This window comes from Neofelis nebulosa, chromosome 7, assembly GCF_028018385.1.
Source record: "Neofelis nebulosa isolate mNeoNeb1 chromosome 7, mNeoNeb1.pri, whole genome shotgun sequence".
Taxonomy (NCBI): domain Eukaryota; kingdom Metazoa; phylum Chordata; class Mammalia; order Carnivora; family Felidae; genus Neofelis; species Neofelis nebulosa.
This window is the reverse complement of record NC_080788.1, coordinates 40,715,658-40,778,111: the sequence shown is the minus strand read 5'-3', so window position 1 is coordinate 40,778,111 and position 62,454 is coordinate 40,715,658. Positions and strand designations below refer to the sequence as shown.

The following is a 62,454-nucleotide window of genomic DNA, read 5'->3' as shown; positions in this document are numbered from 1 at the left end:
CCTGGAGCCTGTTTCCGATTCTGTGTCTCCCTCTCTCTCTGCCCCTCCCCCGTTCATGCTCTGTCTCTCTCTGTCCCAAAAATAAATAAAAAATGTTGAAAAAAAAAAATTAAAAAAAAAAAAAACTTTAAAAAGTAAATAAATAAATAAATAAATAAAACATGATACAAAGAATAACACTTATATAATTCAGGCTCGTAAACTGCATGAAATTGTTACCACCAGACTGAATCATCATACAATATTCATTTAGAAACTCTTCCCGAATATGCAAAGCTGGTTGAAAGGAATAATATTAATGTGATCATGAATACTTCTGGCAACGATGATTGTGTATGCTTTGTATGCCTACTTGCCTCCATTTTTAAGAAAATGCAGGGGTGCCTGGGTGGCTCAGTCAGTTAAGTGTCTGACTGTTGATTTCAGCTCAGGTCACGATCTCACAGTTTATGGGTTCCAGCCACACATGGGGCTCTGGGTGGACAACATGGAAGCTGCTTGGGATCTTCTCTCTGCCCCTCCCCAGCTTGTGGGCGTGTGCTTTCTCTCTCTCTCTCTCTCTCTCTCTTTCAAAATAAATAAATAAATTTTAAAAGATGTAAAAAGTGATCAACTAGGTAAGAAATGTAATTAACATAGAGACAGCTCTTTTTTTTTTTTTTTTTTTTTGACCAAGACAGATCTTTAAAAATAATCTGAGACAAAAGGAGAGGCTTTAAAAGAAAAATTGTCAACTGAGGGTTTATAGGGGGTGGGAGGGAGGGATGGGTGGGTGATGGGTATTGAGGGCACCTGTTTGGATGAGCACTGGGTGTCATATGGAAACCAATTTGACAACAAATTTCATAATAAAAAAAAAAAAAGAAAGAAAAAGAAAAATTGTCCCAAACCTGGTTGAGGAAAGAACTTTTCTCCTTTTTTAATGATTTAATTCACAACTTCCTTCTGGAAAGAAATTATGATTCCTGGTAAAAAAAAAAAAAAAAGCTTAGAAAATTTTCTGCTAAATTTAAGACAATTAAGACTTGTTCTAGAAAATGGTCACCCACCCACCCAACTGACACCAGTTAAGAGTCTTAGTGACCTTTTCATCAAACATTCTTCTTTTAAAAATCTAGTCTAACAATGATTATCTAACCATTTACCAAAGGTGAATTTGTAAACTAGGAGTGCCAGAGGCCTTTCCCCTTATAGCAAGATTGTAATAAAACTTTAAATGGTCCTAACTAAAGTGTCACAAGTGTTTTCTTTGGGGCACCTGGGTGGCTCAGTTGGTTAAGCATCTGACTGTTGATCTCAGCTCAGGTCATGACCTCATGCATGGTTTGTGAGTTGGAGCCCTGCATTGGGCTCTGCACCTACAGGCAGAGCCTGCTTGGGATTCTCTCTGCTTCTCTTTCTGCCCCTCCCCTGCTCATGAGCACACATGCACTCTTTCTCTCTCTCTCAAAAATAAATAAATAAACATTAAAAAAAAAAAAGTGTTTCCTTTAATGCTGGTGCCAACTGTATGCTATGTAGTTCCCCTGAAAGAATACTTGCTTGTGAAAGGTGATAACAACAAAATTCAGATAGATTAATATACAAGGCTTTCTTACCAAATGGTTAGTCATTCCTCACATTATTTAGCAATTCATTTTCAAACGAAGCTATTCCTACAGGGCTGTCTACGGGAATGATTAAACTTCACATGTCCCATATAATTAAAATGAAAGGCTGAGAGACTGGTTTTATTCTGCTTACTCTTGGACTTTGATTTAGTCAGGAACTGAAGGAGATAACTGGTTAGACTGTAGCCAGGAGCAAAAGGTCAAAGACAGAAAAGTGAGGATTATAAAGAAGGGTCAGCAACATAGAAAGTTTCAAATGCTTATAGCTAAGATGAAAGTGGTGGCTGCAGAATGTCCTCTCTTGGAGAAAGTACATACTTTGTTCCATTGCTATACACCAGTCTGCCCAAACTTCCAATACTTTGCAAATGTTCCTGAAATGCTTCCAGCAAGTTATGGATCTGTTGAAAAAGAATTTGCTCTCTTAGACCATTCTACTTCAGCATAAAGATGGCTTCCCTTTGGATACCCATCTCTCTTCTCAACCACCATCTTGCAGATGGAGGCATCAAGTCAGTGCTTAAGCACCAGTAATTTTGGACTTAATTGCCCTACCTTTTCAAAAAATGCCCCACTGATTCTACTATATGTTTCCTTCCTCCAGGTTTAATATAAAAATTGGCCCCTAGAAGAAATATGTGGTTCTGTTGGTATCATAATTTAACCCCTTCCCAGATCTTGAACATTTCATCCTTATCCATCCATCTCAGCTCCCATGTGTTGTCATTTCCTTACATCACTACTTTTAGATTTCCTTTGCTATTTATTTATTTATTTATTTATTTATTTAGAGAGTGCTTGTGTATGAGTGGGAGAAGATCAGAGGGAGAGAGAATCCTAAGCAGGCTCAATGCCCAGAGCAAGGCTTGATCTCACCACTGTGAGATCATGACCTGAGCCAAAATCAAGAGTCCATCGCTTAACCAACTGAACCACGCAGATGTCCCTAGATTTCATTTTATGTTCCATTAAGTTTTCTTTACTGAGAAGAGAATGTGCTGCTATTGGGGACTTTCCAGAATTATTGTTTGAACTGAATTATTCAATTGGCTTCTGAGTATGTGATGCTTACGCAAATGGAGGTAAAAACAAACAAGGGCTTGTCTGCCCTTCCTGGCATCAGCTGATGATAGATGGCCCACTCCAAGGAGCAGAACAGGCTGACCTGGAAATACAGAGCAGTCTCCACCACCTTGATGCTTCTGCTGGCTGTCAGCCTCGAGGGCATCGTATCTTCAGTGTGAGAAGCAGGAGACTGAGGGCAGGAAGATGCTTATCCTTAGACCCTGGAGCAGGGCAGGACCCTACCTAGTACCTTAACCCTGGGCTGAGATTAAAGTGCCCTGAGCGGAGGAGTCAAGACCCTGGACAACTCAGTGTGTATTTTTCTATTTTCACCACCCATTGTTATTAGGAAAAAAGTCCTTTTTCATGGTGGGTTTTTTTTTTTTTAACATTTTTTTTTTTTAAAAAGCATCAAGAGTCTGATGCTCAACCAACTGAGCCACCCAGGAGCCCCTCTTTTTCTTTGTTTTGTTTTTGTTTTAAAACAGAAAAGCTAACTGGTTGGGCCAGGGGAAAATCTCCTGAGTTTAAAGGGCCTATGTTTTGTCATCACATAATTGGCTCCTCTTGATAACAATTTCTAAAATACCTTTCTTTTTTACTTCTTTTTGAAGCTTATACAGTTTGATAAGAAAAAGAGGTCCACATGACAAGCTCAGGGGTGCATGGCTGGTTGTAGCAAGGATGAACAGGATTAGAACTTAGTTCTTCTAATGCTATGGTATTCACTTATTCAGCAGTTATTAGCCACAAATAATGTATGTATTAGTTACAGTACTAGCTAGATTTTTGTAGTGAAGAGATCCCAAGCACAGTGCCTCGACCTCGAATCATGTCAAAGTTTACTTCTCTCACATAGAACACTCCAGAGGTAGTCAGTTGGTCCAGGGAAGGTAGGCTGCTCTGCTCCATGAGGTCATTCAGGGAGCCAGATTCCTTTATCTCATTGCCTGGGTCCACAAACTTTCTCTGTAAAGGGCCAAAGAGTAAACATTTAGGCTTTGCAGGGTATACAATCATTGTCACAACTGCTTGATTCTGCTAATGTAGTGTGAAAGCAGCCATAGACATTATGTAAGCAAATGGCATGGCCATGTTCCAATAAAACTTTATTTACAAAAATAAGCCGCAGGTCAAATTTGGCTCATAGGTTGTAATATAATGACCTCTGTCCTTAAATGTCCTTTTCACCATTTTATCTGTATTCAAGACAATGGAAAGAAGTAGATGGGTTGAAATTTTTCTTCTGAAAACAAGATCCATAGATAAAAAGTACTGTGACATAGTAACACAATGGAATACTATGTAGATAAGAATGAATGAACCACAACTATACACAATAACATGGATGAATGCTATAAGTTTAATGTTGAGCCAAAGAAGCCAGACACAAAAGACTGCATACTTGATTGATTCAATTTACATAAAGTATAAAACTAAGCCAAACTAACCTATGGTATTAGAAGTCAGAATAGTGGTTGCCTTTGTGGGGGATAGTGACAAGAAGTGGACACAAGAAGACTTCTGAGTTCTGGCAATGCTTTATTTCTTAAGGCCCCCGTGACATTCCTCCAAGACAGACAGAGAGGATAGTGGAAGATTGAGGTCAAGGAGTCACTCCAGGGACCCACACTGGAGTAGCTATCCAGTTCACAGCCACGGTTATGCGATGGGCATGAGATTTGAGCCATCCAAGGTACCTCACCTCCCGGCCATAACAACTGATCCTAAACATGGATATATGATCAGGGCAAGGACAAATAGAGCGCTTTTACAGGAACTGCCAAACTGGATCTGAGAAAGGGGACTTCCTTCCCTTCCATCCATAAAGATATGAGCCTGGATTTCCTGCAGCCTGGTCCAGGTTCTTGGAGATGACTAGCCTGTGGGAACAAGGAGCCTGATATCCAGAAAGAAGCAGGGAGAGAGCTGAAGAGAGAAAGAGCTAAGGATCTTCAGGCTCTTGGTTCCAGCTATCCCTAAGGTCAGCTCCACCCTGCCTTTCCAAGTTATATGAGCCAATAAATTCCTTTTGAATTCCTTCTGTGCTTAAGAGAATTAGTGTTGAGTTCCTCTCTCATGAAAACTATCATCTGCCTTTCTCCTCAAAATGCACGCTGAATCAGAGCACTTCTTATTGTCTCCATGGTCACTATCCTGATCCAAACCACTGCTGTCTCTTGCCAGAATGAATGCAACAGTCTTCTAGTTCCTCTTTTGCTCTTTTACAATCCATTCTCCACCCAGCAGGCCAAGTGATCTTAGATAAATGTCAGTCAGACCACGTTACTTCCTGTCTAGTGATTTCTCATCTCACCCAAACCCATCCTGTTTTACAAAGCTCTGCATAATCCACTTCTAACTTTATCTCTGGTCACTTCCCCTTATCACTATCTCTCAACTCCTTTACCCCCTCCCCATTTTTTCATTATTTCTTCAGTGCCTTTGCACCTGCTGTCCCAGATCTTTGCATGGGCCTTGCCATTTGGTTTTTAGCACAGTCATATAGGAATCACATTTCCCCCACCCGATCTCTCTATATATCATTTTGTTGTTTAAATTATTCACAGAAATTGTCACCAGCTGAAATGATCTTGTTTTTGTTTCCTTTTTTATTGCTTGTCCATCCCTCCCCTAAGGAGAGAGCTCCAGGAGAGCAGTGTCTTTGTATCCATGTATCCATGCAGGAGGTGCTCAAGTAGTTTTATTGAAAGAATGTTAGGAAATGAGTTAGGAAATGATGAGGAGCTGGGGTTCCATGTAGGACTAGGTTCTCCTAGTGGGTCTCCTTTTCTCTGCACCACGCCATCATCCACATCGTTAACCAGTATTAACTTAGAGAGGAACTTGGACCTGTCACCTGACCTCACTCAATTTGTTTGCTCATTTGTGAAATGGGAACTCCTTGCTGAGCCAACTCCAAAGACTGTTGGAGATGCAAGAAGCCAGTGGGTGGGAAAGCCCAGAGCCCACTGACAATCAGAATCAAATGGGTCTGGGGGCACCTGGGTGGCTCAGTCGGTTAAGTGTCTGACTTCGGCTCAGGTCATGACCTCACAGTTTGTGAGTTCGAGCCCTGCATCAGGCTCTGTGCTGACAGCTCAGAGCCTGGAGCCTGCTTCAGATTCTGTGTCTCCCTCTCTGTCCCTCCCCAGCTCACTCTCTCTCTCTCACAAAACTAAACATAAAAAAAAAAAAAAAAAAAAAAAAATCAAATGGGTCTGGCCTTGCTCTGCTTCCCCACCAAGTCCTTCCCGCTTGATGCTGTTCAACTTACTCTGTGGAATTCCTCCTCTCTGGGTCACTTGCCTTGCCTCCCCCAACACTTAGCCCTCCAAAGGTCTTGTTTTACTGCTTCTTGTAGGGAATTTACACAAGACCATGACCTTCACTGTGAGAAAGCACAGGCTATAAAAGGCCAGGCTTGGCTCCCAGCTCTGTGGTTAAATATTGATAATAGCAGGAAACAGAGGCCTGGGGCGGGTATACCACATATCCCCCTGCAGTAATGGAACCCCCAGACTGAGGGTCTTCCCCAGCCCATTGCCTGGGCTGGAAAGACAGTCCACATGTTTTCTCTTTACTTCAGATCAACATATAGGAAGGAAAGTATGGAGCTGCTGGCTCTTGCAGATCGTGAAAGCCAGGCGGAGCCTGTTTGTCATCTAAGGCCACTCATTCAAGAGGTCATTCACCCTGGAGTGACAGAGGAGGTTCCAGGCCTGGGCGTGTGCTAAGGGCAGAGCTACCAGCTGGGCCCCACTGCCACAGGCTCTACAGCACTGTTCCCCCAGGTGACGGCTGTGACGGGTGCTCAGGCACAGAGACCATCCAGTGCTCCGGTAAGGGGAGGACATAGAAACCAACGCTGCTCCCAGCAGCAGATCAAGGCAGGCCCAGGAAGTCAGATCCCAGGTGAGTGTCATCAACCTCCCATGGGGATGGGTGGCTCGGGCTCTTTGGCAGGAATCACGGTCCCATGGCAGATGGTTAAGCCCTGTGTAAAACACAGGAATCTCCCAGAGGGGCCTAAGGAGACATAACTAAATGCAATGGGATATCCTGGATGGGACCCTGGAATAGGAAAAAAGACATTCACAGAAAAATGAAAGCCAAATAAATCATGAAGTTTAATTAATAAAAAAAAATTATTTATTTTTGAGAGACAGAGACAAAGCATGAGTGGGGGAGGGGCAGAGAAAGAGGGAGACACAGAATCCGAAGCAGGCTCCAGGCTCCGAGCTGTCAGCACAGAGCCCGATGTGGGGCTCGAACCCACGAGCTGTGGGATCATGACCTGAGCTGAAGTCGGATGCTTAAGTGACTGAGCCACCCAGGTGCCCCTAGTTAATAATTTTTTTAAAGCAGGTATATTAATACGATGCCCATTCTAGAAGGAAACTGGATAAGCGCTCTGAAGGAAACGTGTCCTTTGTTCCTGTGGCCTCTAACACAAGCAGGGAGGGTTGGCTCTCAGTTCTAGGCTTGTATTCATGTTGTCATTGTTTGTTGGCGTATGTTTATTATAACAATATTATACATATTTAAAACACACATTCCACTGCGGACATCAGCCCACATGCAGATTTGTACACCACTGTCTTGTCCACTGTGGCTTTATAGTAAGTCTTGAAATCAGGTAGCATCAGTCCTCTGATGTTTCTCTTCTCCTTCAGTGTTATGTTGACTAACTCTGGGTCTTCCTCTCCATATAAACTTTACAATCAGTTTGTCCATATCCATAAAATAACTTGCTGGGATCTTGGATTGATATTGCACTGAATCCATATATCAAGCTGGGAAGAACTGACATCTTATTAGTTCCATTAATTAAACATCCAAAATTGGAACTGTTGTCTCAAAAGATAGAATATACACAAACACTAAAAAAATACAAATACGCTAAATAATACTTAAAATATACATACAAAATACATACATTTAAAAATATATAATTACATGTATTGTTTGCATGAAGGTAGTGTGTACTCATGAGAAACGTATACAGTACAGAAATGTTCAAAGTGAACACCCCACATATCCAGGCCCCATCCACTTCCCCAGAAAGAGTCAGTGTTGGCTATCTTGACCTTCACGCTCTTTTCTCTGTGGGTCTGGGGGGGGGGGGGTCTGCATATGTGACAGGAGCCTATGGCCAATGTTGCTAGTTAATCCAGACCCTCCTGCATCTGAGACTGGACAGAAAATCACAACCCTTCTTAGCAAGTGCTCTGGACAGACAGCTGGAGCTGGAACAGCAAATCATACATTAGCCATTCCTGTAACTTTGTCTTTTCCTTATTCAACAGATGTTCAGTAAGTAATGAGTAAGTAGGTAGTAAGCTTCCAAGTCCAGGAAAGTCTAAAAAAGATCTTTCTTGGGGGCACCTGGGTGGCTCACTAAGTGTCATCTCAGGTTTTGATCTTAGGGTCATGAGTTCAAGCCCAACACTGGACTCCACATTGGGCATGTAGCCTACTTAAAATTTTTTAAAATAATAAAACTAAATAAAATAAAACACTTTCTTTCTCCTTGACTTCCATCTCTATCTTGACACACAAATGATCATTCATATATGAAAAACTTAGCTCAGTATTTAAAAAAATTTTTTATAAGTTTATTTATTTTTGAGAGATAGAGACAGAGAATGAGCAGGGGAGGGGCAGAATGCAAAGCAGGCTCCAGGCTCTGAGCTGTCAGCACTGAGCCCGACGTGGGGCTCGAACCCATGAACCGTGAGATCATGACCTGAGCTGAAGTCGGACGCTTAACCTACTGAGACACCCAGGTGCCCCAAACTTGCTTAGTATTATATTTGTGTCAAAATATTTCCCCTCAAAATATGTAGATGCTTCTTTATTTCTCGCAGAGCATTTAGAGTTGGAAAAAAACTCTGATGTCAATCCTTTTACTAGTACTTTGTTTTTCTAGTTGGCTGTTTGCCATCCAGCTATCTTTGGATGTTCCTGACTGAGCGTCCAAAGCTATTGCAGAAAGCCGTATCAGAAGAGGGGAGCTTGAGATTGCCTCCGAGACCCTCTGTTCTCTTTTTGTGTTTGTTTTTGGTTAGCCCCATGACGTTTTCACCGTGGGTCTGTTCAAAACTCTTCTGTTTTACTTCTTTACTTTTATTTCCATTCCTGCCCCCTTTTTCCTCTTCCCCCAGAGATAACTATCCTAATATGTGTAATGTGTATCTTTTTTTAAAAATGTGTTTTGTAAAACGTGTAGTTTTGTGTGCATATATTTTGAATTTTCCTAAGTGGTATGGCATGCCCCCTTATCTGTTGGGGATAATTTCTTTGGGATATATACATACTCAGGAGCAGAACTGCTGTGTTGTGAGTCGTGTACACTTTGGCAGATTTGCTCTAGATGGCGGCCTGTCTACACGCCCTCTGTTAGTGCCTAAGGCTATAGTCCCAGAGCTCTACCAACACACAGCATTATCTACCATTTAAACTATGTCCATCAGATAGATGTCAAGTGCTATTTCATTTTTATTTTAATTTTCATTCTTTTGATTACCAAAAGATTGATCACTTTTTCATATGCTTGCTAGCCTTTGGGTTTCTGATTTTGTAAGTTGCCTGTTTATATCCTTTAGCTTTTATTACGGTTCCTATCTTTTTCTTGTTAACTTGCAAGAATTCTTTATATACTCTAGATATCAGTCTTTTCTTGATTTTAAGCGTCATCAATATCTTATCCCAACTGGAAATGTGCTTGTTACTTTATTGAGGGTATTCTTCATTGAACGGATAATCTTATGTTTGATATAATCAAATCCACCAGTTTTTTGTTATTGAAGATTTGAGCTTTTAAGAAGTCCTACCTTGCTTCTATTAACTTATATTTTTTCCTCTTCCAATTAGGTCTTTAATTTTGGTGTCTACTTCAGTTTGCTGTTTGTTAGATGTGCACCTCGTCTTCCTTTTCTTCATCAGTAGCTAGTTTCCCTGACATCATCCACTGAACAATTCCTCCTTTACCTACTGGTTAGTGTGTCCAGTTCCCACGTGTACATAGGTCTCTATGAAATCTCTGTTCTGATCCGTTGGTATAGTGATTTGGTCTTGTATCAAAACCATATTTAAAAAATTTGTTTAGAGAGAGATTGAGAGAGCACGTGAGTGGGGGAGAGGGACAGAGGGAGAGAGAGAAAGAGAATCTTAAGCAGGCTCCAGGCTTAGCTCGGGGCCTGATGCCGGTTCCATCCCACAACCCTTGGATCATGACCTTAGCCAAAATCAAGAGTCAGACATTCATGTGACTGAGCCACCCAGGCACCCCAAAACCACATTTTTTATCACTATGTCTCAACCTCTAGTGGGGTCAGTCTCTCCTCTTTTTTTTTTAAGATTGACTTAGCTACTTTTATATGTTTACTTTTTCCATATAAATGTTAGAATAAGTTTATCAAGATCCTCAAAAAGTCCAGCTAGAATTTTGATTGAAATTGTATTGGATTAATAGATTAACTTGGGGATAATTGACATGTTCATAATATATTTATCCTTTCCAAAATCATAGATGTCTCTCCATTTATTCAGATCAAATTTTTTTTTGTCCTACAGTTTTAAAATTTTCTTCATAGAGGTCTCTTCTATGCTTGGAAAAGTTTATCTAGATGCTTTATGGCTTTGATGCTATTATGAGTGACGTCTTATTTTTATTGAATTTTCCAATTTCACTAATATTGTGAGAAATGCTATTGAACTTGTATATAGCAACTTTACTAAATGCTTCTATTAGTTCTAATTGTGTGTCTAAGTAGATGATCTTGTCATCTGAGAATTATGAGTTTTACATCTTTCCTATCAAATTTTACACTTTATTTATGTATTCATGTATTTAATTGAATCTATATTACATATAATATTGTGTAAATTTCATGTGTATATTAGTTTGATACATTTATATATTGTAATATGATTGTCTTTGTAATTGTATTTATCACATTACATAATTATAGCATAATATTATTGTCTATTTTATGCATTAGATCACTATGGCTTATTTACTACTAGTTGCAAGTTTGTACCCTTAAATAATATAAAGCTTATCTCCCCCCCAACATTTCCTGGCAACTACCATTTCCCTCCATTTTTTACAAGTTTGACTTTTTAAATTTTTTTTATTTTTTATTTTTATTTTTATTCATTTTTTTTAAGTTCTTTATTTTGAGAGAGAGAGAGAGAGAACATGAGCAAGATGGGGCAAAGAGAGAGAGAGAAAGGGAGAGAGAGAATCCCAGGCAGGCTCCATGCCTAGCATGGAGCCCAACCCGGTGCTCGATCTCACAAACCATGAGATCATGACCTGAGCCAAAACCAAGAGTCAGGCACTTAACTGACTGAGTCACCCAGGTGCCCCTAACTCTTTTTTTTTAGAATCCACATAAAAGTTATATCATACAAGCTTCTAATGTCAAACTGTCCTTCCATTCCTGGTATTAAGCTTCCTTGGTAATGATTTTCTTAATACATTGTTGAATTTGGGCAATTAGTACTTTATTTAGGATTTTTTCATCTACTTTCATAAGTGAGTGGGCCTATCATCTTTTCTTTTTGCATGGTCCTCATGTAGTTTTGAAACCAGTGTTAAAAGAACAATCCAATTGGTGCTGTTCATTTTGGGGGACAACTTATTTAAAGTAAGAATTATCTGCTTATTGAGAGTTTATTAGAACTCACAATTAAAGCCATCTAGACCTGGACTTTATTTTTCTGAGAGTTTCAAGTATCTTGTCTAGTTTTGACATTTTCTATTTTTCTAGAAATTCATCCATTTCTGGTTTGTCAAGTTTATTAGTACATAGTTCAAAATACACTTAAAAAAATTATTTGAGAGAGAGTGAGAGAACAGAGGAGGGGGAGAGAGAGAGGGAGAGAGAGAATCCCAAGCAGGCTCTGCACTGTTAGCACAGACCCCCACACAGGGCTTGAACTCATGAACCATGAGATCATGACCTGAGCCAAAATCAAGAGTTGGATGCTTGACCAGCTGAGCCACCCAGGTGCCCCAGGTTCAAAACACATTTCTATATATTTAAATCTCTGGTCTAACTTTGGTTCTATTTGTATCTTTTCTCTTTTTCTGGATCAATCTTGCCAGAGATTTGTTTATAAATATATTTAAAAAAAACGGGTTTAGGGGCACCTGGGTGGCGCAGTCGGTTAAGCGTCCGACTTCAGCCGGGTCACGATCTCGCGGTCCGTGAGTTCGAGCCCCGCGTCAGGCTCTGGGCTGATGGCTCGGAGCCTGGAGCCTGTTTCCGACTCTGTGTCTCCCTCTCTCTGCCCCTCCCCCGTTCATGCTCTGTCTCTCTCTGTCCCAAAAATAAATAAAAAACATTGAAAAAAAAAAAATTAAAAAAAACGGGTTTTTGGTTTTGTTCATCTTGTCAATTCCCCCCTGCCTTGATTTCATTGATTTCTACCTCTATTTTTATTATTTCCTTTTTTGTTCTTCAGAGGACCCAGGGATTTGCCTAGACAAATTAACCAGAGGCAGAGCCAGATGAGGGGCCAGCCCCTTGGTCTTAGATCAAGGCTCACTTCCCATGGCCTGAGGCCTCCTGTCAGGAGCCCAGAACAGCTGGGAGAATCAGCTGCCACAGCTGGGCCCCAGCCTGGGCACAGACCTGGGATGTATCATACAGAAGCCTCATGTGTCTAGTCAGAACTGAGACATGCAATAAGTGTAAAATTTACACCCAATTTCAAAGACCTGGTACAAAAAAATGCAAAATATCTCAACCATTTTTATATTGATTACATTGAAATGGTACTTTTGGGGATATGTTGGATTAAACAAAATATGTTGGATTAAACAAAGTTAATTGCACCTATTTCTTATTTTAATCTGGAGAGTGGGAATTTTTGTATGAAGTAGTAATAGCACAGGTAGTATAAGAATATGTCAAGCACAATGTGTGACTGTTTTGAGACTGACTGAGGTTTGGTAAACACAATTAGCTTAACCTGTTTTGTTTTGTGGGAATGGAAACAGGCTCAAATTAAGGAAGGGGTTTATCCAGGGAGCATGAGTTCAGTTTTTTCTGTTGCAAATGGCAGAAAAACAATTCTGACAACATGTCCAAAAAAGAAAAAGAAAAAAGAGAAAGAAAAAAAAAAGTTATCAGAGGTTTGCTGAGGACTGACCAATCTGGCCTAGGAATGGTGATGGAGAAAGAGGAGAGCCCAGCTTTCAGTAGCAGGAGCTGGCGACTGCCTTTCTCTGGCACTTTTTCCTATTCTCAGCTCTGTGTCTCAGGTCTCCAGAAGAGAGACTGATAGGCCCAGGCTTTGTGGGGAGACAGGAGCCTGTGATAGGCTATTACATGGCATCAATGGTGAGAGGTGGGACAATTTGCTAAGAAACCCGGGTGACCTAGTGCGTTGGGCTACAGAAGCTGGATGGGGATGCTGGGCAGGCAAAAATGAAAAATGTCCCCTACAAGGGTCCCACAGCCTGCCAGTGACTCAATCCTCCTTACTCCCAGGTCAGTGCTCCTCTCCACACATGATGAGTCTCAATAAATATTTGAGTGTCACCCACTTCAATGGTTTCTGCCTCTTCAGACCCTACCTGCCCTGAGGCAGTCTTGGTCCAGTAACTCTGCGCCAGAGGAGAGCTGGGTTAGGGTAGTAAGGGAGGTCAAACTGGGGTGGGGTATCCATCCATGCTCTCTGCTTTGTTTCCAGGGGTCTTCAGGGCTTTGCTCAAGGGCCAGAACCTAGGAGCCCAGGCGGGCAGCTCGGGAGCAAAGGGGCCTAAGGATTTCATTGTCAGAAACGTATCCCAACCGTGAACAGGGGCATGGACCACAATGACGGTGTCATCCAAGCTCCAGCTGGCACCGTGGTGCCTCAGGAACTGCTGGAAGAAATGCTTTGGTTTTTTCGGGTAGAAGATGGTAAGTGGTGGGGGACTGGTCGGGGGTGGGGGTCTGTCCTCAACACAGTGGAATTTGGCTGAAGCCTCCTGACACAGCCTCATCCTTCAGGCTGCACATGTCCTCCAAGGTGGGGACCGAGGCTGAGGGGTCTTAATTCCCCAAGGGGTCTGGCCTACCCGCACCCTCCTCTCCTTGGGCTGTGGTCATTCATTCACTCATTTATTCAATCGTTCACAAGTATTTATTAAGTTCCTTCTGTGCAGCAGGCACTGTTCTCAGCACTGAGGTTACAGCAGTGAATAAAACACAAATGTCCATGCCCTCATGGAACATACATTCTAATGAAAGAGTAAAGAAACCAGACGCACAAGTAAAATGCATAGTATGTTGGTGATGAGTAATAAGGAGAAAAACTAAGCACAGAAAGGGAATAGAAGTGTAGTACTATGGTCAAGGAAGGCCTCACTAAGATGCTCTTGTTTGCATAAAGGCTTACAGGAGATGAAATGATTAGCCACGCAGATTATGTGTGGGAAGAACATTCCTGGCAGGGGAACAGCTAATGCAATAGCTTTGAGGCTGGACCCTGACTCGCTTTGGCACTGTGTGGACAGATCTTATTATCCAAATTCAGATTAGCCACTTCAGGTGTTCTCTTTTGGCAGTTGTGGAACAGTTTTACAGCCATCCCTTCCTTCCCACCCCCAGCCTCCTTTCCTTCCTTCCTTTCCTCGCACTGCACAGGGCTGGCCTCTGGCACAACTCTGGAGTGTGAAGTTTACGTCCACCCACACCCCCGCTTTCCACACAATTATCCAACTGCCGTGCTGTCCCTCTTTAGATTAGGGCTTCTGTAGAGCAGAAATCATGCCTCCCGGTCTCTCTCCCCCACAACTGAGTTCCTGCAGGGCAGGGGTCTCTCTATGACACCGGGCCTACAGCAGAGGACGATTGGTGCTGTGAGCTGAGGCTGAGCCCAAGCCCCAACTGTTGGTGGGCCTGAGGGGCACCCAGCCTCTTCTCAAGGCTCCATTCTGTGTGTCCTTCCCCAGCATCTCCTTGGAATTATTCCATCTTTGCCCTGGTGGGTGTGGTGATTGTGATAAGCATCGTCCTCCTGAGAAAGAGCATCCAGGCAAACAGGTGAGGAGCTGGCCTAGGGGTGGTCTCTGGGGAGGTGGGGAAATCTAGGGAGGGGTCACATAGGGGCTTGACTAGCCACCCTTTGGGACAGCAAAATGCAGCCTTTGGGGTCCTTTGACAACACAAAGCTGTTGAAAAACTAGCAACCGTCCCTGATTACTATCCCCTATCCCTGGCCAGCAAGCAGAGGTCAGGATCTCTGGTTCTGGAGTCACATAGGTCTGGGTTCAAATCCCAGCTCTGCCACTCTCACAAGTAAGAGATTCTGATACAAAGGGTCTGGGGTGGTCATTGGCATTTTGCTAAATTCCCTGGATGATAAACTTCCAGGGCTGACTTTTGAGAGCTCCTTGAGGACACAGACCACATCTGACTCAATTTTGTTTCCCCAAGCAACTGGCAGTGTTGGGTTCTAGAAATGATTCAATAAATGCTTGGTTCACACATCTTCCTCCCTCCTTCCCTCCTTCCCTCCCTCCCTCCCTTCCATTTTTCTTTCAACAATTACTATATACCCACCAGTCATCACTATCAGTAACCTTCAAACAAAAATAATGAGAACCCCTCCCTCATATCCGTACCATGTTTTACAATTTAAAAAGTACCTTCACATTCTCTCATTTGACCCTCAAGACAGCTCTGTAAGATAGGGCAGGCACAAGTTATTTATTTCCATTGTACAGAATAAGGTAATTAAGGATCTAAGGAAATGTTGGCCTAGCTTCTGTGCTCTTCCTTCTATGCTTTTATATTATGCATGAATTTTCTTCATAGTTCTGCTATAAAGTAAAAAACAAAAACACACCCAGTACCCTTTGTTCACACTGAGAACTAGTACTTATGAATTGCTGTGGCCTCATTCACTACTCATTCTGCAGGTAAGAGCTGAGCACCTGCTCTGTGCCAAGCTCTGTTCTGAGAGTGGGAGCCATAGTCATGGGCAAGAGGGATTCAGCCCCTGCCTTATAGAATTTACAGTTTGGTAGGGGGACAAGTGTAGTTCAGAGTGACAGATGCTCAGTATGGGACATACAGAGTACAGTGGGAGCACAGTAGTGGGATCTGGGGCCTTCAGGGCAAAGAGATAGAGGGAGGGTGGGCCAAGGAAGCTTTCCAGACTGAGGGAGAGCAGACATCAAGCTTGACACGCTGGAGGAGGAGGGCCCAGCCATGTGGCTATGGCATGGGAGTGGGATGGGGATAGAGGGAGGACAAGAAGGGGGCAGGACCCAGAATGTATGGGTCCTGGGGGCCATGCCAAGGTATTCAGGTTCTAGCTCATGGGCACTGGGGAGCCAGGGAATGGCTTTGAACAGGGACGTGAAAGTCTTATGTTTTAGCAAGGTTAGTCTGGATGCAGGACATAAGAGGAACCAAAGGGATATAGCTTCTAAAAAGGTGACCTTGCCTTTCTTACCCTGTCAGGAGGCATTGCCCTCAACAAGGTCAACTCGGGAGCAAAGTGGCCGTCCATGGGAAAGGCAGACAATGAGCTACTCCTCCTGTGGCCCAAGCAGATTCTCTGGGCAGTCAGCTCTTACCACAGCTCGGTCCCTCTACTCTGGCCAGGAAATCTAGGGGTATCTTGAGTAAAACCACCTTCGGGGAGATGACATTTAGGGGAGTTACTGGAAGGAAGGCTGGGTCTTGAATGCCAGGTTAAGGACATGGGCAGTCGGGAGCCACTAAAGATGCTTGAGTTAAGGCGTGATGTGTGCACACTGCGGTTTTAGAAACATGACTGATGCATGGGGGCTGGTTTGGAAAAGCAAGGACCTAGAAGCAGGAAGATTACTTAGGAATTTCCCTAAAGTAGTTTGTCTGAGGATGGGGTGGGATGAGGGTGGAGATGGGGTGTGGGGTAACAAGGACCTGCACTAAGTAGAATGAAGTCCTGGGATAGAAAATGTGTGGGTTGGTGAAAAGAACACGGAACCCAGAGTCAGGAGACTTAACTGCATGTCTAAGGTATGTGCTTTTTTGACCTTTTTGAGCCACATGTCACCTTGAAGGGGAGCCTGTAGCAATAATAGTTGAGCTCATGGTGGCAATGAGGATCTGGGGAGACGATGCACTGGTGAGTATAAACTGTTTCTCTGCCAAAAGAACATCACACTATCTTGGCTTTCTCCCCCAGCAGTTCCCAGAACTGCCCACTGGATTTTCCACCTCGCTAGTCCACTTGCGAGACCTAGTCTTGCCCCAGCCCCTCAGTCCCCCAGCTCAGGGAACCCCGATTCAACAGCATTTTCTCTCCTCCCAGAAATCAAAAGACACTGAGGAAAAACAAACTGGAAACAACAACTCTGGAAGTCCAAGACTTGGCTGAGGCTGGAGCCAGAGAAGACAACAACCTGAACATGCTAAGAGAGACTTTGCTCTCAGAAAAGCAAAATTTGGCCCAGGTGGAAACTGAGTTAAAAGGGAGAAAGGTGCCACTGGTTCTCCTTCCAGACCCACAAGAATCCGAGAGCTAGGAGGGGTCCAGAGCACCGCCCCATGTTGTCAGCAGATTCAGTGAATGAACTGCAATCAAAATATTGTTATGAAAAAAAAAACCCTTTTTATTAAAATGCATCTGAAGTGGGCATTTGGAAATGCAGTTTGTTCCAATGGGGGTGGTTCAACACAAGGGGCTTGGAGCAAAATCGCAAAATCCATAGCTGGCCTGTGGGTCAGGAAGCTGGGCTACGACTTCTAGTGTGGTTTTGAGGAGTTCATAGCCTGTCTCTGACCTCAACCTCTCCATCTACATAATGGGGCTGAAGGCTGGATTATAGCTGTTGTTCTTTTTTTTTCATATGTAAACTTTTTTTTTTTTTTTTTTTGAGAGAGAGAGAGAGAGAGCAAGAGAGCGCGAGCACAAGCAGGGAAGGGACAGGGAGAGAAGAGACACAGAATCTGAAGCTGACTTCAGGCTCTAAGCTGTCAGCACAGAGCCTGGCGTGAGGCTCGAACTCACAAACCACGAGATCATAACCTGAGCCGAAGGCTGACGCTTAACTGACTGAACCACCCAAGTACCTCTAGAGCCGTTGTTCTTAATCCAAGCTCCTGGAATTGCCAAGAGCAGGATTCTGGGCTCAGAATCCCCTTGCCACCCCTTCCTCCTACCAGAACCATTTCCTTTATCTGCTTATCTGCTGAGGGTCTATGAGAGATTTCCTTTGGGCCAGGGGCCCTGAGGTAAACAGAGTTAGAAAACTATAGAGCTCCCTGTGCTAACAATGGAATCCCAAGAGAGCTGTCCTGATCCCACATCTGAGCCACAGTGTTATGGTATAAGCTATGGTGGCCAAAAATGCTTTAGGTTCTATCTTTCAAAAGTGGACTTTGAACATTCAGACCCATTGCCAAAGGTACTGGGTCTTGCTGGACCAGACTACAAACTGCTCTACTGTGTTTCTGCCTACGAGCCTGGGACAGGCTAACGGTGCCCACCGGATGTCTGATACTGCCAGTTACAGGCTCTCTGGATCCTGTGTGATGGTCATTAGAGAGAATGACTTTTTTCTGCAGCTTCGATCATTAAGCTTCAGGAAGCTGGTCCTGAGGGTCTGTGGAGAGAGTCCTTAATTTAAGATGGGAAAACAAGGGGGGTCTGCTTCCTAGTGACTAAAACACTGGATGCTCACTACCCTAAGCAACCTAGAGCCCCCAACCTTCTATCCTCATTGAGAGGCAAAGTACCAGAAACAGCCCTTCCTGAGAATTTTGCTTCTCACAGGCTGTCCCATAGGATTATTTAAACTAGATTTTACTTGGATAAACTGTGGGGTTTGGTGCTTGGGACTTCTGTGAAATCAGAAGACAACAGGAGGGCCAGGCTCAGGCCACCCAAAACCTGTAGCTGCTCTGCCCTTTCCGTCCACTAGGTAGTGCCAGGACTTCAAGTCTGCTCCTGTAGAATGTTCTCCGGCCTCCTTGTACGCAGGGCCTACTGGTGCTGACCATCCATCCAGAGCTGTCCACTAGGGGCCACATCTGGCCTGGCTGTTGCTGGAGCAGGAAGGGGTGATGGCACCATGATGGACACTGCAATTTCCTTCCACCTCAGCCAGACCCAGGTCTCCGTGTTGTCTTGTGGCTACTTCCCTTCAGGGTGGGGGAACGGCAGTGGTTACCATGGAAACCAAGGCCTGGAGGGACTAAGAGCAGCATTCTGCCTGTCCCTCCAGCTCACACAGTAAACTGGGTGTCAGGGAAATTACTTGGTGCTGGAAGAGGGATCAACTGTCCGCCAGAGGGCGAGGGCTATTGTTCCATCAGAGGGAAAGCCAGTGGTGAGAAGTCAGCCCCTATCCTGCAGCCCTGCACAGCCCCTAAGTCTGGGATCCTTAGGGGTGCCCTCAGAAGATCTTGAAGCCCTTCAACAGGGTCAGGGTGGGTGCCTTGCGCTTGCTCTGGGCCCGGGATGCCTTCACAGTGACCAGCTTGGCCTGGGCCACGGCAGGTATCTCCTTCAGACTGACGGTGGAAAGTGTGTTGAAGGTACAGCTGGCCAGCCCATGCCGGGCAGTGAGCGGAGCCTGGTGTGGCAGGGCCCTCTCCTCGGAGATGAACAGGGGCCGGGGCAGGGAATTCTTCTCCAGTTCCCGCCGTGCCTCCCGCACGGCCTCGTGGAAGACATGCTGCACATGCTCAAAGTCTAGGCAGGCAGAGACCTCGAAAAACAGGCACCCAAACTTGCCAGCCAAGGCTGCACCCTCTGCCTTGGTGACCTGCCTGGTGGGGAAGCAGGGCGAGGCAGGGTCAGGAGCACGCATCCAAGTGGGGCAGGCCTGGGCCTGCACTCGGCTCCCCACTCACCAGCTTGGTGAGCTGGAGTCATCTCATCAGTACAACAGGATAGTGACCTCTACCTCTCAGGGTTGTTAAAAGAATTAAGAAAGACCACTTGTATTGTGTGCCTAGTGTAGTACCTGGCACAGAGTCAGCACTCAATGAATGATGGCTGACCTCACCAAAGCCAGAATTTAGGAACAAAGCTGTAGGCAAGGGAGAAGCTTACTGGTTAGACCCTGTTTGTGCACTGAGGAAGATGGTCATTCCCAGCCCTGCGTCTATGCCAGCATGGGACCTTGGTCAGGAAATGAGCCACCCTCAGCCCAGGTCTGTGGGATTGACTCTAGAGAAAGGCAGTGGTTTGGACTGAAGGGTGTGACCCACAGAGGCAGGGTGGGTGAGGTGACTCAGGATGCCTGTGGTCAGCAGAGCTCTCAGGGCCCATGGGGAGTTTTGCCTGCCTGTCCAGGGGAGGGGCAAGAGAGAGCAAGGGTGGCATTTCATTGCAAGGAGGGAGAAAAGGAGAGAGGGAACAGCACCCATTGTCAGCTTCGTCTTATACTCCTCTTTTGTGACGGTGGGATCGAATACTTAACTGGGGAGGTCCTGGAAGTTTTGGACCTGAAAGCCATGGGACTAAAGGTAAGAGGAAAACAATTGGCTCTTGGGTAGGTCAGATATCCAGAAGAAGGAAGGGGTAGGGGGTACCTGAGGTCTTGAGGTCAAGGTTCCATTGGCTGGATCTTGGTGATCACCCTGCACTGCTGATCACCCCATCCGCCATTCCCAAGGACAGTGGCAGAGCCCATGAGACAGGTGGGTATTGGTGGGAAGAGGTTCCTGAGCCAAAGTTAAATTGGCAGGGGGAGGGGGATTGGGAGAGGGCTAGTTGCCCAGGGGAGTATCAGACAGAGAGTAACTGGGACAAAAAGGGCCAGGGCCAGAGCATCTAGACTCCCCACCCATGGCTGATGTCCTGTCTGGAAGCTCACTGCTTCCTAAGAAACCTTTTTGAAGGAATACTTGGTATTATTTGCTTTTATGATGGGCTTGAATCCACAGATTTGTCACTCTGGAGGCTTGAAACGTGAATTTTTAGAATATGCAGCACCCCATACATGTATATATGTTTGTGAATGGGTGACACAGGTATGTAATATTATCCTCTTATTTTGTTGCAGCCTGGTGACAATTTTATCAGTGGTTCAGGAACCACTGCTCTAACCCATGTTTTACCTTCTAGCTGCAAGACAATTATGGGAGACACACCAATGCTCAGCTAGAAGTTTTACTGCTCATCAAATCTTGATCCACTAACCTCAGGACTTGATCAAAGAAGGAAATGAAGATAACTGTCATGACTTTTCTTAGGGAATTGAAACTGCTTCATTTGAGTCCCATAATCTTTGTTATTTGCTACCAAACCATTTTTAGGCAATCCCTTTGGCAAAGATCAGGATCAAAACAGTTGTCTAAATTTTTTCCTCATACTGAAGACAATTTACCACATTTCAGTCTTCTGACCCCTCTGGCAGGCACTGTGAGCTCTATAATTCCTCAAAGATCACCTTTTGGTTTTAAGATCACACAACTTCCTTCAATTCCTGAGATGAAATTTGTCTTGGTCTGAGGGCTGAATGGCCAGTAAAGGCTCCTACCATGGCCCCTCTTCATGAGACTGTACCCCCTGTCCCGCTGCCCATCTGATTTGTTCTGCACCTAAGTCCCCTCCCTGCTAATACCAGAATGGGCCTTTGAGGCTTGGGGAAGCAGGGTACTAGCCACACACAGGGAGGGACAGGTGGAAAATGGGTGGAAGGTGCCATACTTCAAAGGTGGGCTGGCCACATAGGACAAATGTCAGTGTTGAAGAAGGCCAGTGGGGTCACTCATCAAGTGTAAGCATCATGCTTTCAGGGGCCAGGCAAGCAGCTCAAATGTATAGGGAGGGTGGAGGTAAGCCATGGGGAGTGGTAAGGCCTGTGGTCAGCTGGAGAGAGCATGCCCCTCCTCAAAGCATTCCAATTCTAGGTCTTTTAAAACTCTGTGCTCGCCAAGCAAAACGCTGCTGTATTTGCTGGTAATCTGCCCTCTGGCCCAGTCTGTGACCTCTGATTCAAGTCCAACTCAGTCTAAGAGAACCTGACCTCAGCACAGCCAACTGTGGAGTGAGCCTGGGGCCATGCTTGGGTGAGGCTAGAGCTGGCTGGACCAGAGCAGACACCTGATTACAGAAGCCAATCACAGCCTTTCTTCTCAGACCTGGAATTGGGCACTGAATAATCAACAAGCTATGGAGAGTGAGGATGGAATGTCCTAGAGACAGGCAAGAAGGGTGAGGCCGAGAAAGACCACAAAGCCCCATGAGGATGGAAGGGGTAGCATCTCTTCTAACTTTCAGGGTCCAACCCCTGTGTGGGCCAGAAGCTCCTCCCTTCCTGCCCTTGCCTGTCTGGAAGACCACTTACCCTTTAACCTAAATTTGAGGGAAGTATTCAAATTTAGCTAAACAATCCCCAATGATGACACCCAGCCTTTACATATGAGGAAAGTGAACTCCAGAGAGGAGGACAAACTGTCTGTGCTCACCTGTACTGGGCCATGTCCAGCTTGTTGCCCAGCAAGAGGGCAGGGGAGCTGCGCTGTGTCTCCTTGGCGTGCAAAGCAAGCAGCTCCAGGTAGCTGCTGCTGTCCTCGAAACTCTGGCGGCTGTCCATGCTGTATACCACCAGGAAGGCGTGGGCCCAGTTCAGGTAGCGCTCACAGTTCCTGGGGGTATCCTGGGTGAAGGAGGGAAGCCTCGGTGGGGGCAAAGGCCTTCACCTGAGCTGCCCACCCACCTCCCCACTCTCTGGGTCTTTGTATATTGTTCCCAACAGAGTCCTTTTTAAAGGGGCACTTGAGTGTGGATTTGGCTTGGTGTGAAAGGAGACATTGTCTTGTAAGCCTCACTCCCACCACCCAGTCAGAGACTTGGAGACCTTGGCCTCCGAGGCACAGAGCCAAGACTCTGGCATGGCTGCTACAGAGACCTGGCTATCCCTGGGCACTGCTGGTTTTGCATCAGGTTGATGGTGTCCCTTGGCTTTTGAGAATAACTGGTATCCAGTCCTGGCAGGGGATGGTGAGAACATAGGGAGAATGTGTGCACTGAGGGGACCTGGGCCGAAGAGGGTCTCTGTGTAAACACTTGTAAGCACCTGTCTCCATGTGTACGTGAGCATCAAGTCCCAGAAGAGAGGATCTCTGAGTTGATGCCAGCAACCATCAGGTCTCCCCAGGCCCCATCCCATCCCTTCTCACTTGGCAAACAAAGAGATTCCGGAATGGAGAGGTCAGCACCTCATTCAGTGTCACACAGCAAACTAGAGCTTAAAAAGTTTACACATTCCCATCTGAGGCATCCACTCTGGGACCAGGACTTCCCAGGAGGCTGCATGGGCTCTCAGCTCTCCAGGGGTAATGGGGGTACTGTTACCGGGTCTGCAGTATCCATAACCCTCAGGTGGACAGGCTGGTGGTCCACTGTCTCTTCGGAGCTGTAGGTGTCCTCTGCAACAGATGGTCAGCCAGGTCAGAGGCAGTGCAGGCTGCTCAGTGGGTGATTGGGTCTGAGTCCCCACCTCCCTGTGCTAGACCCTGGGGGATCTATTCCGGAGCTGGCTGAGCTGGGACAACTGGGGAGGCCTTGGCTGGCACCCAAATGGAGAACACAGACAGAACCTCCCACCGAGGAGAGGCTGCTCTACCTATCAGGGGTCAGAGCATAAGAGGTCACTCACAGAACATGCCATAGGAGTTGGGATTGTGTTCTGGGTCTGGCCACCAAGCCTACAGGATCAAGTGTGTGGCCCATGGTCTTGTTTAGCAGCAGAGACCTCTGGAGCTACACTGCCAGCCTATCCCCTCCAAACCCCAAGCTTCTGCACTCTCTTCCCTCTGACCACAATACCTGGCCCCCAGGAAGGCCCCAAGGACAATCCTCCTGCACTCAGTGGTACAAGAGATGGGAAAGGGAAAGCACACAACATGTGTGTGTGTCCAGAAGTCCCAAGAAGGTTTTACAAATATTCCTCATCAAAATAACAGCAGAGGAGTCTAGCATAGTCAAACGTTTTAGCTTGGAAATGTGGAATCAAACCCAACTTCAGCTACCTTTTAGCTATGTGACTTGGCCAAGTCTTTGAAGCAGTTCTTTGAGGCTCTGTTTCCTCACTTTAAAATGGGGATAACATGATAACATTGGCTAAACATTTTTCAGATTTTACTCTGTGCCAGGCATTGTGCTAAATGCTTGTTCCTGCATTTCATAGGGCTGTGTGAGGACTAGATGGGCCCCCAGGCATGGGGCCTGGCCCATCATACACGTCTGGTAAAGGACAGGGGACTGTGGTGCTCCAAAGCTGACAGGGCAGGTTCACATTCCTAGCTGATATTTTTTTTTCTTTTTCTTTTGAAATAATTTTAGACTTGTGTGGAAATTGCAAAATAGTACAGAGAGTTCCTGTGTGCCCTTCCCTCTGCTCCCCACAAGGTTAACACCTTACATAACCATAGTAAAATGATCAAAACCAGGAAATTGATATTGGTACCATACTATGAACTAAACTACTGACTTTATTTGGATTTCACGAATTTTAACTTTCCTTCCTTCCTTCCTTCCTTCCTTCCTTCCTTCCTTTTCTTTCTTTGCATCTCACACCCTCAAACCTGAGAAAGCAGCAGATGGCCTGGCATACAAAGAGGACCTCATTGTCATATTGACATTCTTTCTATCTCCAACCTTCCCCTGTGCCACTGGCCCATGTGTGTGAGCCCACTTGGCCATCATGTTTCCCTGGGTGCCCCAAGTGACCCCAAGAAGACCCCCTGGGCAGAACTAGGGCCCTCTCTGCTTTCCTCCACCTCCCCAACCCTGGCTGAATTCACCACCACTTTTCTCTGAGGGCCACTGGCAGTCAAGCCAGGCCTGGAAACATGCCAGGTCCACTAGCAGCCAGCAGGAATCACAGACAGCTCCCATCCCCAGCCTGTTTGGGGACTTGGATAAATAGCTACTCTTATTCAAAGACAAAAAAAAAAAAAAAAATCTAATGGAAAATATGCCCCAAATGTTTGACTATATTTAGTGCAAGAAGAGCTGCCCCTAGATGCCTACATCTTGTTCAGATTTTTCTTTATTTTCCTGCCCAAGTTGTCTGATGCACCCCTTTTAGTTGTGCCACACACCCCCTCCCCAAACAGTCACTGAGTCCTGCCCAGTCTAGGGGAAAATCTTAGCCTAGTGTTGGTCTCCTGTGGTTCCTCACAGCATAACAGCCTTTCAAAGTTACTGTTAGCACCACTAGAGAGAGATGAAACCCAGAGGAGGAGGGACCTTGCCCACTGCCACACAGCACTCCATCAGTAGAAGGAATGTGAACTCAGGCCTTCTAGACTGAGCTGCCTCCCCATGGCGCTGCCCATCACCCTCTGCTCAGGGGACCAGCTGATCGTCCAACTCTGGGCAGAGCACAGGGGAAGAGCAGAAGCTCCCAGGCCAGCTGAGGAGGAGGAACATGTAGGGGTGAGCTCGGAGAAGCCTCAGATGTCATCTTATCTGGCTTCCTCCCCCATGGCAGGGTGAGGTAGGGGGTCCTTTCCAAGTCACAGTATTGTCCTGTGTTCCCATCACCAAGTCCTGCTCTCCAGAGCATTCTGGGGTCCTTAACCACATGGGTTTCATAATTCCTAGTTCTAAATAACATTCTGGGGACTTTCATGCTGAGAGAAGCTTCTTTTCCCAAACTATTTTCCCCTCATTTACAGTAATAGTCTTTTTATTTTTTTTATTTTTGTTTTTTAATTTTTTTAACATTTATTTTTGAGACAGAGACAGAGCATGAACGGGGGAGGGTCAGAGAGAGAGGGAGACACAGAATCGGAAACAGGCTCCGGGCTCTGAGCTGTCAGCACAGAGCCCGACGCGGGGCTCGAACTCACAGACCGCGAGATCATGACCTGAGCCGAAGTCGGCCGCTTAACCGACTGAGCCACCCAGGCGCCCCAGTAATAGTCTTTTTAAAGGTGCCAAAGGAGGGGCGCCTGGGTGGGTTAGTCAGTTGAGCGTCCGACTTTGGCTCAGGTCATGATCTCTCACGGCTCGTGAGTTCGAGCCCCGCGTCGGGCTCTGTGCTGGCAGCTCAGAGCCTGGAGCCTGCTTCAGATTCTATGTCTCCCTCTCTCTCTGCTCCTCCCCGGCTCGTGCTCTGTTCTCTCTCCTTCAAAAATAAATAAAAACATTTAAAAAAAAATAATAATAAAGGTGCCAAAGGGAGCTCTGGTCAGAGTGCATGTAGGATGATGCTTCAGAAATGGTGCCTGCATCTTTGCTGGAGGATGAGGACAAGAGAGGTGAGAAGCTGTCATTCTGCCCCGAGAAAGCCAGGCAAGGTGCTCCCCAGCTCCTCCTTGAGAGGACTCCCTCCTGGGGACCCCTGCGCTTCCTGGAGTGCTCAGCACAGGCACAGCCTTTCCACAGGCACTGATTCTCTCAGCTCCTACCAGCAATCCTAGCCACAACATTTAAAAAAAATTTTTTTTTAATGTTTATTTAGTTTTGAGAGAGAGAGACACAGACTGGGCATGAACAAGGGAGGGAGGGAGGGCCAAGAGAGAGAGGGAGACACAGAATCTGAAACAGGCTTCAGGTTCTGCACTGCCAGCACAGAACCCAACGCGAAGCTCAAACCCACAAACCATGAGATCATGACCCGAGCCAAGTCAGATGCTTAACCGACTGAGCCACCCAGGTGTACCATTCCCAGCCACAACCCTTATGCAGACAGAGTACAAGCTATTGGTCCCATCTTCCAGATGGGGAAACCAGAGCCTAGTGCCATGCAGACCTCTGGTTCCAGGCCCTCTAGAACATAAGGCCATCCTAAGTGAAGAGGCACTGGAGTGATACTCATCTTCCTTTGTACCTGAGGTTCTCCATAGGGAAATCACTGAGCCCTCCCTGCCTCAGTTTCTTTACCTGTAAAATGGGGATAATAGTCATAGCTCTTCTTTAAAGGCTAAACCTAAAACCAAAATTCAATCTCATGTTTAAGAGTATATATGTCATGCCCAGTACTGCACTCCATGCTAGAAACGGAAATGAGTAACATAGGTTTCCATGCTTGAGAAGCTCACTTTGGGTTCAAGGAAGACCTCTGAAAAGGAGCAAGAGTTGTTTTACATGTCCTGATGGCTAACTCTCTCCTTGGTCTCCTTGGTCTTTCTCCACAGAAAGAAAGGCTCTGGTCCTAGATTCCACTGTTGCTGCAGGCAGTCATGGGATAGTGGCTGGAATGTTTAGATGCTGGGGCAGAATCCCAAGGAGGAGTGGGACTGGTCTCCCAGAATGGCTGAAGGGGAGCATCTGGTCATCTCTCCAGCTGACAGGCTCTCAGGCCGGGGAGAGAGACCTAAGCCTGGGGTGACTGACCACTGTGGAGGGCTGCCCTGCCCCCCCCCCCCCCGCCCCCAGACAGTGTGACCACACATTCCACTATCAGGTCAGAACTCCAAAATTACTCAATCAGGAAGCCCAAACCACCACTGTAGTAGGCTCTGGCGAGACCCGGCAGGAAAGGTATGAATTGGGGGCAGGGACAAAGAAACTGGAGGCTGGATGCCAGATAAAATATAGGATGACCAATTAAACTTGAATTTCAGATAAACAGCTAATGTTTTTTAGCCTAAGTATTCTCCATGTAATATCTGAGCTAGGCAGGATCTGTGTTTTGAGGAACCGCCCTTGGAAATCCTCATTTTCCCTTCCCAAATACCCCCTGTTTGTATGGCTTTCCTTCCCACCTTCTCCCTGTCTTCAATTCCCCCACTGCTTCTGATTCCATGTTCTGGCCTCTCTCAACACTCCCCTGACCAGCACACAATTACATCCTGTTTCCCACCCCCATGGGCATTGACCTCTGCTAATCAAGAAGGCTCCCCTCAGGAGGCGCCTGGGTGGCTCAGTTGGCTAAGCTTCCAACTCTTGATTTCAGCTCAGGTCACGATCTCACGGTTTGTGAGTTCAAGCTCTGCGTCCAGCTTTGCGCTGACAGCATGGAGTCTGCTTGGGATTCTCTCTCCTTCTCTCTCTGCTCTTCCCCTGCTTGCTCTCTCTCCCAAAATAAATAAACATTAAAAGAAAAAGACCCCTCAGACCTGCTGTGTGACCTTGGCCCAGAAGCCTCAGCTCCCTGGGCCTAATTCTTCCACCGTTCCACTGAGGGGCTGTGTCATAGCGCAGGTAGTCAAACCAAGCTTTGAGAAAACAAATCCCTTAGGGGCTATCAGTGAGTCGCCTGCCCTGTACTCTTGACTTAACCATGGGACCCCCTCTGCTTTCTCTTTGACATCTTGGGGTTCTATTTAAGATCACCTTGGAAGAAGGGATTCTGCTACTTAGGGAAAAAATTCTAGAACCCAATAGACTAAATAGCCCTGAGGTCCCTTCCTGCTCTGACACTGGGATTCAATATTCCAGTGTGAAGTGAGGGCACCAAGGGGCTAAGGGGCTCTTTCCTTCAGGTGTTACAGCACATTCCCTCAGAGCCCTGCTGCACACCCTGCTGTACTGCGGTTTCCAGTCTGTGCCCAATATCCCTGGGATTCCCTGGAGAGCCCTCAGGGTCCCACAAATGCTTCATTTCATTCTTATCAGTGGAATGAGTGAAAAAGAATCCAAGACTGCAACCCCCCATTTTCAAAAGGCTAAGAGTATCCAGACACACCATTTTTTTCAGTGAACAGTTTACAAAAAACAAATGTTATAAATGTAAACGTTAAGGAAAAGGGCAGGAAAAACGAGTATGCATTGTGCCTACTGTGAGTCAAATACTAGGCTAACATGTGTCATTTCTTTAATCCTCACAGTTATTTTCTGAGATAGGCATCTTTATGCCCACTTTTCAGATGAGGAAACAGAAGCTCAGAGAGATTAGGTGACTGCCTCAAGGCTGTACAGCCAGTAAATGGCAGAGCTAGGGTTCAAACTTAGCTCTGACTGATACCAGAGCATCCTTTTTTCCAATATACCATGATATGGCTATAAAACAAGATGAGTTTTCTTGTGTGGTTCAAAAATGGGTCAGCAACCAGTAGCACTAGATAGTTTCTCAAATGCTTTGTCCAGCTTTTCTGGAAAAGTATACTGAGTGGCCATCTTGAAGACCAACACTTAATGGTTGCAGACGTTCTGTTATGTTTGATTTTTTTTTTGTAAGTCTCAACATATCTCATAATTTAGGACAAATCAGCCTATCTCAGTTTTCCTAATTAAGCCAACTCCCAAATTGTCTGGGGTGGGCTGTGGAAGGATGTATTTCTGGCATGTAAAACATTTTGTCCCACAGGCTGAGTCATCCTGGGTGGTTCCTCCCCTCTGCCCCCAGATGTTCAATCCTGGTCAGGTCTGGGCCCACCACAGTGTAGGTGGGTGCATGGGGGCAGGGGTAGGGGGGATGCAAGTGGGACACAGTAGGAGGATGGGGAGGAGTGGTTCCTTACCCAAATTGGGGTCATATTCGCTGATAAACCTCCTGGTCAGAAACTTCACGGTCAGAGCTGCAGGAAACAGAAAGAAGCTGGCTCAGTCATCCCCTGCTGTCTTTGGCTGCTGGTTCCCAGAGGTTGCCCCTCTCATTTTAGGGAGGACTTATCTAGCCTCTGTGACTCCTGGCTGACACTAAGCTCAGCTCTTTGGGGGAATGGGTCTAGGAGCTGGGGAGTTGGTTCAAGAAGCTCAGAAGAAACCAGAAATATAAGGAACCATGTCCCCCTAGTTGCATCCTGGCCTTTTTTTTTTTTTTTTTTTTTAAGGCAAGAAAAACCATGAGAGGCAAGCCTAACAGGTGTTTTTAAAGACTCAAACTGAGGGGTCCGGGACCCACTCAACCAGTTACCTAGACATCCCCCACCCTGGTCAAGTCATGAAAATTCTGAAATATGGGACTTTTATTCCAGTTTTGGCTATACACCAAAGACTAAGAGCTCAGTTGATCAGTCTGTGATCCCCAGGGTGAGTATGAACACCCATGTCTCAAGTAAACACATTCTAGCCCTTGGTCCTCTATATCTCAAGTCTTAGCTCCAACTAGGGCCTCCACACTCATCATGGATGCCCCAAAGAATGGAAAACCTAAAATGAAGTTCTCCCCAAGTGTACTTCATTAATAGAACTTTGATTTTGTTCAGAATTTAGTGACATAAAGCCCCAGGGCCAGCCAACTATTGTGCCAGACTCTTAAAAAGAAATGTGAGATTTTAAAGAAAATCCTTAAAATTCTTTCCCAAGATTCCTTACAGTGTCATTCTGCAAACTAATACCCAGGGAATACACATACTTTAAAATTTAAATTCCTTCATTCATGTAGTCACTGGCTAAACTATACCAAAGACAGAACTACAATTTGATTTTCAAAGGGAAAAGGGCAAATCTTTTCTGTAGGAAAACATGATTCAGAGTCCCCTCTCTGAGTCAGGGGGCTGGTTTCAAAAGTGGAGAGTAGGATCCCAGCGAGTCTCAAAGAGCACTCTGGGGAAAGAAACTCATAGCTAACTGAGCCCTTGTTGGCCAGTCACTAATGGCTGTAACTGGAAAACAGCCCTCCCACCTTTAGCTGCCTGGGACTGTGAAGTGGCAGGACGGAGGAATGAAACCTTTTTCTGGGTCTCTGCCTACAGGGACACCCATCCACCTGGGCTTCACTTGGGTGAGAGCTGCCAGGAGTGGTTAAGCCAGAGTTCGGTGTTGGCAGAAATGATCTCAGTGGCAACCCAAAATCTAGGTTCATCAAGAACAAGGCCCAGACACCTGGGATGGTAGTCTAAGGGGTTTCCAGAAAGTCAAGAGAGGGGTCTACCTTGAAAATTACATTTGATAAGAATGCACACTTTGTTCCAGAATCCATTGAATTGGGGTGGCCCCTCCCTGGAAAATCCCAATAGCCAGTGACCTCTACCACCTCCCTTCATCCCCAGACTAAATTGAAGAATAGCAAAGCTGTAACTAAGCTCCTAGGGGCCTGAGCTAGAGATCATGTCCTTGCAGTGCTAGTCACCAGGGCCAACTGCTCGCCCCAGGGAGAGGAGATGGAAAGCGGTGAACAGCAAGGGAGAGATCAGCAGAGGACCGTGAGACACAGATACAGGCAGAGAGGAAAGACAACTGGTGTCCGAGACACAAAGGGAAAGACAGGCAAGGAACAGAAGACAGATGAGAGATGGAGGAGCTGAGAACATAGTAGAGAAACAAGCAACAGAAAAACTGAGGCAAAGAAGAAAATCGCGGTGTCTCACTCAACCCACCTGGGCGCAGGAAGCCCCAAAGCCAGTGGGAGACAAGTCCACAGCGTCCACACCTGCTCCCCGTCTCTCGGGTCTTCCCCTAACTCCTTATCTTCCGCCCCGCTACCCAACTCACCGGACTTGCCAGCTCCGCGGCGTCCCAGAATGGCCAGGTTGACCTCGAGGGGCGCGCTCTGCGACCCGCTGCCCACGCGGGGTTTCCCGAACACCGAGGACATGGCGACCCTGCTGAGAAGGTCACAAGTCCTCTGCCGAAGGGCCCCGAGCCGCGTGCCCGCCTGTTGGGGCCCTAGGGAGCTAGTCGCCGGCTCCTTTCACACTCGCGGGCTCTCGGGCCCGTCGATGTCCGCGCCGGGCCCGGCGTCGAGAGCGGAGAGGGTTGCGTTCCCGCGGCCCGGCCCAGCCGGGCGGGAGGAGGGGCCCGTGGAGGCTGGCGGGCGGGGCCGCCCGGAGAGCCGCCAAACTCCTTGTAAGGGCTGCGGGAGCCCCCCGCTGGGAGGGAGCTCTGGCCGGCCGTACAGCCCACAGCAAGGCTCCGCCTGGAAGACAGCGCTGTCGCCACTTGGAGCTCCCCCGGACCCTGCAGGCAAGGCCCAGGACCGGAGAGAGAGAGGCTGGGGTAGGCGGAGTGAGGGGAAGGATGTTTTCAGCCTAGTCTGAACCTCCGTGCAATCTCTTTCCACCTGCAAAAAAATCCACTCCTTCCTTTGTTCTACGCAGCTGGCCCCGCCTCCTCCTCCGGGAAGCCTGCCCGGTTCAATTCCCAGCCTTGCCCTTTCTCTAGGTCACAGTCACAGCCAGCCCAGCCTTGGCACACAACTCCTCCAACTACATTACCCTGCCCTTCGGTGTGGGGACTCTCAGGCATCACTGCAAACTCCAGGCAGAGCCCTGACTCCTGAGAAGGGGAAGAAACTTCTTTACTAACATTTCATGGTCAATATGTATCCAGCTTCAAGAAACCTAACCCATCCTGGATTACTATTTTCTCCCTGATGGGAGTTAATGAGTTGCACGTGTTTGTGGCCTAGTGTGTAAACGGAGCATTTTACTTATCCTAAAACCTGGCACCCTGTCATGCCTATAATGATTCTAGGATTGATGGATGAGCCTGATAGGGGTCACCTGACATTTCTTTTGAGACCCAGGATAAATCTGATCATGATGGAGACAGAGCAAAGGGCCTACATAGGGAATCTAATGCCAGCTCTTTCACTAGGTGACCTTGGGCAAGTCACCTCACTTCTATGAGCATTGGTGTCCCCATCTATATACTAAAGAAAGGGAAAAATAAATCCAAAATCCCATTATGTGATTCAAGCCTGAGAGTGACAGCATCAGCCCTCCGTTCTAGGTCTGAGTACTTTCTAGAACCAGGTGGAGCCTCTCTTTTGAAATATACTCCAGGCTAGAGTGGGAAAGGGCATAGGAGTCTGAGACCTCTCACTGCAGCCCTTCTCCCTCCAACCCCACATCCCCAATTCCCTCTCTTTCCCCCAGTTAATCTACCCACCCATGTGAAAAAGAAATGGAAAGCCAGATCAGAAGGCAGTCTGGGGTCAGAGCCTGATGGTAATAACTTCTCAACCAGGAAGGAAAATTCTTTCCCAGAATAGGACATGAATACTGACTCAGCCTAATTGTATTTGTAGGAGATAATGGTAAACCAGCTGTGTTAAGACTGAAAGGTGTTGGGAAAAATTTGTTTAGATTACACCCTCGGGCCAAATTCACGCACAGAGCTAATGCCCAAGGGTTTTCCTTTGAGTTGTAGGTGGAGAAAAAGTGGGAGCCAAGTTCCAGCCACTTCCCTGGGCTGGCCCCAGTCTTGAGAGGACAGACTGGTTCTGGAGGGGTCTATGGGAAGAGAACCAAGCTCATTGGCGAACTGCTGGAGAGTAAGCTGTGGACCCCTGCAGATCCAACTGGGTGTAAACCTGGGCTCTGTTAGGTCCCTGCCTGTGATGCTGGGCAAGTTACTTTCCTTTAAAATGCAGACCAACCAGTAGATGGGCACTGTAAGGAGGCAGGTTCCAGGTTGGTGTGTGAATGCTAACCATCTGAGCTGTAGTTAGAAGGGGCTGTCTTTAGAGGAAGTGAGCCCGCCAATATTGAAAGCAACCAAGGGGGTGACCACTTCCAGGAGGTGTTGTAAGGAGACTCCATCATGACTTGCAAGATGGGATGAGATGACCCTTAACTTTCATCTAGGTCAGAGACTATTTGAACAAGTTGCCAGCTGGTTACTCAGCCCTCAGCTGTGACTGCTAAGTGCCCAAAGTGTGCCTCTGGTATGAGGCTTGGGAATAAAAGTGCCAGCCTCACAACTGCAACCAGCCCCTTTCCCCATCCTCAGTCTCCTCATCTGTAGGCTGCTTGTCCACCCAGAAGTGCCAGTTGCACTTCTGGACTGGAAAGGCCTTTGGAATGAGCCATTTACTGTCAGACCATGGAATCAACTACTTTGCCCTCCTGGGCTTCAGTTTCTCATCTTTAAAATAGGGATAATATTAAGGATTAGATGAGATAACATGAAAGTGTCCCAACCCAGAGCTTAGCCCATGGCCCACAAAAGCAAAAGATAGTTTTCTCCACTCCCCCGACATGAATAGCACATACTTCTCACCCATCTACCAAGAAGCCACAACTGTTTAGCAAACAGAAGTTCGGACACTGAAAGTCAAGAGACAGGTTATTCTGCCAGGGCAAAGTAGCCCGACCCTCCTTATCCCCTACACCCAATCTTTGAGGCTCCTATAAGGGGCCCTCAAGTGCTCAAAATGACCCTGCCCAGCAGTGGACCTGGAGCATGTATTCGATAGATGTCTCTGGAGAGAATGAGTAGGACATGTACAGGTCTAGACAGGTAGGGCCTGTGAAGATTTCCAGATGCCAGGTCCTACCCTTGCCACCCACCTCCCAGGAGCCATTCCACATAAAACTAAGCTTTTGGGACCCCTTTGTGAAGTCACTGTATTCCCTGGAAGCACAATATGACAAACACTTCTGTGGTCGTTCAGTGATAAATTCAGATGTCAAAGCTAAACAGAACCTTAGAAGTCAGATCCAAGCTCCATTTCACAGATGAAGAACTAAGGCCCAGAGAGATTGGGTAGCTTTTGCAAGTCAGTGGTGGTACTGGCATTAGAACCTGGCAAGAATCCTGCCTCCTAGTCCACTGCTCTTCCTCAGGCCCAGGCAAGCGCTTCGCTACCCTGTCTGCAGAAACACTGCCATGGGTGGCAAGGCCAGGGGTCCACCATCAGGCTCAGGGCATCTTGTGGCTATGTCTCTTTTATGAGACTGCAGGCACTTTGGGGAATGGGGTTGTGTCTCTTCCATCACACTGGGGACTCCCACTTGGTTTAGGGCCCAGGAGTCCACTTAACAGACCTGGTGCCAGGTATTGTGGATAGAGAGATGAACAAGGGTAGGTGAGTGCTCTAGAAAGGCTCAGAGTCTGACACAGACAGATTCCCCCTTTCCTTGCCCCCACCCTGAACCTCACACAGTATGGGGGTGCAAAGTGGAGAGAGGTTGGTGTGAGGTCGGGCAGGGCCTGGGAACTCTGTGGGCTGCCTACAGCTAGGATAGTTCCTCGTCCTCTCCGAGTCCCAGAGGGATGCTCACTGTCTGGTAGAGGAAACTCTCACCAGCTGCAGGCAACACCCCACTGGGGCCTTGGGAGGAGGGCCAAATGGCTGATCCTCAGGCCAGTCTTAGAGCCATGAACCCCCCCTTGGGTGACCCCCTCCCCACTGCCTGGCTGCTGAGGCCAGAGCTGGGTGTGTACACAGTGCCCCAACCCACTGAAGCCAGAGCAGGACTAGTGAAAAACTGGGACTGGGAGCCAGCTTCAGCCAGGAAGAGTTGCTCTCCTTCCACTCCTCTCAGGAGAGGGCCAGCCAGTGTCTCTATCTGCCAGTTACCAGGTGCCTGGAATAGGCCATTTGGGAGAACTGTGTCCCCCTGTCCCTTAGGTTGGGCCTGGCAGGAGGCAGCTGTTTCCCTCCTTTAAGAAAAGGCTAGTACTGGGCTGGAGCCTGGGGTCAGTGGACAGGGTTCAACCCTGTCCCACATCTTCGTTCATAACAAAGAAAAGCCCAAGCCATCTATAGGCCTTCCTCTCCTCATCTGTGAAATGGGAACAGTTGGATACCTTCTCCCCACCCCTGAGGCCACCAGCAAGGACAGAATCAGGACTGGGCACCGCCGAGTCCACTTTCCTCCAGGAGGGCGACTGTCGGGCTTTCAGCCAATGTCTGGCTTCAGGGAAGGAGGGAGGCTGGCAGAGGGCCTGGGATAGTATTTGTGAGGACTCCTGCCCACCCCCTCTATCTCCTCCTACTCTTCCTGTCTGGTCCCTGGGGCAGAGCGTCCTGGATATTTCTGGCTGCCTCCTCCAGGCCTTTGGCTTCCCAGGCTCACACAAGTGGTCCCCATATCCCTGCCCTGCTTTGATTGAGTGAACTGGGTGGGAGTTCCCTGGCAGAAGAGGCACATTTGCATTGGCCTGCAGATTCATACATGAGGATCTGTGCATGTGTGTGTGTCCTAGCGGTGAGAGAAGTTCCCCTGCCCCCTCCCAACTGTGGCTTTGTCACTGTGAGCCACTCCATCTTCCTAAAGAAAGCCTGGAGTTGAACATGTCCTGAATGGCAGATACCATCCTACACAGGTCTGGGCCTCAGTTTCCCCACCTGTAAAGTAAGGTGGCAGAAGAAAATAGTCTCTAAGCTCTCTTCCACCTGACATTTTGGAGCCCAAAGTCTTAGCTGGTCACTCAAGGAAGTTTCTTGCAGTGGGGAAAATGCCCTGCAGCCAGCAGCAGGAGGCTTAGGGCTGTCTGCTCCAAGCTACAGGACCCAGGCCAATTCCCTTTTTGGTCCTCCACTGTAAATGAAGGGGTTAAACCATAGGAGCCTGAAGTTTTTTCCAATTGTGACCTCCTGTCAAGAGGTGAATACCCAGCATTTGTAGCACAGAAAGGCAGCAGAGCACAGTAGTCAGGGGAACACTCTCTATGGTCAGATTGTTTGCAAGCCAGTCCTAGCTCTGCCACTCTCTTGCCATGTGACCTTGGGCATGTGACTAAACTCTTGGTGCCATAGTCTCTTCATCCAGGAAATAGAGACTCATAGTGTTTCTGTGAGCAATACATGGATAACATCTATTAAATGAGGAAAAATGAGAGTATCTATTCATAGGATTACTGCAGGAATGACAGGAGTCGAATGGCTTACCAAAGTGCCTGACATACCATGCAAATTAAGTGTTAACTATTATTATTTCAAGAACCCTTCCCCTTCCCATCTATATACTTATGATCCTCTCATCAGCCCCACTTACCTTTTCCCAAGGTCCAGAGCTACACAGCAACGGAGGGACGAGTGGGGAGCAGACATCAGCTTCCCATTCCTAGCTCAAGTCAAGGAGTACTTCCACATTCAGAGGTTTGAAGGACGCTCACCTGCTACCCTCCCATTTTTTACAGAGAATGAAATCAAGGCTGAAAAGGAGACTGAACCAGCCCAGAGCCAGGGGCAGAGGTTCAGGCTAAATTAGAACCTGCTCCCGACCCCAGTCCGGTCCACTCTATTTGCTTTATCTCTGCTGCCTCTCCCTCCAGCGTCCAAGAAACTTAGTTACCCACCAACCCAGTGGGGTGGGCTAGATGTTAATCCTGTCCTTGCTTCTTCCCAGATGAATGACCTTGAACAAGTCATGTAAATTCTCTCAGCCTCATTTTAAACATCTTACAGATATTATCCCAATTGGTAGATGTTCTTATTGGTCACACCCTGAGGAAACAAGGCCGAGTTGGGGTACTTGCACAGGAGCATACAGTCGCTTTAGTACAGGTTAAAAGGGGTATCTTCGTAAGCAGCTCTCACAGTGCCCCGCATGCATTAGGTGCTCCATATGTGGTCACTATTGTTTCTATTTCCCACACGGAAGTGAGTGACCCTGCATGACTCCCAGATGCCCTCCGGCCAGCAGCCATCCAGCCTGCCGGCCACCACATCACATGAGCCATACTATCTTTAGCCAGGGAGATATTTATATCCCCCGGGAAGTTTTTTTCCGCTCTGGGGGAGCCCCAGAGTCGGTGGTGGCCGCTGAATCCAGGCCCCCGCGGCGGCCCCCCGCCAGACCCGCTCGCCATGCCGCGGGCCCCAGAGGCCCCCCCAGTGCAAGTGTGGGTGGGCGGCCAGCTCTTCCAGGCCGAGCGGGCCCTGCTAGTGGAGCACTGCGGCTTCTTCCGTGGCCTTTTCCGCTCCGGCATGCGGGAGACGCGCGCGGCCGAGGTGCGCCTGGGCGCGCTGAGCGCTGGCGGCTTCCACACCATGCTGCAAGTGCTGCGCGGCGAGCGGCCGGCGCTGGCGGCCGCAGACGAACTGCTGCAGGCCGTGGAGTGCGCCGCCTTCCTGCAGGCGCCAGCGCTGGCGCGCTTCCTGGAGCACAGCCTCACGTCGGACAACTGCGCGCTGCTGTGCGACGCGGCCGCCGTCTTCGGCCTGCACGACGTATTCCACAGTGCCGCGCTCTTCATCCGCGACAGCGCGCACGACCTGGCGGCCGAGCTGGCGCTGCCCGAGGCGCGCGCCTACGTAGCGGCGCTGCGGCCCAGCAGCTACGTGGCCGTGAGCACGCACACGCCGGCGCCCGGCTTCCTGGAGGACGCGTCGCGCACGCTGTGCTACCTAGATGAGGAGGAAGACGCGTGGCGCACGCTGGCCGCGCTGCCCCTGGAGGCCAGCACGCTGCTGGCGGGTGTGGCCACGCTGGGCAACAAGCTGTATATCGTGGGTGGCGTGAGGGGCGCCAGCAAGGAGGTGGTGGAACTGGGCTTCTGCTATGACCCGGCCAGCGGCACGTGGCGCGAATTCCCCAGCCCGCACCAGCCGCGCTACGACACGGCGCTGGCTGGCTTCGACGGCCGCCTCTACGCCATAGGCGGCGAGTTCCAGAGGATGCCCATGAGCTCTGTGGAGCGCTACGACCCCGCTGCGGGTTGCTGGAGCTTCGTAGCCGACCTGCCGCAGCCGGCTGCCGGCGTGCCCTGCGCCCAGGCGTGTGGCCGCCTCTTCGTGTGTCTATGGAGGCCGGCTGACACCACGGCCATAGTAGAGTACACTGTGCAGGCCGACACGTGGCTGCCGGTGGCCGAGCTGCGGCGCCCGCAGAGCTACGGCCACTGCATGGTGGCCCACCGCGACAGCCTCTATGTGGTGCGCAATGGACCTTCTGACGACTTCCTACACTGCGCCATCGACTGCTTCAGCTTGGCCACGGGCCAGTGGACGGCGCTGCCTGGCCAGTTTGTCAACAGCAAGGGAGCTCTCTTCACAGCGGTGGTGCGCGGCGATACAGTCTATACGGTCAACCGCATGTTTACGCTGCTCTATGCCATCGAGGGTGGCACCTGGAGGTTGCTCAGGGAGAAGGCCGGTTTCCCAAGGCCCGGCTCCTTGCAGACCTTTCTTCTTAGGCTGCCTCCTGGCGCCCCGGGGCCTGTGGCCTCCACGACACCAGAACTGTGACCCTGGGCTGGTCTTAGGAGGGGATATCCGGGAGTCTTCGCTGAGCCATGGCAGAGTCTATAAAGCCGGCCTTTGGAGCTGTGTGGAACTTCTGTCTCCCTGGTTGAGACATCCAGGTCTTGGGCATTCTGGTGATATGAACATGTCCAAGAAATTCAAAGAGTAAGGGCGACGCCAGCGTCTGAGCCCTCAAATTACTTGGGCTCTGCTGAGAGATGGTGGGTCACAATGCCAGTGAGGGGGTAGGATTTCAGTAATTCAGGCTTGTATGTGAATGGGCCAATAATTGAGAATGGCTAGGAGTGAGTTAGGTGATGTTAATCGAACTGCCAGTCAGTAGGCAAAAATCAGGCACCTACTGTGTGCCCAGCACAGTGTTAGGCTTAATGTAGCTGTAGTTGCCAGAGGGGTCCACAAAGCCCTAGAGTCTAATCCAAGACAACAAAAGGTTTACACACACTTGTCTTGATCCACGAGGGCTAAAGGCAACAGGCAAAACAAAAACCCTCACAATGGAATAAAACAAAATATTGAAGAAATCCGGGCAAAGGGAAAATAAGGAGAGGAAAGATGTAACTGCAGGAAGGAGGATCGTATACAAAGTGTATGGAGAAGACAGGCAGGACAATTAGCTGCTGCAGGGGAGGCTCAGAAGGTGCAGACAGAGCTCAGAAGAGGAGATGGGGGAAAGCTGGGGCAGGTGGCAAGAGGCTCTGAGACCCCAGCCTTTAAGGTGGAACAGCTGTAGATGGAGGCATTTGGGGAGGAGGCAAGGCTGGGATGGCTTGCAGAGACAATAACTGAGTTAAACCTGAAGTGAGATGTGGAGTGGGGGTAGGGTTCCCCATACCCCCTTACACGATGTGGACTGGCAGGGGAGAGCTCATTTGCAAGCCCCTTGCCCACTTACTTATTTACCATCACCCTTCAGGCAGTGGATTATTAACTTCCATGACTGTAGGTTACTCAAGGTAGGAGCCCAGTCCTGGCTGGGTCTCACTGTCACATCTCCCTCAGTTGTATCCCTCCTCCACCTTCTGCAGGTTCATTCTCCTCTAGCCTCTGCTCCTGCCATTCTCTGGGCCTGGAATGCCTTTCCTCTCCACCCCTCACCCTTCTTTTGGCTCTGTACCCACCTCCTCTGTGCAGGGTTGGCTGTTCCTGACCTTGGCTACCTGCATTGCTCATTGGACCCCTTACTGACATCATTCTATGTGTGAAGCCATGCATGTGTGCAGATGGCAAGCGCAGAGATCCTATTGTGCTGTCAACTGACCTGAGCACTTTCCCACCTACAGAATCAAATAATGAGGTCCTGAAAGAACCTCAGGCTGTAGAGGCTGTACTCCTTAGGAACCTGGTGTTGGATGAGGACTCTTGTGCCTTCTTTAGAATATTCCTACCCTGATTTCTGGTCAGATGTCCTCCAGCTTCTCCATGCCCTTGGGCAGACTTCTCTGGGTGTCCCAAATGGTCTCCATCCTCTTGGACCTGAGACCCAGAGGAGATCCTAACCTCATCACAAGCCTAGAATGCAGCGTCAGCATGGAGCCTAGCATTAGGGCTGCTCTAGCTGCCTTTTTCCCTGACCTATGTCCCAGGCCCTGGAGAATGCTGCCCTCAGAAGCCCAGGACCTGCTTACCCTGGAATAGCCTAATCTGATGAATCACATCAATAAATCCTGATTTTTGCATCCTGTGAATAATGCGCAAAGTACTTTCACATCCGTCTTCCCTCTCCAGTCCTACCTCATTGTGGGAGTTGGATACCTTCTCTCACTTTTTGATTCTGTCAAAGTATAATTTTTATCACATGTCAAAGGTTTATTTAACCCATTAACAAGAGAACCAAAAGAGTGGTTCAGAGGACCACTTGAGATTTGTGTCTTTAGTTGGAAAAGACATATTGAAGTACCTTTGCTGCAATAAGAGGTGAAGCTGGTTAGTGTCTTCCAGGGCAATAAAACTGTAACTTTGGTGGTTCTGTACTGGACTTCACATACATGCATATACCTATTTATACATGCAGCTACTAGTTAGCATGTAGCTTTGCAAAGTCAGGACTCTAATCAATAGTAAATTGTAAAACAGAGGTATTTAATTTTTCCCGAGACAATTAAATAATGCTTAACTGTTCAACTCTGCCCCACAATGACATTGAAAAGATACATAGTCCTTTTGTCTATTTCTCTCTTTTTTAATGTTTATTTTTGAGAAAGAGAGCATGAGCAGTGGTGAGGAGAGAGAGAGGGAGAGAAAATTGCAAGCAGGCTCCACCCTGTCAGCACAGAGCCCAATGTGGGCTCAAACCCACAAACCATGAGATCATGACCTGAATTGAAATCAAGAGTAGGATGCTTAACTGGCTGAGCCATCCAGGTGCCCCTACCTATTCCTAAGTTATGGATAATTTCTCTCAACAGTTTAGAGCACTCTCCTTACTCCTCCCGACCAGTGCTGAACACCCTGAGATTTGTCATCTTGAGATCCATCAGCTCACCTGTCCTCTCAAACCACAGAGCTTTGTGTTTGTCAGCATTTGCAGCTCGCTGTGTGAACCTGTCCACAGGGTGGGGTGGTGGTATTCCTTGGTTCAGAGCAGCCCTTTCTGAGATGCCTTTTGTGCATGATAATGGCAGTGTTCACAGTGAGCTTTCCTACAGTTGATTTAAGCTCTGTAAGAATTTTAAGTGGTACACAGCTTGGCAAAACCCCTACTCTTGAAGATTAAAAAAAAAATCCAAACACTCAAAGGTCACGTGATTAGAAGAGGCACAACTAGGAAGTAGCAGAGCCCAGCTTTGAACCCAAGGCCACATGTTTGTTGTCTGTAGCTGCTTCCCTCCTTCATGGACATTCTGAGATGGACAAAGTGTTTCTGCCAGTCTCCTTAGCACTCCTCTCCCTGTTACCCTTCTCTCTGCACCACCTCTTATTGGGATTTACCTGCTCCTCTAAATGCCCTTTCCCTCTGCCTGTCATAGGAAAATTAACTTTCCTGGGTTATCTTGCCTTAGGATCTAGCTGGTATTCTAAGAGCCTGCTTCCTGAGGGTGCTAATGACTTGTTAAGGCTCTGAGGGCTGTTTTCACTTTCACAGATTGTCCCTCCCTTTCACAAGGTGTGGAGAGGTTTTCATAATGCAGCCCCCCTTCTCTGACCTTATAGGTCAGGCTCTGTCGTTCCTCCCACCACCCACTGCAAGGGTGCTCACCATGTCTGTGTGCAGGTGAGCAAACCACCTGAAAGCTCAAATGACTCACCCAAAGTCACACAGCCAGTCAAGTGGAAGAGCAAGGACTTGGGATTCTCAGCCTCTTATACCCTGGCACCTAGACTTGACCACACGTGAAGGTGTTTGGGAGGCCAAACCAGGTACAGGTGGGCAAATACACATAGACACCTAGGGGTTACTAAACCCAGATGGCAGGGTTTAAAAAAATCTCTCTGTCCCAGCTTGGAAACCCACTCTTGAGAAGTCTGTCCTCCCAGAGAGATCTGCGCGCGTGCGCGCACACACACACACACAGAGCTTAATGCAGTAAGGGGCATTTTCCTGAGCCTCCATGACAGCCCTGCAGCCCAATTCTTTGGATCTTTCTCCAATCCGCCACACACTTTCTCCTTGACCCAGACTCTGGAAGCCTTGCACTCCAAGCTTTCCTTTCCCTGGAAACTATCCTGTTTTGGTTATATAGCCTGCCTCACAGAGGCAGAAGGAGAAGCCGGAACTTCCCACCCTCCACCCAGGGCCTGCTTCCCTTCAGTCTGCTCATGTGTCAGCCTGAGCCATACTAATGAAATGCCAGCCAGACCTTGTTATTTCTCCATTCAGTCCCTTGGGTGGTTCTTCATTTCACTGGAGTGAAAGCCCAAGTCCTTTCAGAATCCCCTGCCCCATTTCCTCCCTCACTTCATCTCTTACCACTCTATCCCAGGCCACATTGCTTCAAACACACCGAGCACATTCCAACCTCAGGGCCTTTGCACAGGTACCTGTGTCAGTCATACCTGCCCCACTTAGCCCCTGAATGACTGCTTACCTCCTACAGGCCTTTGCTCAGATATCACTTTCATTCTGAGGACTTTCCTGAGCCCCCCCTGCCCCCCTGCCATAAAATCTACTTCCCCCTTCTCTGCTGTCCTACTCCCTTCTCCTATTTTCCTCCATAGCATCTAGTATCATCTACCATGCTAAACTTACTTCTTTAGTGTCTGTTTCCTCCTACTAAAACTTGAGCTCCACAAAGGCAGAGTTTTTCACTGCTCTATCACCAGGACTCAGAACAGTGACTAGAACATAGTAGGGGCTTAATTACTTAATGAATGAATGGTGCTCAATGAATGTCAAAAGAATGAATGAATGAACTGATCAATCAGAGGAAAAATTCATAGAGGCTGTCAGATTTCAGAGGAGAGGAGTATCATTTCTGGCAGGGCAGGCGACCAGGGGAGGCTTTCATGGGGAGGTGATGCGCTGTGGGGTTCACTGTACTTCCAGGGGAGAGTGGGATCTGAGAACAACAGCAGCTCTGCCTTCACTTCTCTGCCTTCAGTAGAGGGGAGGAGACTGGAGTTGGAAGTGCTAATCATCCTGTGAGGAATCGCTCCTCTCTGCAGTGGAATACTGGAATACGCACAGGGCTGTCCATTTATTTTCCTTTGGTCCCGAGCAGCTGGGTCTCATTTTCACCCTAATTGCTTTGCTTCAGGTTGCTGTCATTTGCCAGGAATAGGGGCAAGTTAACTGTGCTGATGGGAGAAACAAATGTCAGCTCAGAGTCCTCCTCTGAGCACCTGATCCTGGGCACAGAACATGGGACCCCCATGGAGGGGTCTTTAAGGACTCATCCACGTGGTGTCCTCTGCAACCCACATGATTTGGCCCCAGCTGGAGTGGGAAGCATGGAAAGGTGGAACCCCTCTCTCTGGTTTCTCAGCAACTAACACAAGGTAAAGGGAGCCTTCTGTGGGGCTGCAGGGTCTTGGGCCAGGGTATAAACATCTCGTGCAAGGGTATTCTGTCTCTTTTTACAGGGAGGAAAGGGAAGTCAGGGTTGGGGGGAAGTAACCAGCCCGGAGACATACAGCAACGCAGGGGACCACCCTGAGCTAAAACCCACATCTCCAGAATCCTCTTCCCATCACACCATGCTGCATCTCTGTGCTGCCTGCAGGACACCTGTGGGAGGTCCCCCCAAATGACCGATCAGGCCTGCCCTCCCTGATTCCAAACCTCCATCCTTATTTTTCTAGTTAAGTCTGGCCCTTCTGGCGTCCCATTCTTTCAGCCCTCCGCTTTCATTCAGTGGACAGAGACGAAGGAATTGAACTCTAATGTGGCATCTGGGCACCTGTGCCCTTCAAATCTCTCACACACACACTAATTTTGATAATCCTGAGCGTGGCCCAGTGTGCTTTGCTTTTCAGTAACACTTTCATTCTAACAAGGGCTTTCTGTAGATGCGCCTAACCCCCCCACTCCCAGTCCTGATTAGCAGAGGGAAGTGCAGGTGCTCAGAAAGGGAGCTTGCTAGTGGGGTGGGGGTGGAAAGAAGGGACTGAGGATCTTGCAGGCTCAGCAGAGGGCCAGCTGTGTCTGCCAGGCAGCCAGCTCATCTTGGAGTCAACCCCGGCTCTGACAGTAACTGCCCTGTGACCACAGCTAAGTACCTTCATGTTGCTAAAATGAATGTGTCTCAGCTCCAAACAGGGAGGACAGTTCCTGCCCCGGAGGGTTGGTAAGAGTGATGTGAGAACCTACAGGCCACCATGTGTTATGCTCACCTTCCACATCCCTTTCTCCACCCCCTCAGGACTCTCTTCATGAGAGTCCTTATCTTCATGAGAGTCACCTTATCAGGACTCTCTTCATGAGGCAGGCAGGCTTTGGACGAGCCAAGTACTGTCCTGTAGTCTGTGCATTTATCATTCAATGAGGAGACAGGATGGCATGATCAGTAAGCATCGGCTTTGGCATCAGGGGACCTGGGTTCATACTCCAGCTCCATTACTTGCCAGCTGTGTCACCTGGGCAAACTTGGTTTCTTTATGAAACGTTTGTGATTATAAGACTTAACCGTATACAGAGTCGTTGTGCAGATAACTTATGTGAGGCACCACTAGCCTTCCCTTTAGGGAGGTAGGTTGGAATCTGAGTGTAAACAGCCTTGAATGCCAGGCTAACTTGGTCCTTATTCTGTAGGAAGTGGGGAGACACAGCAGGTGTTTGAGGTAGTAAATATGGAAACTAGATAACATGTTTCCTGAGTTCCAGTGCCAAGCCCCTCACCCTGCCCTCTGCTGCACGGATCCCATCTGCCCTTCCAGGTCCACTCTCTCCCCTTCTCCTGCTCCTCACCCCAGGAAGCTGCCCTTGGGGGGTAAATCACTGGGCTCCCTTGACTCCAGTTCAGAAGAGAGGCACCAGCAGAAGGTGAGGGGTGGGGAAGATGGGAAGTCAGGGGACTTTGTTCTCGGCCCCCTCCCTGCAGGGCTGCCTCACACTGATCTCCCTTCAGTGGCCTAAGTTACAGCTCTTCTCCCACTCACTCTCCAAGCCCAGGAGTGGTGAGAGCCTCTGTGTCATTAGTCTTGCACTGTTCCTGTAGTAGCCTTCCAGCCCTTGCAAAGAGCCTCTGATGACCCAATTTGAGTGTGCCATCCTTTCCTGCTGAGATACATGCCCTGTCCCCTCTGGCCCTGGTCTCTCCAGGCATCTATCACTGAGTGGCTAGGTTTGGGCACAGCAAAGGGTACTGGAAAATGTCCATCAGGCCTTGGCCTGATTACACAGTGATGGGAACCAGAAGAACATCTTACCAGAAGGGGTGGTGCCTCCGTGTCCGGAAGCTAGGGCCTTTGCCTCCTGAGCCACTTGAATTTGAGGGGAAAAAAGTGACCTTTAGAGGCTCTCTGAGGAGTGGCTGGGAACGGAAACATGACCAGATGCATGAGCTTCAGGGAGCACAGCTTCTGCTGTCCCGTCCCAAGCCAGGGACCAGGCAGCTCTGCAGCCCCGGCCTCTAGGTAGGGCCTGGTTCCCTGCAGCCCTGGCCAGACCTGACCTTTACCAGGTTTAACGAAGGGATCCTACAGGACACATAAGGGGGGCCCTGGAGACCTTCGCTGCCATCCATTTTGCTGAGTAATGTTGGCCTGGTTGCATTACCTTTCTGAGCCCTCCATTGTATCTGTCACTGAAGATGATAGCCTATCTGTGCACATGTTTGTCATGTGGTCAGATGAGGGCATGTGTGTGCCAGGCCCATGGTGAGGGGAGCCAGAGTACTCCAGCTGCTAGCTCAGACCTTCTGGATTCTAACTCTAGCACTTTCTGACCATATGACCTAGGGCAGGTGTTAACCTCTCTGAGCCTCAGGTGGCATCTGTCAGTGAGGGCTGTTGGGAGGTGAGTGAGATAGTACACAGAAGGAGCTTAGGACAGTGTGAGGCCCACAGCAAGTGCCGGTAAACCAGAAAGCCCTGTGCCCTTAGGCGAGGGCAGTGGGTTGTCCTGCCAGTAGTAGTCACCCTGACTCCAGATGGAGAAGGTAATTAATGACTATATGGTGTGGTTGAGATTGCCAGAGTGGGGCTTTGGCCTTGAAGGTATCTGCCACCATTCCTCTTGATTAGGCCATTGTCTCCAGAATATAACCCCTTGACCCTGCACTGTCTTAGGGACCTAGGCCCAGGTAAGGTGGAGGGGCAGGCATGTGAGTCCTCTCACCACATACTGAAAAGTATCAGCCCTATATTCTTGGTCCCAGTAACTGAAAGCCCTGAACCCTTGGGGGAACGCCCAACACTTAGCTTCAGAAGTAGTGACCTAGAAACCTGGAAAACAGCCCTGAACCGCTGCTAGGCCATCTCCTTGGTCACCTGTCTCCACCTAGCCTGGGGTTGGGATGGCTCTCACAGAGGCCCTCATCATAGAGACAGAAGTGGTCCTTCCTTGACCTGCAGCACCTGCCCTTCTCCTCAGAGCTCAGCCTGGTCCACCACACAGAGTGTGGTCGCTGCTTCTGGCCTGTGGGACGGTGACCCATGCTTGTCTCTGCTCAGCTCTGCTACCAATCTAAAAGGGGCCACATTCTCTCCAAAAGAGCACATCCAGGGGTCATGAGTCAACTGGGCCCTCTATCCCTTCCCTGAGGTACTAGGAGGCCTTGTGCCAATTAACACCAGGCCCCGCATGTGGTCCCTCCAGGCTCTGAGAGGCAGGGCACTTAAGAAATGGGGACTGGCTGCCTTTGTCCCTTGAAATCACTTCACTGATGGTGTTATCCCAGGTACCCAGAGCTTTCCTTAATACTTTCTGGTGAGTCTTTCACCTGGCAATTTGGTGAAACCTCTGTGGAAGTCAGTTACCTTTGAGTATGGGCCACCCTTCGGTGGGCTAACTTTCGTGGGTTTTCCTCCTTCCCTTCCTTCCTTCCTCTTCATTCAGCAAACACTTTGGAGCACATTCTCTAACCACCGGTTGTGGCAGGCACCAGGGTCAGAGAGACAAACCAGGTTTAGTCCCTGCACCCAGGGCTTCACAGAGGAATGAAGGAGGCAGCCCCTTTGGCAGTTATAGGACCACAAGGTAGGCTCCCTGATGGAGAGAAGTCCCTTCAGTGAGAACCAGGGCTTGCAAGCCTCCAACCACCTTTCCCTCATCCCACTTTACAGTCTTAGACTTTTCTCTAGGTTCCAGAAGTGATAGGACACACTCCCTACCCCATTTGGCTGCTGCCTTTACTCATGTTCTCTCATTGCATCCATCAGGGTGCTGTGGCTGTCAGCAAGAGCAATCATCTTTGGCTAAGTTAAGGAGAACAGGATTCTGTTGGAAGGACTTGGGGCAGCTCCAGGCTTCCCAGGAAGGCCAGAGCACCTGTCTGGGAAAGGACAGGAGCCGAGCAGTGGCAAGGGTCCACTGCAGCAGGAACTGTCTACAGCCCTCCGAGGCTGCAGCCAGAATGAGTATGCTCAAGATACCAAGGTTACACAGAAGAGTCAGCCTGGCGCTGTGTGGGTGGCACATGCCCATGCCCTGGTCAGGGGAGGACAGGGCATCTTGACTGATGACACACTAAGATGGCCCACAGCTGGGGGAGGAAATTCCTCCATGTTCACTGGTGTCACTTAAAATTGAGAGTGACCTTGGAATAGAATGGAATAGGTAGAAGGGAACGGAGTAGGTGGGTGTCCAGAAAACTGTAGTGACTGCTAAGGTCTCTCTTCCATCATCCTTGTTGGGTCCACTGTGTTGACTGTTGCTCCCTGGCTGCAGCACCAAGCCCAGACTCCTTAAGGGCCAGCCACAATGGTCCAGGCACACTGACGAGTTCACCATTCCCCTCCGGCCCCAGGTTGTCCTGCGCTTGGGTGACTGCAGACTGGAATGTCCTTCCTCCGCTTCTCTATGTGAAGAACTCCTGCCCATCCTGCCAGGCCTGGCTCAGTTGTGCCCCCTTCCTAGATCTCCCAGCCAGGCACAAAGCTCCTGCAGCATGGGGTCTCACCTCTGCCTGGAGGCTGCCCTCGCTGCACCAGAATTGGTGGCTTATGGATTTTCTGTCCTCGTGGTGGAGTCCCCAATATCCCCCTCCGATGGCCATCCTCCCTCTCTTCCTTGTGCTCAGCACAGGGCCTGCTGAGGTTCATGGGATTATTTGACTGCTGAGGGTATTCAGAATCTGTGATTAAGCCATGCCCTGGGGCCAGTCTATCCTGGGTCCTGGGCCCCAGGCTTTCATCCTTCTGCCTTCACCCAACACCCAGTTAATGTCTCTGCAAAGCCTTAAAACACTCTTTTAATGACAATAAATAAATAAATAAATAAATAAAATCATAGATTAAAAATCTTGAACAGTAAAACAGCCGATGACGCTGTGTGGGCAACTTCCCAGAGGACAGACAACACACACGTCTCCTGAGTGGGTGGCCTTATAAGGACAGGTTCAGGAAGAGAATGGGCAGGAGGCAGGGCCACTCGCCAGGAGAGGGAGAGAGGCAGGGACAGGGGTGAGTGCCCCACTGCTGAGTTGGGAGCAGAGCCAGCAGGGGTGCTGGCTAGGACCCAGGTCTACAGGGGGAGCTGGCAAAGTGCGACCTCCAGCGCCCTCATTGGCCCAAAGCCTGCCTGTGCTTCTGCCTCCACTGCCATCGTCACCAGCACAGGCGCTGACCTGCTCTCAGCCAGCTGCCATGCTGACCCACGCTGGCCAACCTAGCACTGGTGACCTGCCTGCCCCAGGCCGGGCCATTTCTCATTCTTCTTCCCACCTTTTCCTAATTGTGGGTCCAGCAAGGCCTAACACCCAGCTGGTATGCAATAAAGGTTTGTTGGGTGGAAGAATTAGTAAGTGAATGGTTCTTTGGTGGTAGCTTTGGCTATACCAACTGAGTGTAGCACCTAGAAACAGGGGCTGTGTCTTCTTAGAGGGACTAGTGCAGGGCTGAATTCATGGGAGACGCTTAAAAGATTTGGTAGTTGAGTGGGTCCTCTCTGGGGTAGGACTGAGTGATCAGTTCTTGCCCCACTCAGGACCACCCTTGTCCCTAGCACGCAGCCATATATGTCCCACAACTCCTCCCTGAGGCCAGTGAGTGTGTGCGTACCAGAGAGAGTTTCTGGGAGAGTCCTGATTCTTAAAGCTTTCCTCTGACCCCAGCATGTCTGGGAACAAAGCCCTGGCCCTGACAATGGAGAGTGAGGAGAGGTATGTACTGGGAGGTCCCATGCTGGGGAGGAGGGAGGTGCTCTGGAAACCTCTCCCCATCCCCCATTAGCTCATTTCCAGAGCTCCCTAGAGCCTCAGATGCTCCTTGCAGTGAGTTTTACAACAGACAGAATTGATAGTCAAATGAGATGAAGAGATGGGAGGGTCACCCCTTCCAGTTGCCAGCTTTTACTGGGCCTAAAAACCATCACTTAAGAACCACTACTCATGAGTTAAGCATTGATCTCTCCCTAAATCCTCTTTTAACAGGCCAAGAGTGCTCCCTGCAGGGGCCACCAAAGGAATTCTCTAATCACCAGATAAGAGGACAGGGCAGCTAGAGGTCAGCCTGGGGAGGGACTGGGAGGAAGTGTGGAGGGAAGGGGGCTGAGAGAGAAGGAGGGTCCAGGAAGGGGAGGATCCTGACTTCTCCACTTGATCATTGGAGGCCAGCCCTCACCTGAGGGTGTACCCCCTCCACCATCCCCAGAGTGGAAAGGTCAGGGGCTGAGAGGAGGCTCTGGCAGCCCCTCAGCTGGTGCTGTTCCTGGTGCCAGGAGACTGTTGTCAGCTGCAGAAGGCTGACTCAAGTTGAAGCAAGAGCCCCCAGAGGCTCCTACCAGAGGTGGGAGAAGAGTGGAGCCAGCTGTCAGCTTGAGCCTGGTGAGCGCCCAGCCTTGCCTGAGACCCTGGCCTCTGGGTAAGGCCTGCTCTGTAGTCGTTCTGTTCCAAAATAGAAACGTCCCTTGTATAAAGAGTAATGCAAAACACAACAAAACTCCTTTATGTGACTGCTTGAAATTCCACCATTAGTCACATATTATTTTGGGTTAAGCATTGCCCCTCTGTGGTACATTGAATAATGGTCCCCTGAAGACATCCATGTCCTAATCCTTGGAATTATGTTACCTTACATGGTAAAAAGGACTTTGGAGATGTGATTAAGTTAAGGGTTCAGGATGGGAGATTATCCTAGATTATCCAGGTGGGTCCGATGTAATCACAAAAGGTCCTTATAAGAAGGAGGCAGAAGGGTCAGCTAGAGGGCAATATACACACACCTCCCCCCCCTCCCCCCCCCCCGGAAAGGGAGCAAAGAACTTGAGAGTTCAGCCAGAAATAGTCTATGAGACACTACCTCCCCCCACCCCTAAACTCCCAGAGTCAGGAGCCCTTCTTCAATCTGCTGGCACTGAGCTCTGAGGGAACATGGTGGGAAGACAGGAGGCAGAGTAGAGGGGAAAGAAGTGACAGCAAGAAACAAGGTAGAATTTGCTTCATTCTGCTTCTCCAGGCCAGACCTTGGTTGCCACCCAGTGCCCTGGCTCCGCCATCCTCCTGGCCCCCTCTCCAAGAGTCATCTTGTTAAGATCCTGCCTTCAGATAGCAAAGTGTGTCATCTGCTGCTGTTTCAAGGGGCCACCAACACAGTCACCTGACCCTTAGTATTAGCTGTAGAGATTACCCTCTCAGGTGGTACTCCCAGAATCCTCTGCTGTGGCTTCCTTACACTCTGCTGACCAGAGAGGCTGAGTCATGGGTGGGGTTGGAGGCGTTCTCCCAGGTTTTCTGAGTTCCATTATAAATGCTAGAGATTTGTTGACCATAACAGTGATGAGGAGGATGATCAGAGTAAAGGTAGCAGTGATTACAGAACCACAGCAGGGTATAAATATGTATAAACCAGTAAATAGCTACTAGATACCATGCCACAAGCTGCCTGTGTGCTATCTCATTCAGTCATCCCAACTGGGAAGTTTCAGAATCCATATTTGATAGATAAGGAACTCAGGTGCAGAGAGGATATGGGACTTTCTAGAGGTGACACAGCTAGTTAGTGATAAGGCTACAGTTTCAGCTCAGATCTATGCTTTCAGCTTCAGAACCCATGCCTTTAACTACTACACTATCCCACCTCCTAAAAATATTTTAAATTTATAATGTGCCGATTGATGCCCCATTTTATTTATTTTTTTAACAAAGTAGTTTTGTTTTTTTAAGTTTATTTATTTATTTTGAGAGACAGGGTGTGAGCAGAGAGGGGAAGAGAGGGAGGGAGAGAGAGAAAATCCCAAGCAGGCCTCACACCATCAGCACAGAGCCTGCCTGATATAGGGCTCAAACTGACTAACTGAGAGATCATGACCTGAGCTGAAATTAGGGGTCAGATTGATGCCCCATTTTAAATCAGGCAGTAGTTTCCTAGGAGTGGGAAGTTTTGTGCAGGTGGGCGAAGGATGGGAGGAGTGGCATGGCAGAAGGACATGCAACATGAGTGAGGAGCCTGCCAACTGGCCGCCTCTAATCAAGGGCACTTAATAAGGTGGCAGGCCGAGGCCAGACTACCTTAATCAAAACACACATAGCTTTGAGGGGCACCTAGCTGGCTCAGTCAATGGAGCATGTGACTCTCGGTCTCAGGGATGTGGGTTTGAGCCCCATGCTAGATGTAGAGATTACTTAAAAAATCTTTAAAAACAAACAGAATACAAATGGGTTTGGATTTAACACTGCTTTTTTAGAAATTGAACTTGATCGCTTCTCGGCCTTTTGGCTAAGATCAAGTGTAGAAATTGAACTTGAATTTTATTCTTTTCAAGTGCAGTTTTGTTTTTGACCAACTTTATGCCATCTTGCCAATGTTCTCAAATAGTTTTGCACTGCCTGCAAGTTACTCAAAGCAAGTTTTAAGGCCAAAGAATATTTTTAATGTGATTTCAAGTTGGCAGGCATTGAGGCTTAGTGGAAAGCACCCAGGGGCTGGATAGACCTGAGGAGTCCTGGGTTCTGGTCCCAGACTTGTTGTTTAGGCCTGTATAGGCCTGCAGAAGTCCTCACTACACATTCCAACAAGGTGTCTGGGTTGAAGCCATGAGAAGCATGGAAGATTTTGTTTTTTTACGGGCCTCTGCTCCAGGTCCAGTCCTGCTTGCTGGGTGGAGATGTCTGAGAGGTCTTGATTCTCTGGTAACTGCTGCAGGTCTTTGCACAGGGCCAGTTGGGAAGGGCGGGGACGCTAATGTCTTGGCTTCTGACCTCTGCTGCCTCATCATGGAACAGTTCCCACAACTGGTCCTCTCAATGCCTGGGGTCCTCCAGAGGGTAGGCCTGGGTGACTGGAGATAATCCTGGTCCCAACCTGTCTGCTCCACAAATAAGGAAAGACTGCCAGATTGTCAGAGCAGAAGAAGGCCTAGATCTGCTGGCCCTGAGGGTCACACACACTGGCCATGGGCCCATTATATTGAATAAGAATCCTCAGAGGTACTGGTGTAAAAACAGACACATGGATCAATGCAACAGAACAGAGAACCCAGAAATAAATCCATACATATATGGCTAATTAATTTACAACAAGGGAGCCAAGAATATACAATGGGGAAAGGATAGTCTCTTCAATAAATGGGGCTGGGGAAACAGGACAGACACATGCAAAAGAATAAAACTCAACCATCATCTTATACCATACACAAAAATTAAATGAAAATGGGTTAAAGACTAGAATGTAAGACCTGAAACCATAAAACTCCTAGAAGACAACATAGGCAGTAAGTTCCTTGACATAGGTCTTGGTGATGATTTTTTTAATCTGACATCAAAAGCAAAAGCAACAAAAGCAAAAATGAACAAGTGAATGAACAAAAGAAAATGATTCTGCACAGCAAAAGAAACCATCAACAAAATGAAAAGGCAGCTAATGAATGGGAGAAATATTTGTGAATCATATATGTGATAATGGGCTCATGTCCAAACCATATAAAGAACTCCTATAACTCAACAACAACACATTTTTTTTTCTATTTAAAAATGGGCAGAAGATCTGAATAGACATCTTTTCTTTTTTTTTTATTTTTTTATTTTTATTTTTATTTTTATTTTTGGGACAGAGAGAGACAGAGAATGAACGGGGGAGGGGCAGAGAGAGAGGGAGACACAGAATCGGAAACAGGCTCCAGGCTCCGAGCCATCAGCCCAGAGCCCGACGCGGGGCTCGAACTCACGGACCGCGAGATTGTGACCTGGCTGAAGGCGGACGCTTAACCGACTGCGCCACCCAGGCGCCCCAATAGACATCTTTTCAAAGAAGACATACAGATGGCTAACAGGTACATGAAAAGATGTTCAACATCACTAATTATCAGGGAAATGCAAACCAAAACCACAATGAGATGTCATCTCACAACAGTTAGGATGGTTATTAACAAAATGATACGAAATAACAAGTGTTGGTGAGGATGTGGAGAAAAAGGAACCCTTGTGTGCTGTTCGTGGGAACGCAACTGGTGTAGTCACTATGGGAAACACTAGGGAGGCTCCTCAAAAAATTAAAAATAGATCTACCATATGATGCAGAAGTTCTACTTCTGGGTATTTATTCAAAGAAAACAAAAACACTAACTAAAAACGATAGATGCACCCCATGTTCATTCACTGCAGCATTATTTACAATAACCAAGATATGGAAACAACCTAACTGTCCATACATGGATGAATGGATAAAGGAACTGTGGTGTATATATACAATGGAATATTATCCAGCCATAAATGGAATGAAATCTTGCCATTTGAGACAAAATGGGTGGACCTCAAGGGTGTTATGCTAAGTGAAATAAGTCAGACAAAGACAAATACCACAATGATTTCTCTTATATATGGAATCTGAAAAAAAAACCATAAGAACAAAAACCAAGCTTGGAGATACAGAGAACAGATTAGTGGCTGGAAGAAATGGGTGCAGGAGGTCAACAACAACAAAAGCAATTAAAAAAAAAAAAAAAGATAAAAAAAACCCAAAAAACAACCCTGGAGAGTTTCTTACAAAAACAAAACAGATTCCTGGGGCTGCCAAACTGGACTTTTAAAATCAAATCACCCAGGAGTAGGGCCTGGGACTCTTTAACACACTCTCCAGGGGATTTTTATGGATAGTAGCCATGTCCAGTCTCTCCACTTTTCCCAGGGAAACTGAGGCCCAAAGAGGCCTTGAGCCAGTCATTAGCAGAAACAAAATAAGAATTAGGTCTTCTGAACCAGTTAGATGTTCTTTCCACACTATGACCAGGAGCCCACAGGACCAAAAAGAACTGCTCACCATGTATTTATTTTTTTTTATTTACTTATTTAAGTAGGCTCCACACCCAGCATGGAGCCCAATGCAGGATCCAAACTCACAATTCTGAGATCAAGACCTGAGCTGAGATCGAAAGTCGGATGCTCAACCAACTGAGCCACCCAGGTGCCCCTGTTTTAGTATTCTTAAAATCAAAATTACTAATGCACACAGAGAGTCCAATACAGGTAGTTTTACAAGGCTTGTATGAAAAAACACAGTTCCTTGTCCATGCTCCCCCCTCTATCCCTCCCCAGAAGCAAACACTTTCAACTCTCAGCTGATTGTTTTAGTATTGAAGGAGACCAGAATATCACCCCAAAATATGCCTCTTTGACATAAAAATTATTTTGAGTTGAAGGTAATTAAGAAGCAGCAAATGCAGGAGCACTTGTGGGGGTTCAGTCAGTTAAGCGTCTGACTCCGGCTCAGGTCATGATCTCAGGGTTCGTGAGTTCGAACCTATGTCGGGCTCTGTGCTGACAGCTCAGAGACTGGAGCCTGCTTTGGATTCTGTCTCCCTCTCTCTCTGCCCCTCCCCCTCCCTTGCTCACGCTCGCATGCTCTTTCTCTCTCTCTCTCAAAAATAAACATTAAAAAAAAGAGCAGCAAATGCAGGAAAAAGGCCCTCCCTACCCTTCCTCGCCTCCCCACCCCCCAATTTTGCCTAATTCTAAGGTATAAATTCCCCCTTTCTAGAAATAGATTTTTATCAGCCCAGTGATGCTCCAGAGGGATCTGCAAATACTCCTACTCCTTAGTTTATTTCCACATATTTACCCTCCCCACAGCATGTCATCCCTGGAAGCCTAAAACCGGTTTCCTTTGTCCTGTATTTCTCTACAAATTTACTGTCTTTGTTGAAAACGCTATAGAAGCCAGAGCTGTAACTGCTGCTTTGAGTTACTTTTTTACTGAGGTTTCTCCCACATGATGTGTGCCACATGCATTAATAAACTGTTTTTCTCTTCTTAATCTTTTTGTTCAAGAGCCCCAGCTGAAAACCTAAATGGGTAAAGTTTGGCCTCCCCTACAATATTTACCTGCACCTTTGGCATTATTTACATTTTTACAATGAGCACACCTCACTGTTATGCTTATGTAGTCTTTTTTTTTTTTTTTTGTAAGTTTACTTACTTTTTTTTTTTTTTTTTTTTAGTAATCTCTATATCCAAAGTGGGGCTTGAACTTACAACCCTGAGAACAAGAGACACATGCTCCAACTAAGCCAGCCAGGCACCCCTCTTATATAGTCTTAATAACAGAGCTGGAATGGATTGCCAGGTCTGGCACGGGTTGAGGGACGCACAGGCATTGTGGAAAGCGCCGAGGTCACTGGGCACAGGCCACCAGCTCCTCCAGGGCTTGCTCACGGCGGTTGCCATGGACCAGCAGTACTTCCTTGATCCGGTCCTGCTGGAAGCCCATGTCACTGAACTGTTCCCAGAGGTGCAGGAATTCCCCTGCCTGAGGAAGTGGAAGCAGAGAGAGTGCTGGGGACTCTGCCAGGCCGGCCATCTCCCTGTGGAGCCCCCTTCCTGGTGCCCACTGTATCTATTCCCAGAAAGCTAAGGACTCCCCAAGCCAGGTAAGCCTGATCCTGGGCAGCACCTACATTTTGCCTGTACCTCTGGCTGACATGGGTGTGGACCTCCGTTCCTGTGCCAAGGAAGGAGGCCCTGGCTTGGCCACTGGCTCCATCCTGTCTTTACTCCCTCACTCTGGCCCATTCCTGACTCTCTGTGCTCTGGTACTCGGACAAAAAGAAGGAGGCTGCCTACGGGTGCCCAGAGGATGCACAGCTTGGGGTCTCTGCCCAGGCCCCAAACCCTGCTGAGGTTTCACACAGTGCAGCCTCTGCCTTCCTTCCTCCTCTGATCCCAGTGCTTGAAAAGTCTCTGCTTATCCTCCCTCCCTCCTCCTCAGCATTTCTCCCATCCCTCTGTCCTTCCCTCAGCCCCTGTGAAGAGCTGCCCGGCAGAGCCTAGGCCAACAGCACACTGTGGACAGTTCATATACATTGGCCACTCAGAATGTACTACTGGGCCCCCGGGTGCCTGCATTCTGGGTTTCCAGATAGGCAGCAAACGCCCCAAGCAGAGTTTAAGCATCTTTGTGCTGCGCTTGGCTCCTCCCTGGGTATCTGACAGACCAGACACTCTATAATATTTGTGTATTGATTCAGCTACATGACACAAAAGCCGTGCCTCCTGTTTCCCTCCCTTCCTCCCTCCCTCTGCCTCCCTGGGCTGTCTCCCTCTCCCCAGGGCTGAGCAAGCAGGCTAGCTCCTGATGGCCCCCAGGCTGCGCCTCTGGTACGGGTGTGCCCCTGTATGCTAGGCTCGTGTGTGCACCCACATCCCTCCCCTCCTCTTCCCCTGGGCCTGGGCAGGTGACCCTGCTGACCTGGCTCTCGGAGAACTGGAACATCTCCATGGCCTCCTCCACCAGGCCCTCCTCATAGCCTTGCCGAAGCAGCCGATCACAGGCGCTAAGGTAGCTGAGAAACTGGGCCAGAAAGAGGAAAGGGGTGTGGTTAGATGAGTGGCACGGTCAGCCGATGGAACAGATTAAGAGGAACCTTGGGGACCTCGGTGAGGCCTGAGCTCAGACCAGGCTGACCAGTCGACCCACCATACATGAAATGGCCCCAGAGACCCTGTGAGCCAATAAAAGAGGGACAAAGGCCTCCTCTGGGGACCTAGGGACGGGTGGGCAGCAAGTTCTGACCAACTGTCCCAAACTGGGGGCTGTGATCCAGGGAAAGGGCTATCAGGATGAGCTACAGGGTTCCCAGAACCTAAGCAGGGGAGTGGGACTGGCCTGAAACACAGGCGTCTCCCCAACACCCATCCCGGTGTGTTCACCCTCCCTGGTAAGCACCCACCCATGTGAAAGCAGCCTCCTCACCCTCCACGCCTGTGAGCACCCCCGTCCCTGGATACATATGTGTCCGCCACCCAGGACCATGTGAGCCCCAGTGCCGGGAAAGGGAGGACAGAGGAAGATCCCACAGGCCTGAAAACCTGTTCAAGTCACTCCGTGTTCAGTCACCACAAGTTGCTTTTGCCCTCAGGATGAAGTACTGCCTCCTTACCAGAGCTCAAAGGCCTGTCCCTGCCCATCAGTGGCCTTGACTCCCTCAGCACCCCCAGGCCTCTGCATATCTAACTCCCTCCGCCAAGGTCAGTCTCACTCCTCTTCCCTGGGAAGCCTCTGCCCCCAATCTCCACTGGGTGCCTTGCCTGCTGCTCCCACAGCACCCATGCTTCCCCTATCCGAGCACATACAACTCTGTAGCTGTTCTACTACCTTCCTCAATGTTCTCATCTGCTGACTTCTCGCTCCATGAGGGAAGGGTTGTATCAGTCTTGTTCACTGCTGCGTTCCCAGAGCACCCAGCATGGCAGGCAGAAGGAGCTAAATAAATGTATGCTGTGTTTATAAAATGAACTAAGAACCACCTCCAGGGAGCTCACAGCTTAGTGGGGGAGATGAACCAGATACGGGAAATCATGAGTGCCAGGCAAATCAAAGCAAGATTTATACAGAGTTGATGCCAAGTGAAGGCTGCAGACCACAAGAATTACAGGTATAAGTGGAAAAGAAACAGGTCGGGTTTCTGCAGACCTTCAGAGCTGGGCAGAAAGCATGGATCATACAGATTAATGGTTTTCAAACTGTTTTAGCTTCTGAACTGTCCAAGCATCAGGAGGCTTCAACAATAATAGGAAGGTTGGAGCTGCTCTGGGAGAACTGGGGGGCAGGAGCAGGGGAGTCAGGAGTCCAATGCTCCTGCCTCAGGACACCTAGACCTTGCTCTGAGCATGTTTTGTAAACCACCGAGCCAAGCCTTCCTAGCACAATTGAAGAAACAGGTCCAAGCAGGGTGGACAGCTTGCCCAGGGACCCAGGACTATAGCCTAGATCATCTGACCTCTCAGCCTTGTCCATCAGGGCCCCAGCTGCTAGCAGAGGGGCTTCAACTGCTAGAGGAGGGGCTTTGAGCTGCATTGAAAAGTAGAGAAGATTTCCAAAGGTGGAAACAGGAGTATGTCAAGAGCAGGTGATGGATGTGCCCTTTGCCTCTTGGTTCACCCACAGCAAAGGTTCTTGGCCTTGGTGCTGACTGTAGCTGCCTGGGAACTTTACCCATAAACCACTGATGCTTGCCTCCAGAGGCTCTGATATAACCAGTCTAGGGGGCAGTCTGGGCACTGGGATTTTTTTTTTTAAGTTTATTTATTTTGAGACAGAGAGTGTGAGGAGGGGAGGGACAGAGAGAGGGGGTAGGAGAGAGAATCCCAAGCAGGCTCCACACTATCAGTGTAGAGCCTGACATGGGGCTTGAACCCACAAACCGTGAGATCATGATCTGAGCCAAAGTGCGACACTTAACTGATTGAGCTACCCAGGCACTTCAGGGCCCTGGGATTTTTATAGCTTTCCAGGTAATTCTAATGTACAGCCAAGGCTGAGAACCACTGACTCAAGGGACGGCTGACCTCAATCCATACCAGTAGACTCCATGCCAGGCTGCATATCAGAACCACCTTCAGATCTTTAAAATGATAGGCCATTGGCCCCACTCCAGATTCACTGACTGGGATCCTCCAGAGTAGGTCCTGTAGATCTACATTTGTAAAGATTCTGCTGGTTGGTCAGCTTTTGGGCCTATAAGACTGTAGAAGTCACCAGGTCTGCCTCAGGACCCAGGGTGGGTAAGGATGTCACTTTCACACCCCAGGATGTGACTGTAAGTCATTGATTATAAACACATATTCCTCCTCCCTTCTGTGAATAGGGAAAGTGAGACTCAAAGAGGGGCCCTTAGGTGCCTGGAATCCCATAGCAAGGTGCCTAGCCTATGGATGCTCATACACACTGCCCATGCTGTCCTATAAGCAGTCAGTGGGCACATCCATCCTTGTGGAAGGAACGAAGCAATCATGGACAAAGCTTATCTTTTGTATCTCCTCTTTTCTCCCTGGCTCTTCTAAGAGCTCTGTCTCCATAACCTCCCTCCTGGACCATCTGTCATTAATTTCTGGCCAAAGAGGTTTACTATAGTATATATCCTTTAAGGTGAGAAGGAATCTGAACCCAAAGGAGCTGCTCAGTTAATGGCGGAACTTCACAGAACAGCGGGGAATATTAACTTGGTGGGGGAGGACAGATGAAGTCATCCAGTAGTCCTTCAGGCCCACACCTCAGGGCTTGGCTCCTGATTGACCACCAGGGAAGAAGGCCACCCAGAGATCTGGCTGGCCAGGCAGGTGGTCAGTACATATCTGGAAACACAATGTTCCTGATATAGTGTGATTCGTCCAGCCCACCCACAGGGAGGCCAGTGCCCTGTGCTGGCTCCAACTAATGTGCAGACCCACACCATGGGCCTGGTCCTTCATAGTCCTCCTGGCCAGTTTCTTGGCCAAGGTCCTGGCTTTCAGCAGCAGCTGAAGGTGGGGGCAACTTTAGATCTACTTTTAAACTTCATATCAGCCTGGGATGCTTCCCTGGAAGGTTCTCCCACAAGAAATGAGAGAAAAGAAGCATGCAGCAAAGATTCAGAGTCAAACCAGCCTGGCCTCAATGCCAGTTCTGCCACTGATTGTTTATATGAACCTCCCTGGCCTCAATTTCCTCATCTGCAAAGTGGGGACAGTGGTGGCAACTGTGTAGAACTGAGAAGGCCTAATTGAATACTCTCTGACTGAGGGACTGGCACAAAGAAGGTGTTCAAGAAATGTCAGCAGCCTCCATGTTAACCACACGCGGGACAAGGCACAGACCAATGAAGCCAGAGGAGAGCGGAAGCAGGAATGGGCGGGGAAGGGGGCCAGGGGCATTCGCCCACCTCCTCAACCTGGCAGCAGCACATCCTGCTTCAGCTCCAGTCTGAGAGTTACTCTCCTTTTGTCACTTCTTATCCAAGAGTAGGCAGCTCCAGACCTCAGGGACCCAGCACATAGCAGTCATCTACATGACTGTGGAGAGTGCCCAAGCCCTCTGATGGTGGGGGGGCACAGAGACAACTAAGTGCCAACTGCCCTGGGACCTTTTGATACCTTCAGCTCAGCTTTCCAACCAAAAGAGTCCCCATGTGTCAGAAACAATGTGAAGTGGGATGTTACATTCAGATGGGAGAAGGGAGGTTCGGGCAGTGGCATTCAATGTTACCTCCTGCCCCAACTCACAATCCTTCCATGCCTTCCTGTTGTTAGTGGGTCATTTATAAACTTCTCAGCCCAGTCTTCAAGGCACCCTCAATCTGCCCTCAACTCCCTTTCCCTGTCTTTTTTTTTTTTTTTAATTTTTTTTTTAATGTTTATTTATTTCTGAGACAGAGAGAGACAGAGCATGAGCAGGGGAGGGGCAGAGAGAGACACACAGAATCAGAAGCAGGCTCCAGACTCTGAGCTGCCAGCACAGCACCTGACTCAGGGCTGGAACTCACAAACCGTGAGATCACGACCTGAGCCGAAGTTGGTTGCTTAACCAACTGAGCCACCCAGGCGCCCCTCCCTTTCCCTGTCTTATCTCCTACCAGCCTGCATCATGTACCCTGCACTCCAGCAAGACTGGTGGGATCAGGGCCTCCCAAACCCTTCCTTGCTGTCTCTCCACCCCTTTGCTCATACTGTTCCTCCTGCTTGGAATATCATCCCTTCTCTTTTCCTTCAAATTCAGAGCTTATTCATCCTTGAAGTCTAGCTGAAGACGCGCCACCTCCATGAAGACTTTCCTGATCACTAGAACCTCCTTGTGGTCGATTAAGAATGGCCATAAATTCTTTGCAGGCCCTTCCATCAAGAGGGAGTTTTCCCCATAGCTCCCCACTGCATCTAAACACCTAGGAAGTTCCCAGTAAATGCTGTTGATTAGATGGATGGATGGGTAGATCAAAAGAGAAAGAGATGGATACGAATACAGATAAACTGTTCATTGAAGGAAGTGGTTAGAGCTGTGCCTTCCAATATGGTAGCCAGCAGCCACATGTGGCTATTTAAATTTAAATTAATTATAATTAAGTTAAAAAATTCAGTTTTTTAGTCACACTGTCCATATTTCAAATAGCCACATACAGCTAGTGTCTACTGTATTAGACAACACAGGTATAAAACATCTCTCTCATTGCAGAAAGTTCTATTGGGGATCTCTGGAAAGATTATTGGTTGCCCAAAGCTCCAGCCCCCTGTGCTTGGGGCAGAGACTGGGACAGGAATAGAATATTAAAACTCTCTGGGCACAGGGATTCCTGATAAACTCTTATGGAGAAAATAGCCTTAGGGTCTAGAAACTTGCTCATAACCCTCAACAATTAATGCCAGGCTAAGGTTCTGCTTCTAAAGAGGAGAAAAAACTTTTTCACGTTAAAGATAAAAACCACTTGACACCTCCCCTGGCTCCAGACCCACAGCTCCCCCAGCTCTGGGCCCCATGCACCTACCTGGCTCAGGCTCTGTCGCCCTGTCTTCTGCAGAGCCCCGATAGCCCTGTGCAGGGGATACCCCAGGGCAACCACTGGCCCGATGAGATCTTGCTCCTCCTGGCTCAGGGCAGACAGCAGGTCAGCAGAAGCAGGGTGTGCTCTACAGGTGCTGAGACTCTGAGACACCCCCCCAAGAGGTGGCAGGCAGGTATACGGGCTGAGGGACTGAAATACAGACAGGTTGGATGTGTTAGTTACTGGAAGTGACACCTGGCTGGGCAGGACATTTTTACTGACAGGCCAGTAAATGATAGTATTTCCACAAGAGAAATATCATAAGTCCATCCTATTATCCCATTTTACAGATACTGAAATCAAGGTTCAGAGAAGTTAATGACTGAGTAAGCAACACACATTTGGGAACTGAGCCCTACTCAAAATCAAATTCAGGATTCTTTACTCCACACCTTAGTGAGTGGGGAGCAGAGGTGGATCTTCCTCCTTCTTCAGTGTGGCTGGACTGGGGCTTGGCAGGGCATGGAACAGGGCAGGGACTGGGCACAGCTGTGCTGAGAGGACCCACACAGACCCTAGAGTAAGGAGGGTGGCTGGAAGGCATATCAGTCAGTTTGGCCAGCATCACCCCTTACCCATTCCCTGTCAAGAAGCACCCGTCTGCCAACTCTGAACAAAGTACCCTGATCCCTTCTCCCCAAGTGAAGCCTAGCTGCTGTCCTGGCTCTTGGGGCACAGTGTGTATGTGTGACATGAATTCCCCACCCATTCCTATCTTTTCAAGGGGTTCC

General features: G+C 48.5%; 4 protein-coding genes and 1 pseudogene across 10 annotated transcripts in view; 3 read left to right on the top strand and 2 right to left on the bottom strand.

Moving 5' to 3' along the window:
- Window positions 1–6,257: 6,257 nt before the first annotated feature.
- On the top strand, window positions 6,258–17,310 carry SLC51B (solute carrier family 51 subunit beta). Of its 3 annotated transcripts, XM_058737378.1 has the most exons (5): window positions 6,258–6,590; window positions 9,552–9,674; window positions 13,386–13,597; window positions 14,632–14,722; window positions 16,986–17,310. In XM_058737378.1, the coding sequence occupies exons 3-5, from the start codon at window positions 13,501–13,503 to the stop codon at window positions 17,197–17,199; spliced, it is 402 nt and encodes a 133-aa protein (XP_058593361.1). In that variant the 5' UTR covers window positions 6,258–6,590; window positions 9,552–9,674; window positions 13,386–13,500; the 3' UTR covers window positions 17,200–17,310. The 3 variants fall into 3 exon arrangements, with proteins under 3 accessions (XP_058593361.1, XP_058593364.1, XP_058593362.1); XM_058737381.1 differs by lacking the exon at window positions 9,552–9,674; XM_058737379.1 differs by lacking the exons at window positions 6,258–6,590; window positions 9,552–9,674 and having other exon boundaries at window positions 12,096–13,597.
- A 1,389-nt stretch (window positions 17,311–18,699) lies between these two features.
- Window positions 18,700–31,817, bottom strand: RASL12 (RAS like family 12). 2 transcript variants are annotated; one of them, XM_058737376.1, is made up of 5 exons: window positions 30,963–31,817; window positions 29,048–29,104; window positions 22,986–23,059; window positions 22,097–22,287; window positions 18,700–19,447 (listed from the first exon to the last, which is right to left on the bottom strand). In XM_058737376.1, the coding sequence occupies exons 1-5, from the start codon at window positions 31,063–31,065 to the stop codon at window positions 19,072–19,074; spliced, it is 801 nt and encodes a 266-aa protein (XP_058593359.1). In that variant the 5' UTR covers window positions 31,066–31,817; the 3' UTR covers window positions 18,700–19,071. The 2 variants fall into 2 exon arrangements, with proteins under 2 accessions (XP_058593359.1, XP_058593360.1); XM_058737377.1 differs by lacking the exons at window positions 22,986–23,059; window positions 29,048–29,104; window positions 30,963–31,817 and adding an exon at window positions 22,708–22,815.
- A 4,178-nt stretch (window positions 31,818–35,995) lies between these two features.
- KBTBD13 (kelch repeat and BTB domain containing 13) lies at window positions 35,996–40,085 on the top strand. The gene has a single exon (XM_058737375.1). It carries the CDS (start codon window positions 37,012–37,014, stop codon window positions 38,389–38,391), a length of 1,380 nt encoding a protein of 459 aa, XP_058593358.1. The 5' UTR covers window positions 35,996–37,011; the 3' UTR covers window positions 38,392–40,085.
- Window positions 40,086–51,640: 11,555 nt separating this feature from the next.
- On the top strand, window positions 51,641–51,808 carry LOC131518552 (U2 spliceosomal RNA; annotated as a pseudogene).
- A 3,515-nt stretch (window positions 51,809–55,323) lies between these two features.
- The window catches only part of UBAP1L (ubiquitin associated protein 1 like), a 25,065-nt gene continuing 17,934 nt past the window's right edge, over window positions 55,324–62,454 (bottom strand). For all 4 annotated transcript variants that reach the window (XM_058737368.1, XM_058737373.1, XM_058737372.1 and 1 more), the window contains 3 exons: window positions 61,667–61,873; window positions 56,623–56,724; window positions 55,324–55,683 (listed from right to left, as the gene is read on the bottom strand). In XM_058737368.1, the coding sequence (XP_058593351.1) occupies window positions 55,549–55,683; window positions 56,623–56,724; window positions 61,667–61,873 (444 nt within the window). In that variant the 3' untranslated portion in view covers window positions 55,324–55,548. The remainder of the gene's footprint in view (window positions 55,684–56,622; window positions 56,725–61,666; window positions 61,874–62,454) is intronic.

Coding starts and splice junctions, on each gene's coding strand:
- SLC51B (XM_058737381.1), top strand. CDS start 13,501: ATGGACCACAATGACGGTGTCATCCAAGCTCCAGCTGGCACCGTGGTG. Junction 13,598..14,631: donor GTTTTTTCGGGTAGAAGATG/GTAAGTGGTGGG, acceptor GTCCTTCCCCAG/CATCTCCTTGGAATTATTCC. Junction 14,723..16,985: donor AAGAGCATCCAGGCAAACAG/GTGAGGAGCTGG, acceptor CTCTCCTCCCAG/AAATCAAAAGACACTGAGGA.
- RASL12 (XM_058737376.1), bottom strand. CDS start 31,065: ATGTCCTCGGTGTTCGGGAAACCCCGCGTGGGCAGCGGGTCGCAGAGC. Junction 23,060..29,047: donor CGAATATGACCCCAATTTGG/GTAAGGAACCAC, acceptor CATCTGTTGCAG/AGGACACCTACAGCTCCGAA. Junction 19,448..22,096: donor CTGGACATGGCCCAGTACAG/GTGAGCACAGAC, acceptor CTTCCCCACCAG/GCAGGTCACCAAGGCAGAGG.
- KBTBD13 (XM_058737375.1), top strand. CDS start 37,012: ATGCCGCGGGCCCCAGAGGCCCCCCCAGTGCAAGTGTGGGTGGGCGGC.